General features: G+C 51.4%; 2 protein-coding genes across 2 annotated transcripts; one reads left to right on the top strand and one right to left on the bottom strand.

The window, feature by feature from the left end:
* The first annotated feature begins 6,832 nt into the window (after nucleotides 1-6,832).
* On the top strand, nucleotides 6,833-24,224 carry IGFBP5 (insulin like growth factor binding protein 5). The gene is made up of 4 exons (XM_061187218.1): nucleotides 6,833-7,961; nucleotides 22,113-22,342; nucleotides 22,645-22,764; nucleotides 23,953-24,224. Exons 1-4 carry the CDS (start codon nucleotides 7,628-7,630, stop codon nucleotides 24,082-24,084), a joined length of 816 nt encoding a protein of 271 aa, XP_061043201.1. The 5' UTR covers nucleotides 6,833-7,627; the 3' UTR covers nucleotides 24,085-24,224.
* Nucleotides 24,225-34,812: 10,588 nt separating this feature from the next.
* IGFBP2 (insulin like growth factor binding protein 2) lies at nucleotides 34,813-60,670 on the bottom strand. Its single transcript, XM_061204855.1, has 4 exons — nucleotides 60,139-60,670; nucleotides 37,848-38,077; nucleotides 36,946-37,086; nucleotides 34,813-35,067 (listed from the first exon to the last, which is right to left on the bottom strand). The coding sequence occupies exons 1-4, from the start codon at nucleotides 60,563-60,565 to the stop codon at nucleotides 34,903-34,905; spliced, it is 963 nt and encodes a 320-aa protein (XP_061060838.1). The 5' UTR covers nucleotides 60,566-60,670; the 3' UTR covers nucleotides 34,813-34,902.
* Between the last annotated feature and the right edge of the window lie 9,809 nt (nucleotides 60,671-70,479).

Genomic DNA, 70,479 nt, shown 5'->3' with positions numbered 1-70,479 from the left:
TTTACGTATGCTTGAGAGTCTGCACAATAAAAATAAAAAGGGTTTTGTAATAAAGTTAAATATCCAATTAAATCTTTGGGGGAAAAAAAAAAAGGTCAGAGTAGGGTGGGGCAATGCTGTTTTCATAGTCCCAAATGGTAACAATAGTCTGAAAGTGAATTGTAACAGCCCCTCTTGAACCCATGTTTCTCCCCAGTCCCCACCCAGCCTGCATCCTGTGACTTACCAGGGCTATGTACATTTTTGACATCTGTTCTACAGCTGTGAGAAAATAGCTAAGTAGATGGATAGATACGTATACACGTAGATGGTGCCAGTCAATCAGTAAATTATTAGTGTGTTTTTAGTTTTCAGTCACTTCTTTTTAGCCCATGACAACTCACCTCTGGGTCTGTAGAATACAGAGCATTGTCTCCCCATACTTGACACACCAGCTCCTGCTTGAGTTCAAGATTTATAGAACTCCTGGTTTTCAGACCAGGGAACCATCTGACACGGGTGGTCACATCTTTGGGGCCTGCGCTGGTGGTTTGTGGACCAGGGAGTCATTGCACCAGACAGAGGGAGCATGCATCTTTCTGAAGACCAAGGAAAGCCCCTGTACCTTTCTGGCCTGTGGCTCCTGGTGTAGACATTGACTTTCAACCTCTAGAGCCAATATTGACCTCACTGGCTCCTTCCCAGACTCTCAGGGTAGAGTTGGGTCCCCTTCAATCCCAAGTCTTAGTCCTGGCCAACATCAAGTCCCAGGAAATGCTCCGAGTGGGCTCTAGCTGGCTCCAACACAGGCACCTGCACCCCTCCCCCACCAGCACCCCAACTGCCCTTTGCCATCTGGCTGGGTTTCTAACTGGCTGCAGAGAGCAAGTGATTAGGGAGGATTTAATAACTATCAACAAAAAGGAAATTAAAATTTGTTTGGTTTCATTTCCTTTGCCTTTAATACTTTGGCAATCGAGAAAAGATAACTAGAGAGAGAGGCTGGGCTAACTGAGAAATCAAAAGAAGAAAAAAATGGGAAAGAAACAGACTTTATGCATTTATCCACAAACCTTCACTGAGTGTCTGCTACGCGCCCATCGCTGTTCTAGGCACCCGGCAACACGATGGTGAACACAACAGCCCAATCGCCTGCTCTTGGGGCACTTTCTAGACATAAACAGGCCAGGAAAGACAATGAGAATAAAAATGAAGATCTGAAAATTCTGACTATGAAACTACACCATGGAAAGGTGATTGAAGAAGGCATTGTGAATGATAATAACTACCACTGGAGTGTTTACTATGTGTTGTAGATGGAATTGTGTCCCCACAAAATTCACATGTTGAAGTCCTCACCCCCAGAATGTGCCCTTATTTGGAAGTAGGGTCTCTGCAGACATAATTAGTTAAGATGAGGTCATACTGGAGTAGAATGGGCCCCTAATCCACTATGACTGGTATCCTTATAAAAAGGGAAATTGTGAACACAGACACACACTCAGGGAAACAGCATGTGAAGGTCAGAGTTATCCTGCCATAAACCGAGGAACTTCCAGAAGCTAAGAGAGGGGCTTGGAACAGATCTTTCCCTAGAGTTTTCCAGATAGCATGGCCCTGCCAACACCTTGATCTCAGACTTCTAGCCTCTCCAAACTTGAGACATGAAATTTCTGTTGTTTAAGCCTCTCGGTTCGTGGTACTTTGTTACAGCAGCCCTAGCAAATTAATACACAATGTAATAGGTGCTGTGCTAAGCGATTTACATAGGTCATCTCATGTAACCCTCACAACAAACACGGATAGGTACCATAGCCCATTTTACAGAATAAATGGAACCAGAGTAAGGTTAAGTAACTTGCCCAAGGTTGAGCTGCTTTAATGTAAAAGGACAGAAGTATTCAAAGCTTGGGGCTCAGGGAAACCTGCCCTCCACACCCAATCTACCCTAATTCGGTAAATCCCACCTCTCTCTGCACTTGGCCTTTCAATCCTTGCTCCAAACACATGTTGTCTCTTCGGTTGGCTTACAGTTAAGATGCCACCACTTCATGTTTGGTGGTTGAATTGGTGCCTTTACCTGTTCTAAGGCTATACAAGCAGAATGACCTAGTGACTCGTGATGTTTATGCTGTATGTAGTGACTCATTTACCAACAAACTGGTAGTCAACCCCCCTGACTTCAGACCCTCTCTGTGTGTGACCTCCAATATATACCACACACACACACACACACACACACACACACACACACACACACTCAGACCAGCCATAATAGTACAGGTTGTTCATGTTGTTTTTTTTTGGTTTTTTGTTTTTTTTTTTAATTTATTTATTTTTGCTGTGTTGGGTCTTCGTTTCTGTGCGAGGGCTTTCTCTAGTTGCGGCAAGTGGGGGCCACTCTTCATCGCAGTGCGCGGGCCTCTCGCTGTCGCGGCCTCTCTTGTTGCGGAGCCTGCCTGTTGTCAGAACATAAGAGGTCCCGTGAGCCACAATTACATAAGAGGTCCCATGACCCCAAAAGACAGGAGGCCTCCAACCAGAAACCGTATTCATGGAGCCCTCCCTATTCTGCCATATATTTCTGGAATGGCTCCAGAAGCCTCCTAAACATGAATTCTTAGAACTATCAATTTATATATTGCTCACATAGAAACATAAATCATTCTGAGCTGTAGTTGGCTCCAACTCCCTCAAAAGTCAGCCTTGGGTCTATTTAGACGCTAAATGGCCACCATAGCAAGCCCTGCTACCAAATGAGCTCTAAAGGGGCACATGGGTTCACCCTCAAAATCGTTCTAACTCTGTTCTATAAGAAACTTCCTAAAAAGCCTAGAAAAACATTGTGCAGAAAGGATACAAAGCTATTTCAGGAGGATGGCTACCTCTGCAGAGGGAAGACAGGCATGGGCTGCAGCAGGAGGTGAGCTTTTCTCTGTAACATTGTATTTCTTTTTAACAAAACCTCAAACAAGATGGCGAAATCTTAGTGTGCTAAATGTGTGTGGTGGGTAGAGGAGATCTGTTGCATTATCTTCTGCTCTTAATGTTTGAAATATACCATAATTAACATTTTAAAATGTAAAAAAAAAAAGGACATTTTTATGCACTTTGGCTGAAGACCATATTCTAATTATTCACCAGAGAAGCTTTAGGGCATCCTTTGATGAACCCCAAGTAATCAAGTTCTGACCTGGCCCTTCCTAGGCTCCTAGGGAAAGGATCCTGCATATAGCCGCAGAGGGGACTTGGAGGGTCTCCCACCTCCAGCTGGATTGGTGCTGTCACAGCAAAGGGCAGTGCCAAGGCCGGGACGGTGCACAGTGCACCCAGTGGGCGTCGAAGTGGCCGTCCGTCCGTGCTTTTGCTTCCCCCGTCCCCCCACCCCATTGTCAGACTTTCACCAGTGTCAGCTTCTTTTCCCTTCTCTAAAGGAGGCGTGTTTTAAATGATGTATCTATTCTGCCACCTAGCCTTCAGCCGCGTCACTACAACAAAGCTCCCTTGAAAGGCTCTTCTGCACAGACCTCAATCTTACTGGATTTCCCTAATCTTGGCGGGGGGACCTGAGCGATTGGGTACTTTATTTCTTAAGGGTCACCGTACCTTAGATTTGGACCAGGGTGAGATGGTAGCATTAGAATGCTCAATGTGAAAGGGTATTTTCCTTTGGGAAAGGGACTGGTCAATCTCAAAAGGGCTTTATAATGGAATAATAACTCACTGTGGGGAACAGTTTAGGCAAATCTGTCTAGGACAGTGGGGATAGCAATTCATAGGAGTGAATGAAGGCAAGACCCTTAGGTGACATTCTTCCTCTCCAACCAGAGGAATCCATGATATCTTATGTCTCATTAAAAGCCTCGCTTTCTCACATCAGGCATCATCCTGGCCTCAAAAACCTCTTAGAAACTCATGGAAAATGACCAGAGGAAAGGACTCACACTTTATAAAACACAAATGCTATGTACCCTTGGAAAAGTTGTCCATATAAAAGCACAAATCTTTTACTGGGTTGCATTGCTTGAAATATGCAGTTAATCTTTTAAAGGAATGGAAAAGGGCAATCTCTGGGGAATTGGACACAAGTGGATGATATTTAACTTCTTACTTCTCCAAGAAAGATGTGGTTGAAAGGCATCAAAGCTGGAATATGCCAGAGTTAGGAAGCAGAGTTGGGAAACTTGTGGCAGAGAAAGAGGGAAGGGACCCCGGCCTCTGACGTTTGAATCTGGCAGGCATAAATGAGCCACCCCCCATCCCCCAAACTAAATTCACTGATGCAAACTACTTTTTTTCCAGAAGCAATCTTCTAAAGGTGATTGTGAACAGATCTAGGGCTTCAGAACAGAGGGGAGCGGGGAAATGGAATAAAGAAAGGCTCCTAGGCATCCTCCATGATCCAACATCCTGGAACAGACCTTCCCACTCTGCTGTCAGACGTTAATTATGGGCTCTTAGGGGCAAACCCATCCAGCCAGGAGCCCATCTTTAGACCAAATTACCATAGACAATCCCAGGCTACTGAGGGTTCTTTCTCTCTTAAGCCCTCCCAGGGAGCCTACCTGAGGGTCCCTTGGACAGCAGCTTCTGTCCCATCAGCCAACTCTCAACCCCTCATGACATAAGCCCGTCTCTAAGTGGAAATACAGACGGTCACTTAATGTCTACAGACTTACAGAGTACCCCTCTCCCTGGCTCCCTACCGCCAGACCCCATGGATCAGCTCTGGCTTCCTTTCTCTCTACCCTTTTCGTCTTCTCTATGAATCATCCCCCTCTCCCTTTTACCCGTCTTCACACATTTTATTTTCCAGCCACTGGAAGTCGGCTAGACAAAAAGACGTGTCACTGAGGCCGTCTCTCTCAGAATAGAGGGTGGCTGGAACTAGGCAACTCATGTTTCTCTGGAAGGAGTACCACAATCTCCCCATTCATCTGAAATGCTACCACTGTGCCCGAGCCGGCTCTGCTGTGGAGTCGTGCAGAAATAGGAGCAGGGGCCGGAACACACACGCCACACTGTCCGAACTTGACACAAAGGGGAAAATAATACGTGATCTCCCTCACTCTTCAAATATTCCAACCAGAGTTTTGAATATTAATTTTGCCCCTACCTTACCGAGCCCCCAGACACAGAGGAGAAGCAATGTTAATGAGCCTTGCTTGTTTGTTTGTTTTTTTTATCATTACACACAGTTCCTTCTCCCTCTCTCAGCCAAGACCTAAAGCCCCTCTGGCAATACGAACAAGAGCACAACTTTAAACTTTTGCCTTGACTTTAAAATGTGCCTTTCGGCAAGTAGATAATTGGGAAGAGAGATCAGGATCTGGGGGTGTTAACAGCACAGAGCGAGATGCTTCTGAACCAAACTGGCAAGAGAAATATTTTCTTCAAAGCAGCCCTACAGAAGGAATTCTTATCATAGATGAGGGTGCAGTCTAGTGGCAAACTTCATGAAATGCAGCCCCTTCTCCAAAGGGAAGTTAGAGCACTTCCAGAGGGAGGAAGAGAAACGTAAAGGGGGAACAGTCCCACCGCACGTTCCCCCACATGGGGCAGCAACAGCGCTCAGCTCTCTCTGACCTGGCTCTGAAGTCTACAACCCACCCATGCCAAGTGCAGGAGAAAATGAAAGTCCCCACCTTCATTCTTTGAAGACTTTAGCTTTCTTTCATTTTACTTAGGAAAGAAGGGTCCTTAGGGTCCCCATAGATCACATGAGGTTCCAAAAGGGATAACAGTGTTCCTGGTAGGGATCAGCAAGTCCTGTGGTGACGTCAGCTCCGATTCCTGGGCTGTGCCCGCTGGCACCAGTGTCCCTCATAACAGGGGGTCCCTCTGGTCTGTCACCCATTCCCTCCAGGGATGTGGCCCTGCCCAATGGAAATACCCCTTTCAAAGAACCTGGAGGGGAAGGATGACTCCACTCTGCCTACCTTCCCTCTGACAACCCCACACCAGGACACTTCAGGCCTCCAGGCAAGATTTTCAGACCTAGCTTTCCTCCACAGTGCCAGTCTCTGTAACGCACTGCTGCCTACAATGCTGCTGCTATGAATGTCCCTTCGAGCAAGTACCCACAACACACACACACACACAGCTTCCCTGGGCTAACAGTGTAACTGAAGGAAAGTGGCCACTTCTTCACCCTATGACCAAAGACAGTCACTCCACCAGCAACAGAAACACTACAGTAAATCCCCTTCCCCAGATTTTTAGGGGGGAGATTCAGTTTTTCTTTTCTTTCTTTTTATTTCCAGTCACCACCCATCACTGGCCACCCTACACTAACGCCCACCCCAACACACACATGCGAGAGAGAGAGAGACAGAGAGACAGAGACACAGAGACAGAGAGCGCGTGCACACACACACACACACACACACACCCCTTACTTGGTCACTCAAAAACCAGCAGACAGCCATTTCCCAAAGCTAAGGAAGAATTTCTTGGGCACTGTATATATCCAGTTGGCTAATAAGAAAATACTTCTCCCTCCAGCCTGGGCCTCGGCTAGTTAAGGGGTGGGAGGGACCGGGGGACGAGTTACTCCGTGTTGTATCCACCGTGCTGCGAAGAGCTCCCCTTCACTCGCCCCCCGCCTCCTCCCCGCTCTGGGCAGCCCGAGCCCCGTCCCCCGCGGCCCTTTCTCCCACTCCGGGAGAGGAGGGCGCTGTTCGGGCGGCGAAGGGGAGCCCCCGTGTGTCTAGAAGGCCTCTCCCCACCCCCACCCCGTGTGAGTTTGTACTCCTTGGCATCCTTGCCTGGGTTGGGTGTTGGGGAGCTCAAATTGCAGCTACAAACTGGCTGGCAGCCAGGGGCCGTCTATTTAAAAGCGCCTGCTCGACCGGAGCCCGTAGTCTCTTTGGAAACTTCTGCCGGAGAAAAAGAGCTAGGAAAGAGCTGCAAAGCGGTGTGGGTTTTTTACTCTTTTTTTTTTTTCTTTTCTTTTTTTTCCTCCTTTTCATTACCCCCTCCTCCGTTTGCACCCTGCTTCGGGCTTCACGCAGAACCTGCGAATTTCGAAGAGGTGCTGGCAGAGTGGGAGAAAAGAGGTGTTAGGGGCTTGGATTTGGTCTTTTTTTTTTTTTTTTTTCTCGATTTCCACATTTTCCCCCCACCCTCGCGACTGCAGCCGCCGCCTCTTACCTGTTCCGGGGCAGCCGCGCGCCGCTGGCAGCTGAGGGTTAGAAAGGAGCCGGGTGTACTTTGAGATTTTAAACAAAAATTTTTAAGACGAATCTATTTTTCTCCCCCCGCACCCCCTCCTCCACAGCCTCCGAGCTCATTATTCCGGTGGTGGTTTTGGAGTGAACAATTTTTGGCCCCCCCCCCCGCAATTCTGACCAGGTCAGGCTTGGGGAGGGGTTGTTTCTCCGGCCTCCGAGCCCTCTGCGTGCACCTGGCGCTGCTCTTTTTTCCCCTACCTGTTGCAAGTCCGTAATCTTTGCAGCTGAGACTTGCTTGCAGGCACCCCAGCCCTCCATCGCTCCCTACATTTTGCAATTGTCTGGGGGAGGCCACCTGCTCTACCTGCCAGAAATTTTAAAAAGAAAAAGCAATTCTCCGCGCGCCCTCTTGGCCCCCTTCTCCCTTCATTCTCGCGCTCCTGCCCCGCCCCAGGTAAAGGGGAGACTCGGAGAAGATGGTGCTCACCGCGGTCCTCCTGCTTCTGGCCGCCTGTGCGGGACCGGCCCAGGGCCTGGGCTCCTTCGTGCACTGTGAGCCCTGCGACGAGAAAGCCCTCTCCATGTGTCCCCCCAGCCCCCTGGGCTGTGAGCTGGTCAAGGAGCCAGGCTGCGGCTGCTGCATGACCTGCGCCCTGGCCGAGGGGCAGTCGTGCGGCGTCTATACTGAGCGCTGCGCCCAGGGGCTGCGCTGCCTTCCCCGGCAGGACGAGGAGAAGCCGCTGCATGCCCTGCTGCACGGCCGCGGGGTTTGCCTCAACGAAAAGAGCTACCGCGAGCAAGCCAAGATCGGTGAGCGCGCTCAGTGTGCCAGGCAGCTACGCGGCGCACGGGCGGGGGACACGGGGGACACTGCGCAGGCTGGCCCGGCGCGCTCTGCCCAGCAAGTGGCTTAGAGCCTGGGTGCAGCCCGGGAGGAGGGCGGGGAGGGTCCTTGCCCCTCGGAATTGGAACCCTGGCCCATCCTGCTACCCGGGGTTACGGTCTAGCCGAGGCTCTCCCTGTTTTCGCTCCTTCTCCTCGCTCCTGCCCACACCTCCTCCACCCCACCCCTCCCCCCTCGACTAAACACTGACTCTAAGATCCTATTCAGTCTCTAGGTCCAAATCCCCAGGTACTCAATCTCCAGTCCGAAAATGTACACCTTACATTATTAACCCCCTCTCCACCACCCCCATCTACCCAATATGTTGTGGGGTGGGTTTGTTGTTGTTGTTGTTTTTTTCCTGAACTTGAAAAAAAATAATGTCTTTTGTTAAAATATTGCTTTAACTGGGGACCTGGAGAGAGAGAGGCGTCACCGGTCTTCTGTGGTAATTCCACCTTTGTCCTTCCCAGCCCCCTACCCACCCCCCCAGTCCCTCCTTGACGTTTCTATTCTCCTACCCCACCAGACACACACGCACACTCACATGCACACATAACACACGCACGCACCCTTGGTAGCTAATGCCTTTTGGGTGGGGACTTCGATGCCCCTCCCACGTGCACACCCATTGCTCTTGACTTGATCGGATTGACTGTGGTCAATTATACAACATACTGAAATGCAAAATACCGTTTTTCCTCCCTGGAAGGGAAAGATTACTTTAGCCAAGCTCAGAGGCGGCGGGAAGGTGGGGAGGCGGTAAGTGGGGGAGGGCGGGAGTGATGGAAAAGGATAAGAAGGAAGGGTTTGGTGTTCCAGGGCTGGTGTTTGTCCCCGAATCTAACTCCTTTTCCCGTGCCCCAATTCAGATTTTACCTAGGAAGAAAGGTGGATACAGGGTTGGGAAGCCAGAAGAGACATGAAATTCAGACATCACAGCTTCCCCGCCAGTGCTAATCGCCCACTCTCCCGCGTTGCCCCTCAAGCTCTCAAACCAGATCACAAGTGGGCGTGGTGTAAATGGAAGAGGGGCCCTGGAAACGCAGAATGCAAAATCAAGGGGGCGGAGACGGAAAAGCCACGCTCCCGGAGCCTCCCCTCCGCCTCCAAGTAGCCCCGCCTCCGGGTTGCCCCGCCCCCAAAGTCTCAGTGCCAGGAGTCTAGGGTTTAAAAGGTTGACAGAGCTACTTGTTCAATCAGAACAGTTCTGCGCCCCTTAGACTGGGCTTCCTTTTGGAAAGTTACTTGATCTTAGATTTTTAGCAAAAATGTAATGAACTCTACACAAAAGTCTGGGTTCTGAGACGTCGTTATCGGTCTTCTCCCAAAGGGGTTCAGACTTGGCTAAATAATGTTTATTCTGTGTGGTATTTTATTACTGGGACAATGCTCTTCTTCCCTCCTATCCCCTTCCATTACGAGCACCCCAACATGAGTTTTCTTAACTGCAAACTACAGACACTGTCATGTAGGAAAGGAGTGCGTTGGCGCTTGACAAGAGGCAGGAGACCTTTCCTGGGTTCGACCTGGATGCCCACAAACCCTGCAGGTTTTGCCTGTCGCCGGAGGCCGTCCCTCCAGCTTTGCAAGAGGTAGTCTTTCTCCAGATTGCAGCCTGCAAAAAGGGAGAGAGAGCAACGTGCAGGCCCCGGAGGCCCCAGAGGCCGGTTTGTGAAGTTATTTTTATTAAGAGCCACTTTTCAAAGGCGGTCCCCCTCGCCTTCATCTTGTGGGATGTGGATTTGGAAAAGCTTAGCACGGGGTGGGGGGGCGGGGAGCGGGGGGGGGGGTATGAATCGATTTCCTGGCTTGGAAGCGAGCGCTCTGGGTAACAATCCGGTCACATCGAAAGCATGCAAGGTATCGCTCAGCCGCATTCTGGCCCCATTTTTATTTGCCCAACCGTGTGGTTGGTGTGATGTGGTTGGTGTGGAGGGTGCCCGCGCGCGCAGTTGCTGGGAGAGCAAATGGGCGCATCCAACTTTCCAGTTCAACCCACACACACACACACACACACACACACACACACACGCTTTTGCCCCAAGCAAGATGCCTTTTAGACTTTTCTGCAGCCCCTTCCTCAGGCCCCACCTTCAAGGTGCCTCTGGACCAACACGGAGCAGCCTTCCTCCCCCTCCCCCATCCCCATCCCAATCCCTCTGGAGGACTCCACCCGCCTAAAGCAGGTGCCTAACCCACTGTACTCGCTGGATGGCTGCCCTTGACCGGTGGCCGGAGTTGACGCCTTCCTCCCGGACAGATGGGATGGGGGTGGGCTCTCCTGGCTAGAGCTTTTCATCTCGAAAACCACTGGGTGGGTCCCCCAAAAGTTGGAGATGGTGCAGCGACGGTACTTAAAGAGAGCTCAACGAACAGAGAGAGGGAGGAGAATGTCAGCTCCTTTAGCCAAAATTACTGCCCCCCGACACTCCACCACCACTCCTCCCTACCGATACCAGCAGTGCGCACTTGGATTTGCCCCAGATTTAGATACAGACATAGATGATAATATACATATTCACATATATCAAAAAATATATGTATAGAGAGAGAGATATAGATTTAGGGGTTTTTTTCCAACCAAAACAAAAAAAAAAGTGCATTTCTAGAATCAGAAATGGGGAGCTGAGGAGAGCGAGATGGCAGGCAGCCAAAGCTTCTGGGAGGAAGAGCGGAGGGCGGGAGGGGACTGGTGTTTTGCTAGGCGCGTTGCTGAGCAACGGGAGAGGGAGTCCGCCCGCGAGCCTGGTGCTGGGAGCGCTCCGGGCCCTGCATTTTATTCTGGCCAGTTCAGAGGCAAAGATAGATATAGAAACAGAGGGCAATGTGTGTGAGGGTTAGAGGGAGGCGGGAGACAGGAGTTATTTATTGGACCAAGCTCAATAAATATGGGTGAGCTGGGTCGAGTCAAGGAAGGACCGAGCTTTGCTCTGGGCATTGTTTGGAGAAGGAGCCTTGTGGCTTTACTGGCGCACATACTTGCCCGTGTCTGGAAGATCTCTCTTGTGCCTGTGAGACATTAAGTTTGGGATACAGGGAGAAGTGGGTTCTGGGTTTCAGTTCTGTCATTTAGAAATAAGAGAGGAAGAACAGAAAATATGCTTCTGGGAAAGAAAGAAAAATTACCTAAATAAAAATGAATTCAGCCTTTGCTTCTTTGAGGGGTTTGGCCCTCCATCACCCTGGCTTCCATTCCCAGCCTGGTCCAAATGCCATGTTGAAATCAAGTTCCAGGGTTAGGTTTATTGACCAAATTTTTGTCTGGGTTGAACAAGATAATGGAAAACTGAAGGAGACAGATTCTTTTCCCACCCGTATCCCCTCCCTTTGAAACAAGTCTTTGAGAGGCTGGCTGTGCCCTGAGCCAACCAAAATGGGAGCTGGGAAGACAAGAGAGGGTGCTTTTAACTTGACTTTTCTTGCCTTCCCCCTCCCCTCCCTTCCCCCTCTTTCTGCTTTGTCAGCTCAGACTGGAAGAGCAAGCACAGTTGGCCACAGTGAGAGCTCATTTTCTTTCCACTTCTCCCCCTACCCTCCCCACCTCCACCCTGACCCCTTTATTATCCCTCCCTCCCATCCCACCTCCTTCTCCATCCCCCAACTCCAAGGCCTTCCCCTGAGGGCTTGAGTTTTAACTTGGAGCAGCTGTGCGTTGGTCCTGGGGCTGGGATTGGATTTGAGCAGGCAGGTGGGCTTGCAGCTGCAGAGGGAGGGCCAGGCTGACCTAGGAGCCAGAGGTCACCATGAGGGTTACAGCAAAGGGCATGGGAGCAGGAATCCCAGCAGAAACCCTGGTCCCCTTAATGGGGAGTGGCGGGGGGGGGGGGTGAGGGGGAAGGTGCTAACAGGAAAAGAAGGTGATTTTTGTTATCTAAAGTTTTTACTTTGTACGTGAGCAGTGTCTTTGAAACTGAGTTATTTAATGTATGGAAAATAAAATTTTGGAGAAGGGACCACCACACTCCAGGTCTATTGCCTCCAGAAATTGGAAGGACATCGTAAACAGACCAGGTACCAATGAGGTCCCACTGGAAGCAGAAGTGAAGCGGGCGGAGGCTGTTTGGTGGGGTTTTGGTTGAGATTTTGTTTTGCATTTTTACTATGGTAGGTCCAAAAGTTGCAATCCCCAGAGACCATCCTTCAAGTGTAATCTGGACATATGTTTTCCAAAACAATAAGATTGATTACATATCTGCAGAAAGAAATAAGCAAATAAACAAAAAAAGCCAGTTCTAAGCTTCTGGTCCCCTCTCCCCATATCCACAGAATCCCCCGTTCTTGTTTCAAGCTCCAATTCTTGCCATAATTTCTGTTATGATGTCTTTTTTTTTTCCTTCTTAAATATAAATCCAGAGAAGTGACTGGAAATCTCTATGAGCGGCAAAGTGGCCTTTCCTGCCTGGCCACTCAGCTTAGCTAGGTCCGAGAAGCTCTCCAGGAATTGTCTGGGTGTTGGCCAAAGAATGCTACAGCTGGAAGGAACCTGCAGTGATCATGGCATCATGGCAGTCAAGGCCCTCATTTTACAGATGAGGACGCTGAAGCCCAAAGTGCAAGTCACTAGCCCAGAATTAGGTGCAGGGTTAGAGGCACAGCCAGGGCTAGAACTCAGCCTTAGAATTCTCTTGAGCCTAGGCCTCCGTTCCGCTCTCCCTGGCTTTCTTCCTTAAGTCACTAGGGCTCTGGCCTGAGCCTGGTCTAACCTGCAATGAGGTCTTTGGCAAATATCACCCGAGGCTGTCATCCCATAGCTTGGGGGGGGTGGAGGGGGCGGGGGGAGCTGGGGGGGGGGGCGGGTTGTGAAGATGAAATAAGAGCTCAGAGCTGGGAGTGCTCCATTCGAGGGGAAGAAGTGAAGTGGCCCCAAAGTGGAGAAGGCAGTACCCCTTTATTTTCAATCCCTCCCCGTTCCGTCCCTTTTTCTGCACGGTCTTGCAAGCAAGGCGGCTTAAGCCAGTGGTTTGGGATGGGGGCAAGGAGGGTAGTGTGTTCAGCCCAGACTTCAGGTCCATGTGCCAAACCTCATTTCCTGAATGACAGGGAGCTGTCCTGATGCGGGCAGGCAAGCAGGCAGGCCCTCGCTGCCCCTTGGCTAGGCAGCGGTCCACAGTCTCTAAGGAGCCCACGGCACGGAAGTGGCCGGCTTCTCATGGCAACCAGCCTCCACCAGCATGGGCTTCCATGGAGCCGGGCAGCAAGATGATGAGATCTGAGCTCGGGTGGGGTGGGATGAGGGTGAGGAAGTGATCGGGGGATTTGCGCATCAGAAGAAAAGAGAGAAAACCATATGCCACAAAAGTTGATAAGGAAGAGAGAGAGAAGGTCACCGGCTTTTTGAACATAGTCAGGTATGTGGGAGCTCTTTCAGAAAGAGAGGAGAGGAAGCCCTCCAGATTACAGCTGGGGGCCTCACGTTGACCTGAGGAATTGCTGAGAGCCATCCTCATACATCCTGGATGCTGGGGCAGCTCCTCCTTTGGGGGTTTCTTAAGAAGGAGGCAGATAAGATAAGGCTGTCTTCCCAATAGGTTAGACCAACTGTCCCCAACCTTTCTGGCACCAGGGACTGGTTTCGTGAAAGACAATTTTTCTACGGACCGGAAGCAGGGGTGAGGGGGAATGGTCCAGGCGGTAATGCCAGTGATGGGGAGCCCCAGATGAAGCTTTGCTTGCTCACTGCTCACCTCCTGCTGTGCGACCTGGTTCCTAACAGGCCGCAGACCAATATCGGTCTGCGGCCTGGGGGCTGGGGACCCCTGGCTTAGACCACCAGGTGAGCCCTGGGGGGTGTTTTAAAATAAATAGGTTATCTTATTTTTGATCCCTCACCTAAACCATCAGAGATCAGCCCTTCTCTTACCAAATCCTGAAGCAAAACCCAGATTGAATTTGCACTCAGAACCTAGCCTCATATGACCTCTGCTGGTTTGCAGAGATGTTTTACATGGGCCCCTATTATCCCGAACTGTGTAGATTGTAGCATTACAGCTGTCCTGGGCATGCTACTCCCCAGTCTCCCTGTCACCTCAGTGAAGATGGCTCTCATTCCAGACCCTTTAGAACAGCACTGTCCAATTGAAATATAATACAAGCCACATACATATGTAATTTCAAACTTTCTAAGAGTCATTTTTTTTTAAAAAAGGTAAAAAGAAACAGGTGAAATTAATTTTAACTGTATGTTTTAACTCAACATATCCAAAATATTATAATTTCCACATATACTCAAAATAAGCAATTATAATGAGATATTTTACGTTCTTTCATATTAAGTCTTTGAAATCTGAAGTGTATTTTACATTTACAGCACATCTCAATTCAAACACCAAATTTTCATTGGAACTACTTGATCTGTATTTTTAGTCTTCATAAGATTTACAGTTGAAAAAGTAGATTCATATACCTGAGTTGCCCTAAATATACTCAAAAGTTTTCCAATAACCAAGGATATTTTTAAATTTAAATTAATTTAAAAGAAATAAATCTTAAAATTCAGTCCCACTAGCCACATTTCAAGTGCCAAAAGCCACATATAGCTAGTGGCCACCGAACTGGACAGGGCAGAGGCCACCAGCAAGCCCCTCCCACACCTGAGAAGGGAACTACTGTCTCTACTCTCCTCCTGCCCCGAAAAAGTCAAAAAGGAAGAGTCTGAGCTTTAATTGCCAAACAGGACAGACTCCCTTGTTTGACCCCTAGCAAGTCTCTCTTCTTAGGGGGACCAGGGTTGGGAGGGGAAAAAAAAAAAGTGTTCAAACCATCTGCTCCCTGCCGCCCCCTTCTGGTCATACAGGACTTTTCAGGGAATTTGGCTACTTAATTGTGCTGTTCTGAATGGGCCGTAATGAGCCACCAGTGGGAGTGTGGCCAGGTCAGAGAAATGGTCCCTCACTTCCTCCCTCTCCTCATCTCCCCTTCCCCCATTCAAAGGCTGCTCCCCACCTCACCCCTCCATTACCTTCTGGTTTGGGGTGTATATAGGGACGAGATAGAGACGTTTCTACTGAGCATGCTCTACCTTCCCCAAGTCTAGAGAGATACTGGATGGCTGGAGATACTCACCTTGGGAGCTGTGCATAAGTGTGTATCTCTTATGTGTAAATTTATCACCAGCTGCCGCCCAGGGATCAAGAAATGTGTGCCAGAGTCATGGCCCTGAATCCTAGTTTGTCCCCAGGGGGAAAAAATGAGGAGGATCCTTCCTTTACAGTGGAGGATGTGTGAGTGGGACCCCAGCCTTTCATTCTCGGGAAGTGCCGCCAACTTGACACCTGCCATATCTGCACTGTGGAAGGGTGGTGGGTCATCTTTTCTCTCTCCATCTTTAGGGGAAAAGACCTAGTGCCTTAATGCAGCATGAAGGAATGGGATTAGACAAAGGACAAACTCCCAGGCTGAGTTCTCTAAGTGGGAACCGGTTCTCAGAAGTGCTTGGGCAAAGCCCCTCTCACCTGAGGTTGGCAATCAGACTTCCCAGAGAAGAAGGTAGATCCATCACTTCCCAGCAGACTTTTCTTCAGTCCAAGGCGCCTGAGATCTTGTGATCTACAGGTAGACACCTGTCAGCCACATATCACAGCAACCAGAGTTTTAGTTGATGATGGGAACGAGGGAGGTGGGAGGCAACAGAGACCTACAAAGGCAGAGACCTACGCTGAGAGTTCATTAGCACGTAGCAGCTCATAGAATCCTCACAACCCTATGGAGAAGGGGCTGTTGTCATCCTCCCCATAACTCAGATGAGAAAACTAAGGCAAGGAGAGGAGAGGAAGCAACTAAGAGAGGTCAAAGTACACCTGCACCAGGATTTATTGAACCACGGTTAGCAGCCCCATCTTCCTCCCAAGAAGGGTGACTGAAGGTCAAGGGCTGGTAGTCCAACTCCTGACTCTGTTTCTTTGCTTTGCTCTACAATGTCTTTATTTCTCTGCTCAGGATAGAGATGTTACATAGCCACGTTGGTTTTCCTGGCCTGAAATGGCGAGGGGCTGTAAAGGAGCTCAGGGGGCTAAGCCTGTTGCTCTCACTGGCCAGTCACTAACTCTCTGAATCTGCTCCCCGCCTCTGCCATGTACCCCAGGTCAGCAAGACTCCACTCCAGTGTCTTTCTGCAACTCCTCCCTTCTTGCAACTGGTTCCTTAGGATGACAGTCGTTTGGGTTTCTTTTCCTCTTGGGAAGTCAGTGCTCCTTCCCTTCTCAGCCCATAACTCAGGTGAAGAAGAGCCCAGAACATGCATGTCTGTTACTAACCACAGAGGAAAAGAAAACAGAGTCTTCCAAGAGAGACTGGGGCAAGGCAGGCACTGGTCAGGGATGTTACGGGTAGGAGGGGGGACGGTGCAGCTCCCCTGGAAGGCTCTGCGGCCCTCCCTACCGCCCCGTCCCCTTTTTCTTTATGCAAAGGCACACACAGTGTAATTGAGTCTCTTGGCATCTGCAGCTGGGAAATGGTCAAACTTCAGGAGACTGAGACATGTCGCACATTTTTTTAAAAAGTGGGCAGCTGATCCAGCATTTTCGCAGAAGCCTTATGTGTAGCAAAGAGCGGGAGGCTGCAGGTTGGCTAGGAAACAAGGCCAAGTGGAGAGGAGGCACGGAGAATCCAGCCATACCCAGGCACGGATCAGTGCCCTCGGACGGGCTGCCCAGGGGAATTTTCTGCAGTGATGGAAGTGTCGTCGATCTGCGCTGTCCAACACAGTAGCCACTGGCCACATGTGGCTATTGAGCACCAGAAATGTGGTTGGAGCAACTGAGAAGCTGAGTTTGTAATTTGATTTAATATTTATTCATTTCAACTGTATTGGACAGCACAGTCTTAGATCAAAGAAGCCCAGTAAATCCAGGGGACCCTACTTCCTCCCGCTCCTGTGAGGCTCACCTCCCTGCCGCCTTGTTCCCTCTGCAGCAGTTCCTGTGTTTAAAGGCAGGTGCATGGGTGACATGACCCCTCAGGGTATCCACTGAGCTCTAACATGCCGCAGCTGGCATTACAGAACTGCTCCTAGACCCCCTGCGCTCTGTCTCGTGAGCAGATTCACGCGTCTCTCCATTTAAAGATTATTTATTGAAGACCATATGCTGGAGAGACCAAGATAAATGACAAAGTTCTCCCCTTAAGAAGTTTACTGTTTGAATTCCACAGAGGGAGCTAGAATGAGAGGCAGTGGAAACCCAGCTCCACTTTTCATTCCTTGTAGAGAGATTCTAGGTGAACCCCTCTTGTCTTCTGGCTAGGAAAAGAGACTGGTCCCAGGTCCAAGTGGCCTGGCAAAGCCCCACATCCTTCCCAAGCTGCGAATTCCAAGTACACCTCAGCTTCTTCAATTTCTGTAGGCAAAGTCACAATATCTGGTCCACCCATTTTCTCTAAGTTTGATTATGAGGTCAAGATAGTGTGGGAAACAACCACCAGGCTGGGCCCGGGCTGTTAATGGTGCCAAGGTAGGACTAAGAGCCCTAGGGTGGAAGGTTCGATTGCAGGAAGCAGAAGGTCCCCAGCTGGACCCGCCCCGTCGCTGGGCTCGGGGAGCAGGTGGGATGAGAAGGCTTCTTAAGAGCAAGTGCCTGGTCCTGCTGCTAAAGCATCCTGCCCCTGCAGGAGAACTACAGTGAGAGGACGGGTTGGAGACAGTGGTGGGGCTTGGGGAGGGAGCATGCATTGGCACTTGTGCTGTGAGGAGCAGTGCCCACCCTGGGACGCCTCTGGGTCCACACTGGCTGGGCCTGCACCCAGACACACTCAAGGGTCACTGGGGGAATTCCCTGGTGGTCCAGTGGTTAAGACTCGGCACTTTCACTGCTGGGGCCCTGGTTCAATCCCTGGTTGGGGAACTAAGATCCCACAGGCTTCATGGCGTGGCCAAAAAAAAAAAAAAAGGTTCACTGGGACATGAGGATGGCACAGTCCTCAAGCACGTTTTCGTGTTGCCCTGGGGAGTGCCTCAGTGGATGTTGCTGCATCAGTGTGAATGCGCAGCGCCTTATGAATGAAGGAGAAGCTGAGTTGCCCACCCTAACACGGCAGGGGCTGGGACCATCAGAGAGCCCGGGTGGCAGGACTAGGGGCAGAACAGAGCAGAGAATCAGATAGTTATCCAAAGATAAATATCGGGACACTATGAGAACCCTTGCTTCCTTAGCTGTTGGATAGATCATGGAGTTAAAGGGCCCTGCCTCAACAGCTTCCCAGAGGAGGGAACAGTAGTGAACATTCCCTTGCCCACTCTCTGCAGAATCCTTTCAAAAGAACATCTAGAGATAGGAAGGGAGGTCCTAGATCTGTTTCCCTTCTTTCCCTGACGGTGTTTCAGGTGCAGATTAAAGAAACAGCAGGGGGTTACACACTGATAGCATTGCCCCCGCCCCACACCTGCCTTCTCCACCCTGGCCCCCCGTGGGTCCTTCCCGGTCCGTGCATGTCCATCTCCCTGACTCTTTCCATGCATGCTGCAGACACACAAAGAGGGGAGGATTGGGGTGGTTGTCAGAGAAGTCGGAGAGGGAGGCACACAAATTCCAGATTTTAAAATTGTTTACAGTCCCTACAAGGAAGTGCCACGGACGTGTTCTGCGGCCATCGGTCTCCTCCGCCACCTACCGGCCGTATGGAGGTATTGACATGCTGGTCGACTGGGTTCCAGAACCTACTGCATTGCTAAGTTCCCTAGATTGCTATTCACGTGCAGGGCAACTTCACCAGGAAGTCCTCCCTTATATCCCACCTAAATCCCTTCCGCAACCTTGCTCCATTTTCTTTGGATGAAACAGCTCAGAAGCTGCCAGTCTGCTTGTGCCTGCTTGTTTTATCTAAAACTTAAACCTTTCCAAAATTGCAAGCCTATTTATGACTCAGCTACAAAGCAGCTGAGTAGGGCTAGTTGGCTCTGGCATCCCAGCTCCAGTCTTACTTTCCAGCCCTTTAATCTTCATGGCTCTGCCCTGGCTCCGCTCCAAGTTTCCGCTGTCTCTCTGGAGCCTACAGGTGACCACAAGACCCTGATTAGTATCTTTGATACTCGACTCTCCCGCTGCCTAAGTAATAGGTCCCATGGGGTTAAGTGGCACCGAAACCCGGGAGGCACATCAAAACTTTAAGTCTGCCCTTCAGAAACAGCCAAAGAGACTGCAAACTGGGGAGGGTATGCCCTCAGGAACCCGGCCTGGGTGAGGCCAGGGGAAGGACAGAGGGTTTGCAAAAGTACTTTGAGTTCCTTAAAGAAGGCACAGGAATCTACATTTCGTTCCCCAGTATCATCCTTGCTTAGTCTCAAAGCTAACACTTTTGGACAAAAGACCAAGAGAGGTCAAAGTAAATTGCCCCAAAGTTTCTTGAACCATTGTTAAAAGCCCTATCCTCCTCCCAGGAAGGGTGACTCAAGGTTAAGGGCAGCCACAGCACTTCTCAAAGATCCTAAAATATGAAGAGTCTTGAGAAGGGCTGCTGATGTTGGGGGAGGGTGGGCATTAGCCAATGTACTTCCACGACCACCAAAGCCAGAGAGAGAAGCTCCGTGAGAGAAGGTGAAACGGCATCTGGAGGATCACACCCTCTGACCAAAGGGACAGGGGGCCCCCAAAACAGGTGACCAGAAGAAGATGGGTGGCACTCCCACCCCAGATATCTTTAAGAGCCAGAAAGAGCACCACTGGGATGGGTGCGTGTACTTGTGGACACAGGGATGGTCTATTGGAGGGATTCGGGGAGCTGGACCAGCCAGCCACTGGGAGTAAGCAGCTCCGGGGACCTCTCCTGGTGAAGAGCCCAGATCCACAGGTGCCCCTGAGGACAGTCTGCTGGCCCTCTTGGCCAGGCCAGAGCAGTCCCCAAAGGAGTTGCTCATCCTTTCTCCATGCATCCCACACCCAGCCCTCTCGCCCTCCTCCCCTCCCCTCATCTGGTTACAGTCTTGATCGGGGAAGGCGTGTGACCATGCACACCCAGAATGCTCCCAGCCTTTCAGTGGCAACCATCTCTTGCCCTCTCCCCTCCCCCACTGCTCAAGTGGGGATCAGAATGCTTGGGGATGCCCAGAGAGTCTGAGTGAAGTGTCAAGTCACTCAGTAAGATGTGACGGGGCAATGGTTCGCTTTTCCTCTCCTCACCCCCTCCCTCAAGACCTGGGCCTCAGGTTTGGGCCTGAATTACTAGATAACAGAGCCCTAATCTTTCACTTTGCACAGAGTCCCCCAAATCAGCTTGCTCCGCCCTGCATCCCACCCCCATCCTAGCTAATCCCACAACCAGGAAAAGTTGGTTTACGCCAAAAATATCACTGTTAGCTAATCTCCAGAAGGCTCCATTCCACCTACCAGGTGCATCACCTTGTTGATTTATCATCCCAGTGGGTTTTGATAGAGTCAGAGCACAGGGCAGGACATGGTGGGAAGAGGGAGTGAAAGGCCAGAAGGGCACAGGGACCCTGGGACTGAATTTTGTTCAGGGAGAGCCTGCCCACTGCTTTGTCATTTGCTTTCTCACACCTTCTTCTCCAGAAACTACTTCCCTTCCTCTCCTGTGGATAAATACCCAAATCAGCTCACCACCCAGAACACTGCAAACCTCTGGAGCCTTCTTTAGGGTGGGGAACTTCCCGGCCAGGGCCTTAAAGACTGGATACCTACTTGATTAAATCTGACAAATCCCGAGCCCAGAGACAAACAGGTGCTTGGGTGCTTCCTACCACCTGCCATCCTGACCAGGTTAGGCCAGGCCTCCAAATACCTCTCTTAACACACACCTGGAACTTCCCCTGGGCTGAAATCTCCTGCCCCGGGGACGCCAAACAGTGTCTTCTCACAGAACTGCTCCCTCCCTGCACCTCTCCTCATCCCCACCTCCAGATTCCTCCCCTTCTATTTCCCAACCCATGCCTTGCCATCTCGGCTCCTGGGTAGCCCAGGGTGGACAACTGGATTTTTCTTCAGTCTATTTGAGTTATTCAGGGTCACCCCCAAGCCCTATTTTCTTTTTCTAGAATTTGAAAAGAAAAGAGGGCAGTGAAGACAGGGTTCCCTGCCCGCACCCACCCTGCCCTACACCTGCTCTCACCCTGGGCATCCTGCCCACGCTCTGCCCACCTGGGAAAAGCAATCGAAGAACTCCTGCCCTGGGTCTGTCTAGGCTGGTGGGATCAGGGAGCTGAGAGGAGGGACCCAGAGAAGGGTGCCTGTGACATGAGAATTTCATGGAAATCTGTGAACCAAGAAAAGGCCGGGGGGGGGGGTGGAATTAACAGATCGACAAATAAATGAACAAAGTCCTAGTTCTTTAAAGGTCATAAGTCAGCTAAATATAGACTGTCACCAAGTCACTGCTATATATAACGGCTCCACCCGCAGCCAGCAGTCTGCCTCTCTTGGCCTGAAGCTGAGTTATGTCCCAGCCTCCCAGGGCGCAGAGCACAGAGCCAGCTCTGAGCAGGAAGCAAGGCCCCGGGCTTCCATGTGCCCCCCAGGCGCCGGCACTGATCCCCTCCAGACCCCACATTTCTGGCTCTCCCGGGTCCCCTCCTCCTGTTCCTCCTGGTGGCCCCCACCACCCTGCCAGTCCAGACACCCCAGGACGCTCCTGCCCTTGGTTTCCCAGGTCCAGATATATCTCAACTCCAGCAGTTCCGAAAACACCAAAAGGATGGACTTGGCCTCTTGTCCACGTTCTGGCCATCGCCTATTTCCCCCTGACAGCCTAGATCTCCAGATTGTGTTCTTACATTGCAGCCCCACCTCCGGCCACCACCCCATCTATTTAGCCAGCCCCCCAGCAAGCAAGCCCCTTCCCACAGCCCTCGCCCTCCCCATCCCCAGAGTATCCTCTCCCTCCTGTCCGACTTCCCCTCCTGTATCAGCTTGACTTTTCTAACACTCTCCTACTCCATGAAGTCGCCGTAGATTTCCCACCACTTACACGAGTGTTGACTCGTGCCCTGGTTCTCATTTCCCTGCTTTCCCCAGTTTGGACGATTCCAGGAGGGCAGAGAGCGCGTCTCCTCACCCCAATCCTGCGAGCCTTGGGCTCTGCACGGTTGGGCCTCAGCCCTCAGAGGCTTATCCTCCGCCCCCTTCTCCCTGCAGAAAGAGACTCCCGCGAGCACGAGGAGCCGACCACCTCCGAGATGGCGGAGGAGACCTACTCGCCCAAGATCTTCCGACCCAAGCACACCCGCATCTCCGAGCTGAAGGCCGAGGCCGTGAAGAAGGACCGCAGAAAGAAGCTGACCCAGTCCAAGTTCGTGGGGGGAGCTGAGAACACCGCCCACCCCCGGGTCATCTCTGCACCTGAGATGAGACAGGAATCTGAGCAGGTGAGTCTCAAGGATCCTCTCCCCATCCCCCTCTGCATCCACACCCCGCAGCCTCCGCCACCACCCCAGCTTTCGACCTTACCCCGCGTCTAAATGAGCGTGCGTGGCAGCACTGTGTACGCCCAGGGGGCGCGGCAGGTGAGGCGGAGGGAGACCTTGGCGGGCCGCTATTTGGAACAAAAGGTGGTGACTCTCCGTACAGACCCTTTACCACGGCCCCCATACCCCAGCCACGCTTTCTGCACGTCCTGGGGGTTCCCGCGGGTCCTGCCACGCCTCTCACTCCTCCTGTCCGCACACAGGGTCCCTGCCGCAGGCACATGGAGGCTTCCCTTCAGGAGCTCAAAGCCAGCCCACGCATGGTGCCCCGCGCTGTGTACCTGCCCAACTGTGACCGCAAAGGATTCTACAAGAGAAAGCAGGTACGCCCCGTGCCAAGCCCCAAGTTCAGGGCACTTGCCAGAAACCTCCACCTCTAAATGCCTGGATTTCTGTCATTAACAACACTTTGTCCCAAACCTCCAAAATCCTTGCACCCATCACAATCGTGATTGTCCCCATTCCCTCCTACACTATAATCTACTGACGTTTTAATGATTCACCTTACGTACATGAATTCATCTAAAAAGGAAACTTTCTATCACTGCGTCACATCACACGTTGGGTGTGTTATTTTCTGATAGGCACACTTAAATATATACATATATATGACTCTAAAACATGTTTTAACCACATACCACTTGAAATCATTTAGTGTCCCATTCACAGCCAGGCTACCCTTTGGGCAAGCCTACTGCTGGTTAAGCAGTCATCTGAGCCCGTTAAGGAGTACACATTACCTTAGGGTAGTGATCTCAGACTTCCTGGGACATCAGTATCACCCTGAGGTCTTGTTAAAACACTGATTGCTGGTCCCACTCCAGAGTTTCTGATAGTAGGTGTCGGGCAGACTCTGAGAATTTGCATTTCTAACAAATGCCCCCCCAGATGACTCTGATGAGGGCACCCTTCCTCTAAGTTAGGAGTCAAGAACCGGACAGCGTTGGGTCAGTGCTTGGCTCTCCTATTTACTAGCTGTGTCCTCTTACCCCAGTTAGTTAATGTCTCTGCCTCCAGTTTCTCATGTAAGAAGGAGAATAATTGTACCTATTATTCTCACATGATTATGAAGAATAATGGACTAATCTTTATAAAGTACTTAGAACAGTACCTACAATATAGTAAGTGTTAAGCGGTGTCTTGTATGTGATACAGCTATACAAGTGATGCCTCCTATTATTACTATTATTTAACAATTTAATTTATCATCATTTTCATCATCATGATCATTATCAGGTTATATCATTCTCTGGAAAATACCAAGTTGGAGGACCCTGAATGGGTGACATAAAACAAAGTCGTAGGAGCTAGCCAAGGGCAGACTGCCTAAATCAGCACTTTTCCCCCCGTCCGCCCATGCAGTGTGGACACCAGAGCCCCCAGGGTTGGGTACAGCTCCCTCAACTCTCTGGGGGTGAGGATCTGTCTTGAGGCAGGGAGGATGAAGGGCCAGGCAGGAGCAGAGCCTCAGGGTACAGCCATCCTCACTGCCTGTCACTCTCCCACCCCAGTGCAAGCCTTCCCGTGGCCGCAAACGTGGCATCTGCTGGTGCGTGGACAAGTACGGGATGAAGCTGCCAGGCATGGAGTATGTGGACGGGGACTTTCAGTGCCACACCTTCGACAGCAGCAATGTTGAGTGACGCGTCCCCTCCCCATCTTTCCCTCACCCCATCCCACCCCCCAGCCCCGACTCCAGCCAGCGCCTCCCTCCACCCCAGGACGCCACTCATTTCATCTCATTTAAGGGAAGAAAATACATTTATCTATCTATTTGAAGAAACTGAGGACCTCGGAATCTCTGGCAAGGTCTCAACTTTGAAAACGGCAACAACGGAGATGCACAAAGCTAAGGAGACACCCCCCCCCCTTTAAAAAAGGTTTTCTTTTTGAGGCAAGTTGAATGAACAGGGAGGGCAAGAGAGGAAGAACAAGAGAAAGAAAAGGGAGGGAAGCAGATGTGTGTGAGAGAGAGGAGGATGAGTAGTCATGAGAAGGAAAAGCAGAGCATGGGCCGGAAGCAGCCACCTTTATGTCCAGCCCTGGCCCGAGGTGGGGAGCCGTTTGGGCAGGAGCAGGTGCAGCCCCAGGTGTGGCCTTCGATGACACACTTGGAATTTGCCCAGTTTGGATGGGTCACAGGGGGAGAAAGGAAAAGACAACAGGCGTCAGTGCCTCTCCTGGATCAATCTCCCCCTGCAGCCAGCAGCTTGCACGGCTCGACCGGTCCTTCCTCTCCTCCCACCCCAACACTGTGTTCTCTCTCCTTCAAATTTACAAAACCTAAAATGCATTCCATTCCTCTCAACACAAAGCAAATTCATAACTGAGGGATATTAGATAGGTAGGTGTTCCTAAGTGGATCCATGAGTATGAAGTATGTGTGCATATTTCACTCCCCCTGCAGACTTTGAGAAATCAATCCACACCCCAATAGTGGGGAGATGGGTTCTTCCAGGGCGGCTAAAACTATGCGCTGAATGAAGCCTGTAGTTTCAGCCCTTCATTGCATCCAATTCGCAGCTAGCACAGCCTTTGTGGGGGAGGATAGGCTGAAAAAAAAAAAAAGTGGGCTTGTATTTATCTACAAGGCTCCGTATAGTCATATATAGGCATATAAATCTAGTTTCTTTATTTTTTTCTTTCTTCCTTCCTTTCTGTCAAAGGTTTGTATTAACTTTTCCAAGTAGTTCCTCTGGGGGCATTGAAGAGCGTCCTTATTTTGGGAAACCAAGAAAACCCATCTTCTTGTAATACAACCCATAATGCCTGCCTCCCATGAGCAGCGGCAAACTCAACCCTTTGTGGGACACAGTGTTGGATTTTTTTCGTGATTTCCCGTGTGTGTGTGTTCATGTACCACCAAGCCAGGTGGATGAGCACACCCAGCGGTGCACCCACCAAGCTCCCCAGGACATCCCATTCACCTTTAGACCCTTGGGAAGTCACTGTCTCTGGACTCCCACACCCAGTGAACCCAACAGGTCCAAGTTTGACCCCCTGGTCCTGCCCAGCCTTTTTGTTCCATCTGGACAGAGCCTGCCTTTGGAAAGCCTCTTTCAGCCTTCATGCTGGCAGAGCAGGAGAGAGACTGAAATGAGAGACGGCAAAGAGGGAGATGGAAGTGAAAGGTTTAAATATGGGGAAACAGTAAAAGTGGTTGTTCAGGCCAGAGTAGATGAAGTGAGGGGCAGAGAGCTGGAGAGACAGGGGGCTGACTGTCCCGTTCTAGCTTTGGAGCGAAGCGACAGAAAAGGGAACAAAGCCAAGAAACACTTCCCTGGGTCCCCACCTGATAATCCCTCTGGAATGTAAGGGGAAGGAGAGAGGAAGATGGGGGAACAGGTTGTAAGAGAGAAATGTGCTTAATCCAGGCCTTGGAGCCGGGGAAGGTGGGTAACTTTCGATGGGTTCTAGACTGTAGCGGCTGGGCAGGAACAAGGATCGGTAGAGACCAGCCGTAGTTTGGAAGGGACAAGCCTGTGTGCTCACCTGCCCACCTTCACCCTGCAATAGGGGACTGAGGCCAGAGAGGGTTTCAAGCTCTTCATCCACTCTGGCCAGTTCTGGCTTCCGTCCTGGGGTGGAGGATGGCAGAAAGGCCCAGGACAAGCGGGGAATGTGTGTTTTGGGGGTGCTGTCATTTGGCAGCCAGATTCTGAACCAAGAAAAATCCCATCCCCCACGGACTCCCCCCAACAAATGGGTGGCCCTGGGGCTGCCCTCTGAGGAAGGAGATTGCCGGCCAGGAGAAGGGGCTTGGACATGGCAAAGGAGACCCTTTCTCGCTGTGAACGCAGCTTTCTCCACTCTTTCCTGATGACGTGACGCCGTGGAGACCACACCAGCATCTAACTTGGGGATGGTGAAGAGGGACAGCTAAGGAGCAAAAACGTTTCAGCTAGTGGAAAGCCTGCAGCTCTGGAACTTGGGGGGATGTCTTCTGCTCCCCCGGACAGGACGGTTGGCTGGGATGGAAGAGGCAGTCGATCTTCGTAGGACAAAGGGCCTGATGGGGATGGCGGCCGTGAGGACTTCCTTGACCTGCTGTGTCACCGTGCCCCATCTCTCTGCGCAACTGTCCCCAAACCCCCGATTCACATTTCAACGTCTTAGGCCAGTATCGTCAGCCTTTCCCACTTCACTGTTCTTTCCGCCCATTCTTTCTTTGGATCTTGATCAGTCGTCTACCTGAGATCTACCGAGTGGATACTGGGGGGTCATTCCCCCTAAGAAAAGACTGACCAGGGATTTGCAGACCTCTCCCCACCCCCCAAGGCCTGGACCTGGTTCCTGGTTACTGAGAGGGGCTGTCTTTTCCTCCCGCTGTTTACTGGACTTTGAAGGGGCCTCTGCTCCTTCCATGGGCTCTTTGCCGTCAGCCGTAAGGTGGGGGATTAGGACCTGCTTTAACGCCACCCGTCTCTTCAGGCCTCCAAAGCTCATGCCGACTAACCCAAACCTGTGAGTCTCTCTCTAGTGCTTGCAGGGGGGACGGGAAGGGGATTCTGGTCAGCTGGCCACTCCCTAGAGGATGCTGGACTTTCAGATAGAGGGAGGTCTGGCCTGAGCCCAGGGTGGGAGCCCATGGGGAGGAAGTCATTGAGGAAGGTGAGCCCTCCCCTGGGCGAGGTGGCGGGAAGGCAGGTGTGGTGAGCTGCCAGCTGTGAAGTCCCGGAGCAGGGACCTTCTTGACCCCAGGCTGCCTGTTGGCCACTGTCTGCTCACCCAGAGGCCTTAGGCTCCAGGTTTTCTATGGCCTCAAGTCTAAATGTTGGCCCACTGCGCCAACAGGAGGTCTCTCCCCATCCCCCTTTGACTCATGCCTCGCTCTGGCAGTGAAGACCTGTGTCCCCCTCTGCTGCCAGGTCACTTAGGGAGGCCTAGCCAGGACTGATTCCCCCTGCCCCTAGAGCTGCCCCACGCACCTGGGCAAAGCAGGGCATCTGGGACGGAAGAGACTCGAAAGTTTCTCAGACAGCCAGGCCTGGACAGACAGGCCTGGAGACATTTAGCCCCCCACACGGGGGAGGATGGGAGGCCCTGTGTGGTCCCACCCCTTGTCCCCTCGCCCATTTTCCCATCACCACCTCTGTGGTCTCCATGGTAACCCAGCAGGGCCAACCTCCTCTGGGGAGGCGGGCCTGGACCACCACTCTCCCACTGCCCAGCTCGTCAGCAGCCACAGGGCTACCAAGCAACTGCCAAGCCCCCCTCCAGGTGGGGCAGTGCCCCCGTTCCATCCGCTCAGCCCCCAAGAGGGCTCCAGCTCAGATGGGAATTGCAGAGAGGAGTGGGCCAAGGAGAAGCAACCCTCTGGTCTCAGAGAGGACAGATTTGGCTTCCAAGAGAAAGGAGGCTCTATTTTGAGAGGTAGTGGGCCAAGGGAACGGAGGTTACCAACCAGCAACCTGGGCGTTGTACTGTCTTTATTTTTAAAACCACTAAAGTGCAAGATTTATTTTGCACTATTCTCTACTTTTTTTTTTTCTCATAGGCTTTTGGTGTCTTTTTTTAAACATACTTTCTTGGTTTTCTAATGGAGTATATAGTTTAGCCATTTCCACAGACCCTGGCCTCCTCTCTTTAACTTTTTTTGGATGGGAGAAAGGGGAGGTGAAGGGGGTCAGCCGCCCTGCACCCGTTCACCCCACCTCTCTGGTCCTCGGCCACCAGCCTGAGTCCCGGACCGTCCACCACCAGCATCACACAGTAGCCCACACGGATAGACAGTTGTCAGACAAGATTCCTTCAGATTCCGAGTTGCCTACCGGTTTGTTTGTTTTTTAGACAGCAATAACCACAGCACATATTACTGTAGTTCTTTATAATTTGACATACATACATACCATAGCGCTATTCTCTCCTCTTTTTTTGTTTTCAACTTTTTTTTTTTTTAATAAATGCTCATAATCTTTACTGGTGAAAAGGATGAAAAAAATAAACCAACAAACAAAACCTGTTTGTGGAAAAAAAAAAAAAAGAAAAAGCGGGGGGGAAAAAATCACCTGAATGTGGAAGAGTTCGCCTCCTGTTTAGTGTTTTGTACGTAAGGAAATAAAAAATGAAAAAAACAAAACAAAACAAAACAAAAAACCTGAGGATCTCACGTTTTATTAAAAAAGTGAAGATTGCTGTATACTATTTATTCAACTTATAATTTATGTTACTCCTTGATCTTTGTCTTTTGTCGTGACAAAGCATTTATTTAATAAAGTTATGCATTCAGTTAGCCTGCGTCAGCTTCCTCCAAGGGTCCAGGGAAGGTAGGCAAAGGGAGAGAGAGGACAGAGGGAAGGAGAGAGGACCAGGTGGAGGCAGGGACCAGGGCCTGCTCCCTCCAGAGGGGCCCCCAGACCCAAACCCAGGTGCCCCCTTCTCCATCTCTCCAAAACCCTTTCAGTGAGTTCACTACACAAGGCGCTTAGGAGGGAGGGTGGTCCTGAAGCTTCAGCAGCTGTTATCACTAGGACTATTATCATTTTTACCATCTAATCTCAGCTCCTGCTGCTAAAGAAAGTGATCTTAATCGACTCCTAAGCAAATGATGGGTCTCTTCTCCTCAGAGAGGACTTTAAGGAAGGCATTGCTAGAATGTTCCTCTCAAGCTCTTAACTCCTGGGAACCTCTGGCAGAGGTGAATCCTACCTCCTGCTCCTGCCCAGCACCCCGTTGCCATTTCTGCCTGCTGAAGAGGAAAATTATGAAATGGCTAGTAACTCTGATTTCAACCCTCCAGCGGCGTAAGGACCACAATTCCTACACTGTTCTACCATCCGCCCTTCCTTTCTCCGGCCCCTTCTCCTCATCTCCATGTCCCCTCTTTATCTGCGAGCCCACAGCAGGGCACTGCCCTTCATGCATCCCCCTGGCCACCCCCAACAAGGGCCTCCGTCCGTGGGCACAGCAGGGGGACGGAGTTGGGGGCATCTCCACTCTGCCTGACCCGGACCCCCCGGTGCCCTGCCCGGTCCAAGTCACATGGCAAGCAGAGACATTGGGAGTGTCCCTGCCTGGCAAGGGGCTGGCCTGTCATTGGGCATGTGTCCTTCGGAAGCATCACTGAAGCTCTCTTCCCTGAGACCACTGGGCCCATACACAGCTTTGCAGATGTGCAGCCGTTCAGCCAGAGCCCGGCAGTGACGGCAGAGATGGAGGGTGTGACAGCTGCACTGGGAGGCCAGAGAGGGACCGGCCTTCCTCACTTTCCTGGGCAGGGGTGCTGATGAGTTGTGCTGGGCAGAGACAGGAAGAGCAGCGCGCAGGAAGGCCGTGCGGTCCAGGTCAGGCCACATGGCATCACCTGCCCTGGGACTGTCTCCTGGCCTCTCCATCGGCAGCTGCTCATCCACGTACTGCCGGGGCGGGGGTTGGGGGGGGGGGGGTGCAGGGCGGGAGTGGGCCAGGATTCCTCTCAGACTTGCTCCCCCTTCAGGGCCCATGCCACCCCCGGGCCCACTCCACCATGCCCCCTACTCCTACAGCCCTCACCTCCGGACATCCCGCTCAGCTACCCACATCATTTGGGATCTGGCTCCGGGCTGCTGTGCTCCTGGTCCCACCCCTCCCTGTACAGTTCATCATCGGGACCCATAGCACGTTGCTGACCACATGTTCACCCGGGGGCCTTGTGAGCCGGTAGGACTGGGCTGGGGCCTGGGGTCTGCTCTGTCCCACCCTCACCCCCAGGTTTGGCAGCTGGTCCAAGGCCACACTCTTAGAAACACTCTCAACTCCACGGTCTCACCTCCATCCACTGAAGTCCCTCTCTGAGCCTGGGTACCCTCAAGGGTTCCGCATGGAAAATCTGAAGATCCCCCTCTCCCATTCCAAGCACAGTCAGCTATTCCAGTGAGAGAAATGGAGTGAGGGCGCTGCAATGTCAGCGTTTTACTCAGTGGAGAACGAGAGCCTTTGGTCTCCCCTATTCTGCTGTTCGATTCATCAACCCTCCCCGGCTCTTCCCCGGGGATCCTGGAGCCCATGGCTCCACTGTTAGCATCTACTTGTCTGGGTGTCACCTGCCCTGCAGCCCCTCGGTCCTGGATAAACCTCCCCTTGTCACTCCTGCACAGCCCCCTGAGCCCTGCTGGAGAAAGTCCCAGCATCGTGTGGGCTGACACCACCACAGAATCCCCAACCTCCAAATCCTGCCTGGGGAACCTCCCACATTCCCCAACGCACTCTCACACTCCTCATCCTGCCTTCTCGCTATCAGAGAAAACCAAGACCCGCATCTGAGGACGTCCTATCTTCTCCTCCCAACCCCTATGGAGTCAACCTCTCTCATGTTCTCTCCCACCTCCCCCATCAGTCCTCCTCTGTTTCCAAGGGACAGTCCCCTTCCTTCTCTCTCCCTGCCCGCTGCTCCCCATCTCCCCCATCAACCATCCCCTCTCCTGCTGTTTAGGCAACAGAGGAGAGGGAGAGAAGGGGATGGATAGGAAAAGTGCCTTGTGTTTAGAGCTGATGGGAATTGTTCATTAACTGGATGTCGGGATGAGGGGAAAGTTGAGGATATCTTCTCCACTCAAAGTCCCCCAGACAACTCAAGTTCAACGTGTCCAAAACTGAACTCGTACTGTAAGCTCAGGTACTTCACCTGTCTTATTTCACTTTATATCTTAAAAGCACCAGTTCAAAACCACAAACAAAATTTGAACTCATCTTCCCCCTTAAACTCTCCCCTCTTCATCTCCCCTCTCCTCCTCCTCTCCATCTCTCTCCTCCCTTTGCTCTCTCAGAGAATGGCATCTACCCAATTGCCAAACCCAGCTCCTTTACCCCCAACGTCTAATAAGTCCCCAAATCTCAGGAATAAGCTACATTGTTGACAGCTCTCCGATCTGACCGTTCTCACCACCTGCTCTGCCCGGTTCAGACCACGCTCACTTCTCACCTGGATCACTATAGTTTCTTCCTGCCGGGACCTTCCATCCCCACCTGTGTCCTCCATGCTAGACATCGCAGCCAGAGTTCACTTTCTAAAACACAGATCCAGTCATGCCATCCTCTGCCTAAATTCCTTCCTTGACTCTTGAGAGCGTTCGGTCTAAAATCCTTCATCAAGACACCCAAGGTCCTTCCTGGTGGGCCCTCCTCGCCCTGCACCTTCCATACCATAGGCAACCTCAACCATCGGCAGGTCTCCACGTTCATTGTGTAGCTCATGCTGGTCCCTCTGTCTGAACCCCACCACACATGCGTGCACACACACACACACACCCCACACCTTTTCCCAAATTCCTATTTCCTCCTTACAGCTCTGTCCTTACACGCCTCCTGAGACAATTGTTCCTCCTAATTGCACCAGGCATACCTCCGTTATATGGCTGCTTCCCTCTACTAGAATGTCAGCCCCTTCAGGACAGGGACCATAATCTTTTTCACCTTCATATCCTAAAACCCTAACACTGAGCCCAGGATACAGTACTAACTGCCTGTAGGCAGCACTTATTATATGACAGAAATGAGTTTATATTCTCAAAGCAATTCTTTGAGAGAGAAATTATCTCAACATTTAAGGATGAAAACAAATGAGGTTCAGAGGTTAGAAATGTGTCCAAAGTCACATGTCATAAGTAGCAGCCTCCAAATTCTGTTCCAAGACTGCCTTACCTCCAAGCCCATGCTCTCAACTATCCCATCACATGTAACTAGTACTCCAGACACATCTGACAAATGCAGTCGCCACAGCGGTGATTCTCCACATTCGGAGGGCATAAGAACAGGCAACCTAGGATAGATCCCGTGGTTCGCAAGTTCAACAAGCATCCCCAGTTGACTCACTCTGGACTCCTGGGACCACCTCTTAAGCAAATGACGCTTTGAGACAGTGTAAACTCAGTTTCCCATGCTGCCACACAGTGGCAGTATAGCCGCAGTGTTTGTCAACTGCCCGTCCTAAACTAAAATTTAAACAGTTCCAGAAGGTGAGCAATCAGCTTGACATCTTCAAGATCCCTGCCCAGCCAACCATCATCCCACATGGATGCAATTAAGCTTTCCCTCAGAAAAGGTTTCTAGGTCACAGTATACATCAGTCAGTGCGGTTCCTGTAGCTAGAGCCACAGCAGAAGTGCTGCTCACATACCCGTAAAATCCACCTCTTCAGAGGGTTTAGAGTACAAGGAGGCTGCAGGCAAGTGACATGGAAATGGGCAGGGAGACTGTGGCATTCTCAGGAGTACGCTGCAAAAATATTACAGAAAGGACCCAAGTGAGTTAGCAACCTTGGGGCATGGGGGCTGGCATGAGGGCTGACCCCAGCAGTGGCCCCATGATAATAACCCTTTTCATTTGGTACACTCCTGTAGTTCTCAAAGCACATTCACACCTATTGTCTCACATTAATAACCACCCTGTTATCAATTGGGTGATATTAGATATCAACCCTGTTGAGGCTAAAACCATCCCCATTAAACAGATGAGGAAAACTGAGGCTCAGAGAAGGCGAGTAACGTAGATCCAGGGCAATGGAATAGTAAGGGACAGAATTCAAACCCAGGTGTTCTGACTTCAGTATTCATTGCCTTACTCCTTGGCTTTGCACTAGAACCTTAATTAATCAATTAATGTTTAAAAAAAGAAAAAAGAGAAAAAAACGCCTGCAGTCCACTCCAGACCAATCAGATCAGAATTCCTGATGGTGGGGCATCAGCGTCAGCGTGAAAATTTTTTTTAGTGCCCCAGTCAATTCAAACGTTAGCCAAGTTGAAAATCACTGCCCTTGCTGGGAAAGCCAGCACGGCTGCCCCACCCAGGACAGCAGCCACCGGCTGCCGACTACAGCTGAGGGGATGGGAGAGGGGTGGTGGGAACACCCATCAGTAGATGAAAGAAAATTCGTGTAGGGGCTGGTGACCCACAGGCTGCAGATCCAACCAGCGCCCAAAGCCCTCCAGGCTCTCCCCGAGCATCCGCCCTGCTTCCGCCCACAGGGGGCGGTGTAACTCAGGGCTGAGCAGTATCCCCACTCTGGAGTTAGGGGCCCCATCCCTGGGCGATGGAGGTCGGGCACTTCCAGGGACCATTTCCGCATCTGTGAAGTGGAGCTAATAATAGCACCTCATTTGTGGATTCATGATGATTAACTGAATTAATGCACTTCCGGAGCGGCCAGCCACTAGCTACTGGCCCAGCCTAGATACTCTGAATGGGGATGTCTGCTTTGGGGGACCTGCTTTTCTTCTTCAAGGAGTGAAACTCATCTCACCCCTGGTCCGAGCCCCAGGTATCCCTCTGCCTCTCCTGAGATGCTAAATGGACGGTCAGGAAGGAGGTGGATCAGGCAAAGCTGCCTCCGGTCCCCTCCTCCATGGCAGGAAGGGGTCAGATGCCACAGAAGAGGGGTGGCACCGTGAAAGATGGGGCCAATGGGGCCGTGTGTGGACAGCGGGTCTGAAAGCACTGAGCACTCCTTCCCCCATGGCCCCCCACAAAGTGAGGAGCCCCCTGGAATTGGCCGGGGCTGAAGGGGCCAACAGAACCAAGCGGGCAGAGCTCTCACACAGAATCATGCTTCAGAAATAGGGCCCACTTCTGTGCCTGGTTCCCTAGTCCCTCGGCATTGGTCAACACGTGCTATTCTGGGGCCAGACAGCTCCTCGGGCCCATCGGCGAGCAGGCCTGGATTCTCAGAGGTCACAACAGCCCCACTCCTTTTCCTTGGGGGCTGAGTAGATGTCTCCCTCTGGGCAAGGGAGCTCTCCTTGACTTCAGGGGCCAGAGGACCCCAATTCCACTGTTTCCCTGCTCCCTTTCTTCCTCTGCAGTGTCATCTGAATGTGAGAGAGAGAAAGAGACACGGGCTCCACGCTTCCTCCCCCAGGGCCCACCTAAGGGCAGGAAGGTGGCCAGAGCCGCGAGTCCAGACTCCTAGGGCTACAGTGGAGGCTTCCACCTGGATTCAGGACTTTGAGTTTCCAGAGCCCCTCTCCCTGCCCCATCCATCTCATTGCTGTGTTATGAATGGAAAACCGAGACCGTGCCTGTCCCACTTCCCCGCGAGTCCAGCCAAAGCTGGAGGAAAGGAGGCTGGTGAGCCTCGAGACCTCTTTCCCACAGGGGCCCCAAAGACTCAGGCAAAAGACACATGCTTTATTTTTCCTTCCTTTAATCTTAAGCAAAAGAGACACAGGGGTTCAAAAATAAAAATTTCTTTTTTCCCTCTCCCAAACCTTTACCCCAGCTCCGCCACTGCAACTACCCCCTTCCTGCCCAGCAGGGACTCGAGGAGGGAGGGTGCAGGCATCTCCAGCTGGGAAGGGGGAAGGCGGGTGGGGGGGGAGGGGGGGCGGGGGTGTGTGTGCTGAGCTCGGTGCTGGTCTCTTTCCAAATATAAATACACGTGTCAGAACTCCTGGAAAATCCTCCCTCCACCCACCACGCAAGCGCTCTCCTTGCTCTGCCAGCTTTGGAGAGGGGTGGGGGGCGGTGCCAGGCACCGGCTGGCTGTAGGTTTACTGCATCCGCTGGGTGTGTACCCCGCGAGCCCCCTGCTGCTCGTTGTAGAAGAGATGACACTCGGGGTCCCCCCGGATGGTTGGGGCGCCCTGGATCAGCTTCCCGGTGTTGGGGTTCACACACCAGCACTCCCCACGCTGCCCGTTCAGAGACATCTTGCACTGAGGAGAGAGAAGAGGACATGGAGGACACCCCGATAAAACGGAGGTCTCACCAAAATGCAGGCTCCGTTCGTGAGGTCTGGGTGTGCCTGCAATTCTGCATGGCTAATAGGCTCCAACGTGACTCACGCTGGTGCTGCTGGCCCAGGGACCGTGCTCTGGTCATCAGCAAGGCTGCTGGGGATGCCTCGTGATGGAAAGACTCAGCCCCCATCCACGGGGAGGTCCCATCCAGCCGGGGACCCAGTGTACTGGAGTTCACTCGTAGTGTGAGGCGGAAAACGCACATAAAAGTCAGCGTTAGCTCGGGTCCTACTATGTGCTGGGCGTGGCGTAAGCAGTCATATACGCTGCTCATTTACAGTTCATATCTAACATACACTCATTTAATCCTCTCAACCACCTTGTGAAGTAGGTACCATTACTTTACCACTTTAAGGACGATTAGAAGGAAGCCCAGATGGCTTCAGTAACTTGCCCGATGTCACAGAGCTAGTAAGAGCCACAGCCGAGATGCCAACCCAGGCATTCCCCTCCCAGGATCCCTGATCTTACCCATAAGCCAATTCCTCTTGCAAATCCCCGTTTACCCATAAGGTTCAGAAGAAAAGAAGATCACTATTTCTTCTTTTGAGCTCCAAACGAAGTAGCTGGCTTACATTTAGAGGGCAGGTTTATGAACAAATAGCTTTTAACGTTAGACTGCTATTTCAAAGGGCAAGATGCCTGGGCTGTGAAGGAGATGGGGAAGTGAGACACCCCCCCCCCGGGGGGATCAGCAGATCCCTGTACCCCATCTCCTGGCTCTGCACACCCACCCTTTAAAAGTCAGTTCTGACCTCCCAGTAGGACCACCAGGGGAGCCTTTGAAAAATCTGGTGCCCAGAAAGCACCCCAGACTCACAAAATCTGGATCTCTGGGGGTGAGGCCCGGGCATCCGTATTCTTTAAAGCTCCCTAGAGAAGCCCAGTGTGCAGCTGGGCTCAGAACCTCTGCTGGAAAACAGAATGGCCGGTGGACTCCACACCATCTCAATCTTTCTCTCTGCCTTACATGAAATGCACACAGACTTTTCCTCCCTATACAAGGGATGAGCTGGGGGAAGTGAGCCGTGCACTAGGTGAAAGGACAACTGACCATGTTAAACAGCCACTAACAATCGTCACTACAAACTCTATGTGGTTAAGTAAACAAAATTAATAATGATAAGGGGAAATATGCATACACACATAGATCATTAGAAGGCATATGAACAGAATGGAAAGGGGAGGAAAAAGGGCTCCTGGGTGTTTTACTTACACTTTCTACACTTCCTCTAATGTAGTGATAACACTGTTCTATTACCGTTTCTAGAAATATTTCAAGTGGCGATTCTCCACCCCTGATTCTCCTCCATCCCCTGAGATACTTGAAAACCAGAGAGGCTACTTGGTCAATGGTTTAAATCAGTGATTCTGGAAATGCCGTCCATGGATCATCAGCATCCTCTGAGAGCTGGTTAGAAACGCAAACTCTCAGACCCCGCTCGACCTTCTGAATGACGGTCTCCGGGGACGAGGCCCCAGAATCACCTGCAGGTGATTCTAATGCTCAATAAAAGTCAAGAAGCACTGGTATGAGCCGTTATTTCTCCTCCAAGAGGCTCCCTCCTATCCTGGACACCAAGTGCTGCTGGCAGGTAAGCTGGGTACATGGAGTCAGGCTCTGACAAGCCAGAAGACAAGAAGAGAAGCCCCGCCCCCGCCTTCCTTGTCCTGGCACCTGGCATCCCCACCCGCCTCCTCACAGAAGACTAGGTCTCCCACTCAGAGGCTTACAGGTGGTGGGGCAAGAACAAGGCACACCCAGGGTCCGGGGCCAAGGAGATCCTCGCTCACCTGTTTGAGGTTGTACAGGCCATGCTTGTCACAGTTGGGGATGTGCAAGGAGTAGAGGTGCTCCAGGGGCCCCCGCTCGTCGGGAAGGCGCATGGTGGAGATCCGCTCCAGGACCTGGTCCAGTTCCTGCTGGCAGGGGGTCTGTGGGCACAGGCACGCGGAGAGGATGCTTAGAGTGGGAACAGGCCCGTGCTTCTTCTGAAGGGACTTTCCCAAGGCCACACAGCTAGCTGGTGGAACCAGGAACTTCTGACACCCAGCCCAGCAATCTTACTACCATATGATTATGCTCTACCGCACCCCTAAAGAAAGTCACCTGCATATGAGTATTCCCTCCTCTCCTCCATCTGTGTCAACGGCTTTCAGGGGTCAAAATGGGAGCTACTTGCAAATACTGAATTCAAGTGGCTGCCTCTAGAGTATCTCTACACCCACCCAGTGGCCCAACCTCCATTCCCTTTCATAAACCCAACCAGGGCCAAGACAGCAAAGCCGAGCTGGAAAGAAGAAGAGGGGCAGCTGAGTGAGGGCAGCGTATTGCAACAAGAGTGGATTGCAACAAGTGGATCCATTGCAACAAGTGGATCCATCTATATCTCTAGCATCCATTGTTTTGCCTGTGTCACGAAGCCAAGCAGAAACGTGGAGATTTTAGAAGGAAGGGACTTCAAGAACCCATATGCAGAGCCCATTTCACAGCCAAAGATACTGAGGCTCCCCCCAAAGAGAAACTGATCAGCCTGAAGGTCACTGAGTATGTCAGTGGCAGAATCAGAAAGGAAAGTGCTTTGCCCGCAGGCACACAGGACGTGGATCTCATCGGGGGGCCCACATCCCCGCTTGCTGGGACACTCCCTTTGCACGTCCTCCCACCCCTCCAACCAGACCCGGCCCGCTCTGACCCTGGCAGGTGGCGGCCGCAGCTTCTTGGGCTCCTCCAGGCCGAGGTGATGTTTGCCACCCTTGCCCATCTGCCGGTGCTGCTCCGTGACCTTCTCCCGGAACACGGCCAGCTCCTTCATGCCCGACTTGAGGGGCTTCCGGCCAGCACCACCTCCACCTCCCAACAAGTTCACGTTCCCGTCCACGTGGTTCTCGACCAGGCCTCCCTCAGAGTGGTCCTCGCCATTGTCTGCAGAGAGAGGGAGGGAGGAAGAGCTGCAGGTCCAGTTTCCAGAGAGGTGGGCCCTCCAGGGACTATCTGGACCGCTGATAATGACAAGGAAGGCGATGACTAACATCTAAGCAATGGTGCTAAGTGATTTATGTGGATGATCCATTTCGGTTTCACAGCAACGATGAACACAATTAGCAACGTCCCCCAACTTCCATAGACGGAGAAGCTGAGACTCACGGAAGTCAATTTCTTGACGAAGATCACAATCCAGGATTTGAACGCAGGCTCTCTGACTCCAGAAAAATGCCCGGGTCACCTACTCTGCTCTGCCTCCACCCCAGGAGGTCAAGGGGGAGGATGGGGGTGGGGGAGCAGAGGGGCACAAACGAAGGATGACCATGTGGGCAAGGCTCTCACCAGGGAACAAGTAATGTCCATCACTCTTCCCTGAAAGACCTCTCAGATTCACCCACCACTAACTCCCCCTGTTTAAAGTCTTCATGATGTCTGGTCGGAAAAGGCATGGATCGGATGAGCTTTTAAAACTCATGCCACAGAGATCACTGGGCCGTGCTGTGTCTGGCGGGGAAGTGAGGTGGAGAGCCATGTTGCCACCAGAAGAACACAGCGTCCAGCACCCCTCCGCCATCACTCTTCCTCTGCCCGTCTGCTTCCTCCTCTTGTTGCCCTGACGCTCCACTCCTACGGCTGCTACAGCACTATCCCGGGACCCTGATTTGTCTCCTGTCTGTCCATGCATGCTGCCCCACCCCCCATTACATCGAGAGCCCCCAGAACAGGCACGATGACCACGCTGTAGTGGTCACAGGGTTATCACAGGGCGCGTAGCCTCATCCAGATGTCTGTCCAAGGACCAACATCCACTAAGTCTTTCGACTTTCTTAAACCTCCAGCCAGCCAGCAATAGGGAACAGCTCCTACGGTGCACACAGCTCAGGTGGAGGGGCCCTGAGAGCAGCCCTCCCCTCCCACGGTCTCACGCAGGCTTAGGCACGTCCAGCCAGGGAACAGAGTGAATGGTATGGAAGGGTCCTAACCAGGGTGACAATTTCTGGCAAGCTCTAGGTGGGCCGGGGCGCAAACAGCCCCTCGCAGACGCAGCAGGGCCAACAGGGTCTCAGACCACGCTGCCTGAAGCAGCCCCCTGCAGGGCTCAGGGAGCACGCAGGGGGAGTTTCCAAACAAATCTTGCACATTTTCTCTTCCCCTCTAATGCACCTCCGAAAACTTACAGCCTGGATAACATACCCGAATAATGGCTTTTACAATATTTCTACACAAGGGTTTCAGGCGAGGCGCCTAGTACTTGGCAGTCCTTTCAGAATTCAGGCACAGTGTGGTGGGCTCAGGGGGTCGCTGTCCTGGGCATGCTGTATGGTGGAAAGAGCTGGCCCTTACCTGTAAAAGGGGGCCCATGATACCCACTCTGGATCGTGAGCTTCGGTGTTCGCTCCCTCACCAGCTAAGGTGTGGGACCCTCTTCCGTGCCTTGGGGAGCCAGCGCCTGCATCCTCAGAGCATGCTCCAGCAGACTCTGGGGGACCAGGCACCAACAGGGTCCCTGGAAACGGAGGAGTTCAACAGAGGTTTATTCCCAACCCTTCCCTTCGCACTAGGCCTGACGCCTGGTTGGTTCTCACTAGCTGCAACATCCTTTAGAACCAGGCACATTATCTCCAGACTGGCAAGCGCTGGATAGGAGGGCGGACTCGAGTTGAATTCCAGCTCTGCCACTTTTTATACCAGCTGTATTTCTCCTGCATATATATCCACACTGTACCTCTGTTTTCTTAACCGTAAACTACTGGATAATAATAGTTCCTACTTTACAGAACTGCTGAGAGTATGTTACAGGTAAAGCCGTTAAGATACAGCGTGGAACGCAGAGACTCTATGTCCTGTTGGTGGTGATTACTTTGACGACGATGATGATGATGCCGATGATGACAGCTGCCTCACTGATCTGCTACCCCTGCCGTGTGGAACCCAATCAAGAAGCAGGAAGCAGAGGAAGATAAGCTTCTGAGCCTCAGAACAGCAGTCACCACATTCATGCATTGTAAAGCCATGATGCTTTCCTCACAAGTCAAGGAAAGTCAGTGCATGAAGAACCTTGACGGTTCGCAGTAGCACTGGTCAGATAAGCCTGGTTTCTGCATGTCTGGTTTCCAAGGCCACCGCAGAATAAAATCAACAAAATTAAAAGGAGAAAAAGGAAGGCATGTGGTCAGTGGCGAGAAGTATCAAATGGCAGGGAGGAAAGAGGACAGTAAAAAAACTGAACATGAGAACTCTGGGGACATTTAGTGCACAGCAAACAACTCCACAGCCATTGATGACCCCTGAAAACTTCCACGTTGTGTGGCCTGAAACAAGACTAGTGTTGATAATACGACCTTGGGGCATCCAAAAAGGAAAGGGGTAAACATGACAAGTATTCAGTATTAATAAAGATGTCTATCTAAAATTGTTAAACTTTAGAAAAATAAAAATTGAAATATTTAAATGAGTAAGCCCTTTGAAACCCGGAAAATTTTTCTCTAGAATGGCTATTTCTCCAGGTGCTCCGGGTAGCCCAGATTTTATCATAAATAAACCAAACGCAGATTAGATCCTGTTCCAGAAGCCCCAGCACCACCTGCAGGGGAAGGCTGGTTTGAAGCATCTGCCACCAAGTTGGGTGGGAGTCCTGATCCACCACGTTCTACATTCACCAGCCCCAAACTTTCCTCACCCACCCTGCCCTCCCCTTTCTGTCCTTGAAGCTGAAACAGCAGAAACCCAGAGGCCCCAAGAGAAGCAGTCCTGGTTCCCTGGCTCAGCTACCGGCCCGGTTCCCCTGAATGGGGACTGGCTGCAGCTTTCCCCTGGGACTGGTCAGGCAGCTGAGGCCAACCACGAAGAAGATCCCACCTTCCCTGTTCAGATACCAGAGGTAGAGGGCAGAAGGCTGAAGGAGAGGCTTGCGAGAGTCTGAGATAGACCTGGTAAATAAATAGGATGGGCTGATTCAGGTAACCTTCCATCTGCTTAACATTGACCTTGAAGCATAAGGCAGATGTTGGCACAAATGGGGGGGGGGGGACTCATCTCCATCCTCACCATCAGTTCTGCCATTTCCATTTCTACAGGCTTCTCTGCTTCTCTGCACCTGGACCTGGTGACACAATTTCAGGCTCCCTGTCCTCTTCCCTGCAGGCGCTGGCCCGGGGAACACAGGAGGAAGAGAGCAAGACGCCTAGAGAAGTCCTGCTTCCCCGGCTGCATTGGGAACCATGCAGGATCAAAGGGGGAAAAAAATGGGGACCTCTGGGTTGCCCTCGCCCAGCCCCTCGTACCTGAGTTCACCCTGGGCACAACAAACCCATCCTCATTGTGCCCTACCCAGCCTGCTTCCTGCCCACAGTGACAGAGAGAATCTGTGGAGACCTCAACACCACTTCTGCACTCGACGCCCTGAGTTCTGCTCACAAAGTAATTAGACAAGGGCTCTGGGAATTTCCCACCATTTCTGGAACCATCCGCTCTGCTGTCACGAAGCCTGTGACTCTCAGAAGCTCACCGGGTTCCTCTCTTTTGGGGGCAGGTTTGCCCGCCTGCCCCGAGGCTTAAATTAAGACAGCCCGTCTCCACTGTGGCTGCAATTACACATTCTCAGGTTGAAAGAGAGCAGGATGGCCCACATTTAGTCCTCTTCAGGAACGTCTGGGAAGGCTCCACTCACCAGAACCCAATGCCTGGAACACTCTCGGGATCAGGGTCTCCCAACCCCAGCACTACTGTCTTTGGGACCAGAAGATTCTTTGTTAGGAGCTGTCCTGTGTAAGACGCCCAGCACCATCCTGGGCCTCTACCCACCAGATGCCAGCGGCACCCTCCCCGAGTTGCAACGATCAAACACGTCTTTGAACATTGCCAAATGGTCCCCAGTTGAAAACCACTGTTCGGAGTTAGAATTGATCCAGAGGCCTGAAGTTCCCAGCCCAGTGCTGAGGACTCCCAGCCTCACATAAAGCAGATCTGAGCTCTACTGTATCCCCTCCCTCGGCTAAGACCCCTCCACCACTGTTCCATCACGAGGAACACTTCTGGCCTGTGAGCCTTCCTTCTTGGTGGTGGTGGTGGGGACCCCAGAGAACTCTTAGCCTGCTGACTCCTCTTCCCTAACTCTCCCGGCACTTGTACCACTGACAGGGGCCAAAGAAGCATCCTTTGGCTGAGCCCTAAATGTCAGCCCACAGTTAACGCTCAGAACCAGGCCCTCTGCAAGCTCTGGAAACACTGGATGGAAGAGAAGGGCACACAGATTAATGCACGTTCAGGGCTGCAGGCTGCAGGCTCTAGGCAGGGCTGGTCTGTTCATCAGGCACAGCAGGCACAGTGCCCAGGGCCCTAGGAAATGTTTTCATTTCTTTTAAAATCAGAAGAAAAAAATAAACTTTTAGGTCAAAGCAAACGTCTTCATATAACACTGATATGTTTGCAGTTATAAAATACGATTTTATAATTTTTTTGTGTTTGCCCACAAAGGCAAACATGTCTGGGGCCCCCAAAAGTCATAATGCAGCCCCACTCCAGGTCCCAGAAGACGGGGCTCAAGTGGGCAGTCCTATCCCAGGACAGAGGTGGCTTCCTGTCCTGAGATGTCCCTGACCGCTCTGAGCGGAAGGTCAGTTTCTCCACCCTCACGGAGGCCACCTGGGTTCAAGGGTATGTTTCATTCCATTCCTTTATTGATCTCATCATTGCCAACGAAAGTGCCAATAAGATGAGGAAATCCATGGGCCTGGTCTGCTGACGCAGGTGCTGACACCCCACATCTTGAAGTGGAAGCCCAGGACAGGGAAATGCAATTGTTGACTGGGTGGAGATCAGAAAAGACTGTAGGCTGAGAAGAGCCTTGATTCCTTGACTGATCCTACTCCCAGCCAAAGAGGTTCAGGGATTCAGCCTCCAAAGTCTGATTGCCTGGCTGAATCCTAGCTTTACCACTGAGCTGTGCAGCCCTGGACAAGTTACTTAAGCTCTCTGTGCCTTTACTGCTCATCCGTAAAACACGCACAAACAGGATCCACCTCCAATGGGTGGCAGGGAGGATTCCGAGAGCTGCTGCACGCATACACAGTGCCGGCACAAGGGGCTGGCCCGCAGCTGCTTCCTTTGCGTCCCACACTCAGGGAAGCACCCACACGGCACCGCACCCTCACACTCTGTTGGACAAGGACATTATCACACGTTACCAAGTTCTGCCCATACATTCTCTTATAGGTGACAGAGCAGTCCGCAGGAAAATATTCCACATGGAGAACTCCAGCTAGAGATGGAATTTGCCCTCAGAACAAAAATACCAAGTTGCATTTTTTTTCTCTGCCTAGGAGAGTTCGGTTCAGAATAATATTTATTAAGCAACCACTTATGTATGCAGCTCCATGGGCTAGAGTGCAAAGGTCACTCTAAGAGATGGTTCTTAGCAACCCAAATCACATAACTGGAAAAGCCTGCGGGCTTAGAGATGACTGACAGGGACCTCCAAGATTCCTGAAGAGATGTCCCTGTAAGGATTAGTAAGCAGTAGCTGTTCTCTGCCTAGTGACCCAGGAAATGGGTCAACGCTGAAGAAGGGAGTTTCCCAATTATGTACAGAAGGTCAAGCTTTTCCAAAGACAAGTGGGGGAGATGATAGAGGGAGAGTAGAGTCTCACTTGTGGGAGGCTTGAAGGGCGGGGAGAAGGCCCATCCTGCCATAGGGGCACTGCCACGCCTTCCCACCTTACATACCTGGAGAAGAGCTGAATGCGAGACAGATGAACCGAAAGGACATGGACAAGGTGTCCTATTTTACAGACAGCAAACCCAAGGCCCAGAAGGACCAGCGCCTGGGTCCACGAGGAGCATGCACAACCTCTCTGCTGTCATCAGAGGTGCTCCACGACTGGCCTGGGGTCCCCGCACTGCCCTGTGACCCGGCCTTACTAAGCTAGCCAAGCAGGGCAGCTGGAGGGGGACGGTCCAGGAGCAGAAAGATGCCTACTTCTGTGCACTGACACTCTGGCTTTAAAACTTAATTTTGGCACAGTCCTTTCCCCCGCAGTGTCATCTGGCTTGACTGTAGCACTGACAACCTTACTCAATGGACGAAGACCCTTTGTCTCACGAAACTTCACTTTCTCCTACTGTGATGCTTCGACCTCTGCTCCATTTGACAGTGGGCAACTCCTGATCTACGGGAGACCTTAGAGCACTCTGAGGAAAACAAGCCTTAAGAATCTAACAGCAACCCCCTACCCCTTCCTGCTTACGGTGTGAGACATCTGTCCTCATGCAGGCCTGGTGAGAAAAGGAGACCTTTTCCCAAAACCATCACACATCTTCATAAGAGGTTAATACATCTCCTTTCTTTCTTCTTTTCTTTATTCTGAAGAAACCCTAGCCATTTTCCAACCTTCTCCTCAGTCTATCTCATGATTATTTGGAAATCTAAGAGCTGAGGGCACCACAGAGATGATCTAACCCAACCCTAAATCCATCACTCCCTCCAGTGAACTCACCTCCTTCAACAGGTAATAGCATTCCAGGCCCTTTGAGAATGGATTCTAAGTAACAGGCCAGGGGAACGCTGGCTGCTTTCCTGGTTCCACCCTGGCTGGCCACAGAACTCACATGGCTCCTTCTTTGTTGATTTCTCCCAAAGTGCACTTAACCTTGACATATGTTGGGCAAAAGAATAAACACTAACTACCATCTTCCTCCTCCCTCCAGGACAACTTCTCCACTAACATCCATGGCAGTGGACAATTCATTCACAAACTCGAATGGGCAAAAAAACCCCAGGAGTCAAGAGCCCTGAATTCCAATCCTGGCTTTGCCACTGACAATTCACCCGTGATTTTGGCCAAACCCTTTAACCTTTCTGAGCTCTAATGTCTTATGTCTGAAAAATGAGAATAATCACCCTACCAAAGTGAAGGCTGCTACTTAAATAGGCTACAGCATTAGTACCACTCAAACTCCCAATGTGGGCAGAATCAGGCTTTGGAAGAAATGTGCAGATGATCTAGTTCTTGAAAGAGTAAATGAAAGGTGCATTTGTTTGGTAGAGGGGAAGGGTGGGTGACACCTGGTCTGCAGAACGGCCAATGCACGGGGGGAAAAATGAGTTATAAGAGACTTCTGCATCTACATCTTTCTACATCTTTCTTCTAAAGCTTGATTCTGTTGATTATATAAATTCCATATGTTGCTAAACATCAAAGCTCTCTGCCATCTGATGAAGTCCTCGGGCAAGGGTGGATTTGCCAAAATTACTTTACCTTTGCTTATAGAATTTAGGCAAAGGAGAGATGGGAGGAAGGAAGGGAAGAAAGAAGGGAGAGAGGGAAGGAGGAGAGAGGGAGGAAAAACAGGTAGAGTCTCATAACCGCCGTGCATGCACAGGTGAGGCAGGGTTCACAGGTAAACGCACCAACACGCAGGGGAAGCAGATTTTGCTGGAGAGGCTCTGAAGCCAGTCCCTTGGTATGGCTGACTATGCTCACCTAACTTCACCTAGCATATGGCCAGTTTGTTCAACAGCACACCCCACCCAGAAGCCGGGGTGGGTGATTCAGGTCTTGCTGGGAGGTGGGGGTGTGGGGGGACGTCGTCGGGGGCAGAAGTTAGAAACGGGTGGGGTAGGAAGGGGGCCTATTTGTTAATTTTCAGCTAAGGTTAAACCTGAAGTCCTTAGTCTCTCTGGGGGAGAGACATCACGTGCCTTCCTCCACCTGTTTTTAGCCTGTCACAGGTGGGCAGGCAGCAGCGGCCTCTCACACTGGCATCCTGAGTAGTACGTCCGTGGATGTCTCACGTGGTGGCATTCCAGCCCAGCTAATGACGTTCCTGGACGGGCCATCTACGCCCTGCCGACACCCAGCTTCACCCCAAACTCCCTTCCCATTCTCTGAGCCCCTGCTCCCTGCTAGGGAGCCAGCTAAGCAAACCTGACGTCTCTCAGATGCCACCTCGTTCTGGGAAAAATCCCTTCGGCCGCAGACCAGTAGCTCCTCAGTATGGGTTTTGAACAAAAGGTCTCCTCTCTGATGACACCCACCGCCCACCCGTACATAAGGACATGGCTGCAAACAAGCAGCTTCCTCTGATGTTCTAGACCCATAGGTCCCACAGGTGATCGCATCACACAAGGGCGGGAACTGGCCTTTCTCACCTTGAGACCATCTCCCTGCACCGACAGCTACCATGAGCCCATCACCTAGCTAAGGGCTGCAGAGCTGGGTAAAGTCTGTGCAGTGGGATGGCCAGTAGGCACCCAGCCCCATCCTCATACAGGGAAGGAACCGCCACTGGAGAGAACGGCGATGGTGGACAACAGGAGGGCAGAGAGGGCCAACTACCTGCCACGCCATTCTGAGCCCTTTTTGGATTTCCTTGGGAACACAGGCTCCTGAGCTCGAAGCCCTGGCCATCCAGTTCTAGTGTGGCAAGAAGGGCAGCACTGGCCGGAAAGCCAGAGGCCCAAGGTTCTGATCCTGACGTTACCGCCAGGCCTGGGATTCTGAATGATGCCAGGCTGGGTGTTTCAGATGTGCAGGCCCCGGTGTGCTCAGCTGTAAATTCAGGGAGTTAGACCAGGCAAACAGTTCCCAATTGTAGCTGTTCATCAGAAATCATCTGAAGAGCCTGCGAAAAATAAAGTCCTACACTCCGGCCCCAGAGCTTCAGAGACAGCAAGCCTCTTGGGGGCGGGCAGGAGGGGTCAAGGACTCTGTACTTTTAACAACCGCCTTCCAGCTCAGGGCCCCATTCCTCTGTGATTCCTGCCTCGGTTTCCTGATGAATTTCTTGGTGATGGGAGAAAAGGCTTCTGTTCAAGAGATACGGCTTCACATGTACACTTTGCAAAGACGAAGCCTCGTAAGCTCTTTGCACCCACTGACATGCGGGTTCAGAAACAGACACACGTATATGCTTGGATGCACATACAGCGGCCCTCCTCGGCCAAGCATCATGGAGGTTTCTAGAGCATCTCTCATCGCGGGCTCCCCCTCGAGTGACCAGAAAGCGCAGGGCCTCCCTGCCTCTGCGCTCTCCAAAGGACTGCTTCATAAAACACCAGGGTCATTCCTGGAATCGCCAAGACCTGGGGAGGGTCAGAGCTGAGGCAGACAGTTTGAGAAAACAAAAACATGCTCAAATTCAGCCACGGTCCTCTGGGGTTCTGCGAGCCAGGCTGTCCTTGAAGAGCCAGAGAAATTGATATCAAGATGGTCAACAGCACTATCCGCTTTCCCTCCTTTCCGTGAGTCCCCAACATCTCTCGTCTGGTTCAGCTAAAGCCATCTGAGAACCTGGCAAGGGGACCTACCTGCTGAAGGCCCACGTGAGCGGAGAGTGTGCTTTGGTGCAAACCTGGACCAAAGGCTTATGGGAAGAGTGTGCCTGACCCAGTAATTCTACTTCTCTCTGACATGGGCACAAAAACGTTCATTACAGCATCACTGTACTTGCCAAAAGCTATTAGCAATGGGATCTACTTCTCTCTGACATGTGCACAAAAACGTTCATTACAGCATAACTGTACTTGCCAAAAGCTATTAGCAACGGGATCCGAAAGCCTTTCAATAGGTGAATGGATAAATAAAATCAGTAGGGTAATACAATGGAATAATATACAGCAGTTAAAAAGTATAGCTCTGACCTGTGTCTATCAACATGGGTAGATCTCAAAACCTAAAGTGGACGGGGGAAAAAGTTGCAGAATGAAACCTTTTATGTACATTTTCCATTATCTCAGAGAATGACTCTGAAATATTGGTCATTCATTAGCAAATCTGTTTAGCTAAGAAAGAGAAACACTAAATGATGCTAGTGGTTGTCTCTGGGGAGGAAGGACAGGGAACAGGTGGCTGGTGGGGAGGGCCATCAGCGGAAGCTTAAAAAAAAGACTTGAAGTAAAAATGACAACGAAATATCAACCGTTCCCAGCTGTGGGTGGTAGATTGGCATTATTATGTCATTCTTAGTATTTCTCTGCATTTTTAAAGTTTTCTTTTAAAAGAAACTCACTCCATCCACCTCTCACCCTCCTTGTCAAGCAGGGGTATCAATAAATACAGGTGCCCCTTGAACCCCACTGGCTGGGGGAGGACCAAATCACAGTGACATGGCCAACCTCAGTGCCACTCTCAGAGGCCAGTGTCACAAGAGCCACCTGTCTGCCAGTCGGAGACTGACCATGGGCTCCCGGCCAGGTCTGTGCAGCATGAAGAACTGGGAAATGAGTCAGAGGAAAGACTCGAAGAGAGTGGAAGCGGGTCACAGGGTCAAGGAGGGGAAGATGCAGGAATCAACACTCAAGGGCCACTCATGCCCAATGGAAGGGAAACAGCTGTTCTGGCTTCCTAAGGAGCAGGGAGGTAGCAGCCTTAAACCGAAATGGGAGAGATCCACGTTAGAAGCCACCCGAGTTTCATAGGAAGAACTAAAATGAGTAACAAATTGCAGGTGGAAAAAAATTACACACCTTCCTCTGGTATCGTTCGGGAGGAAGGAGGATGGACAATATGGCCTCCAAGTGTCCAAAGGCCACTTGATTGAGTGGATGACGGGCATCCCTGGGCCAAGCACCTTGTAATTGGACTCAGCTTCCTTCACAGCCCTGTAGCCTGAGTGCACTGGCACAAAGCCATGGGTCCATGCTTTTCCTTCCTCCTCCAAAGGAGGGAGCTTCTTGAAGACACAAACTTGTACTTAGCTTCCATAGAGTGTAAAACAAACTACACATCATGAAAGGAGGGCAGGAAGGGAGACATTTTGTGTGCTCAATTTGCCTTTTTGGAAGAAAGAGATTGCGCTTTCGTCTTCCAATACTGGAGATTCTTTTCCTTCTGTGACTTTATCCACCAGAGAGGGGTCCCATTATTTCACATCAAGATCTTCCCAAGAGCCTTGGTCAAAAGGCTAAAACAGCACCCGTTTACTTACATGAGATGTAGCTACATCTCTACTGACTTGGTTTCTTCTTAGATAATATCCAACTTTTTCAAATGCTTTTCTTGCTCCCCTCCAGGATCAAACAGCATGTGCTGTGGGAGAGGGATAGCTTGGGAGTTTGGGACTGACATGTGCACGCTGCTCTATTTAAAATAGATAACCAGGACTTCCCTGGTGACTCAGTGGTTAAGAATCCACCTGCCTATGCAGGGGATACAGGTTCAATCCCTGGTCGGGGAAGATCCCACATGCCACGGAGCAACTAAGCCCGTGCGCCACAACTACAGAGCCTGTGCTCTAGAGCCCATGAGCCACAACTACTGAGCCCACATGCCACAACTACTGAAGCCCACGTGCCTAGAGCCCATGCTCCGTAACAAGAGAAGCCACCGCGATGAGAAGCCAGCGCACCGCAACGAAGAGTAGCCCCTGCTCGCTGCAACTAGAGAAAGCCCGCTCGCAGCAACGAAGACCCAACGCAGCCAAAAATTAATTAATTAATTTTTGAAAAGGCTATCTGTATAAAAAAAAAAATAGATAACCAGATTTTCCTGGTGGTCCAGTGGTTAAGATTCCATGTTTCCAATGCAGGGGGCGCAGGTTAGACCCCTGGTCAGGGAACTAAGCTCCCACATGCTGCATGGCACGGCCATAAAATAAGATAAAATAAAATGGATAACCAACAAGGACCTACTGTATATGTATAGCACAGGGAACTCTGCTCAATACTCTGTAATAACCTAACTGGGAAAAGAATTTGGAAAAGAATAGATACATGTATATGTATAACTGAATCACTTTGCTGTACACCTGAAACTAATACAATATTGTTAATCAACTATACTCCAATATAAAATAAAAATTAAAAAAAAAAAGCATGTGCTACAGGTGGTATGATAACTGTATCTGTATAGAGTCAGTCTCATAGCTTGTACCTGTGCTCAATCAGTGTTTAAACATTAGGAAAGCTGACTATCCAAAGAGCATTCCACCGCTCTCCGGCCTAGAGTATCCTGTTATATTACTTCTTTTTCTCATGTTTCTGGTCTCTCCCTCACCATCTAAGCCCCAGAGCAGCAAGAGTGGTCAGGAGAGAAGAAAGGCACTGAGCGAACAGAAGCATGAATTGGAGAGGAAGGCTACTTCCCTCTACCAGGACCCACATTCAAACAGCTGTCCTTGCACTCAGCTCTGATGTCACTGCACACACCAGCTCCCATAGACCATAAACACTGGGTCCCACTCGCCTCTCTCCTTCCACCCTCTCCTTCTGCCAATTCTTCTCCATCCCCAGACGGCTCCCAGATATCCCAGGCCTGACAAATTGAACCCAGGGGATGCAAAAAGAAACTAAAAACCTGCAAAGATGTCCAGGATTGCCGGCCACACTCTCAAACCAGCACAAGAAGTGTCTTGAATATAAATAAGTGTCTTTAAATAGGTCACCATGCTTTCTTTTCCTTCAACTAAAAGTTCACTAATTTTGTCTGATATAAACCTGCAGCACATCAGTTGTCTTCCTTGGTTATGCTCTCTTGGTTTAGAGGCAGCAAAGGAACCACAGATAACTAGCAGGGCCTCAAGTAAGAATCCTCCCCTCAAGGGGCATGAATGGACCTTGGTCCGCGGTCAGCCATGGTAGGACCACAATGAGTAACAACGGCACCAAAGGTCATGACTGCCCTCTGGAAAACCCTCCACCACTGACTCCATTCTGGACTTTCCAAAGCAAAGGGCAGCTGTCCAGGTAAGCCACACCCTGTGGAAGCAGCCACACTTCCTTGCAGGATTCTTAAGTGCCCCTTCTTAATAAACTTGGCCAATCAGCAAACAGCTAATAAAAACCAGCATTTGCCTTCTTCTGTTCTGTGTGTTGACATCAGAGGGAGAAGAGAGGGAAAAGGGATCAAAATCAGTACGACTCACCTGATTCTCTGAGTTTCTAACCCTGTGCTAAGTAGTCTGTGTACAGAACTTTGCTTTATCATCAAGCAATCACATGAGGTTGATAATTTCTTATCACGCTTGACTAAGAAGCCATACGGTGTGAGGCCAATGGCACAAAATCACGCAGCAACAGCAGAGCCAAAACCAAATCCCAGGTGGTTTAACTCCATAGCTCTTAACCAACCAGAATGGCGTTTGGTCATTGGTATCATGGTAAACTCCTGAGCAAGACCTTGTAACCCCAGGGCTTCCTTTCTACTGTTCCCCATCACCTTGTCTCTTCCCATCTCCACAGGAGCCTCCCTCATCTTCCCAGGGAAGGAAGCCATCAGTCATAAGCCAGCGGCCCCCACCCAACCTCAAAAGCCCTTAGGATCCAGTAAACCCATTCCTCCCCACCCCCCTTTATCTTGCCTGACACACCTCCTGCCAGTGTTGCTATAGAAACCACCCAGCGTTATCAGGCAATTGCAAGGGCAGGGCCCAGGGGAACTGTCATTTTCATTTTATCTTGGCCTCAGGCACTTTAGAAAGTAAGTTCCCCATCCACAGGCAACTTGGCACCTCCATCCAGAAGTCAAGACAATAGACCTAAAAGAAACTTCCTGGGGAGTTGCATAAAGGAACATTTTTGAGAAGTTATGCCTTAATTACTACCTCCCAGGGAAAAGGAGCTTTTCCAAGCAGCAGTATATAATTCACTGCTTCCCTGCATGTGTGAGTCTGATGGAATGGAGCTCTGGAATGAGAATCTGGAGACCCAGACTCCGTTCTGGTCCGTCCATTCTGGTCTGTACTTGCCTTGGCATTTGAACCTGAATGCGGCCTTGATTTCTTCACCTGTCAAGTGGGGAGAATCTTGAGGCTAAAACAGCTAGAAAAAACAAAAAACCTACAGTCAGACTTCCCTGGCAGTCCAGTGGTTAAGACTCTGTGCTTCCAATGCAGGGGGTGCGGGTTAGATCCCTGCTCAGGGAACTAAGATCCCACATGCCGCTCGGTGTGGCCAAAATATTTAAAAAAAAAAAAAAAAGCTACAGGCGTTTGGGTAGAAGTAGACAATATCTAGAAAAAAAGCAATTTTAATTATGCTTATGTATTTTGTCATTTACCCTTTGAGGCTGACCCTTTGCTCACTGCACCTCTACAATCCAACTCAGATCACTCCAGCTAGAAGGCCCCCATCTCTTCGACCCCTATCAGGAAGGAACCCCTGAGCCTCCCCCCTCCTCCCCAACTTACCAAGGCCTCCCCAGGCCAGTGCCCCTCCCCTCAGGGCTTCCTCACCCGCAGAGCTCAGTTCCTTGAATGAACACAGGCTGACACACCTACACCCGTCCACTAATTAGAAACCTCCCCAGGCTCTGCTCAGGGCCAACTTAACCAGGGCCTGTGGGCCAATTCCCCAGCCCAGCAGCTGGAGGTCTGCCAGCCCCTGCTCCCTTCTCCCCAATCTTCACTCCTGCCCTGCCTCCCAAGAGCCAGGAAGAGATGTGGGGCTGGTGGCCAGAAGGGGCCCCAAGGGCTGCCAAATGCCCCCCTCCCCCCCTACAAAAAAAAAGGGGAAAGGAAACAATTCCTCACTACAGTCGACTCTGTATTTCTTTCCGGGGGAGCCGGCTTTCTGAGCAAGGTCTCCCTCTGCGTCCTGACTGACACCCAGGAGCTGAGCCAGTCCAGATCTTCCTTGGCTTTGTTAAGGAACAGGAGTGGCCCAGGAGGGGGAGGGGAGGGTCGAGGATCAGGAGCCAAGGAGGGGGAGGGACAGAGGGAGTTGGTCCATTTTTCAGTAGGGAAAAAAATCTCCTATAGCCCATCCACTCTATTCAGAGTCGGGGAGAGGGTAAGGGAGGGGGCAGTTACTCTGGAACCTGAAAGCCAACGCATTTCTCTGGACCCACCACCCCCTCTGTAAGGAAAGCTTTGCCTCTCCTCCCCCCTCCTCCCCACCACCACCAAGGTCCTCAGAGTTTAACAAGACCGTCCACCCCAGATGCCCAGTGGCAAACGCTGTGCTTTGTCCCTATTGTGCTGGGTTTCACCACAAGCATCTGCTGACCCCTGAAGACTCAAGCATCCAGCTTCCCTGCTTCCTGGGGCCTCGACTCCATCAGATGCTTGACAACAGACACTGTGTCATGTCATCGTGGCCAGACGGGCCATTCAGAGGGCTTTCCGGGACCACAGGTGGAATCAGACATCAGGAAGAGCCCCAGGGCCCAGAAAACACTCCCCCATGCCTGTTGAGAACCCCTCAGGCCCCACTCCACTGGGGAGTGAGGTCAACGCTGGAGACGGCGTAGTAAGAAAACATCGCTTTTTTGGATAGAACATCCAGTTTCTTTGCCAGGATCATGTTCAACTTTCTGGCACCCTAGGCCCAGACAGGATGGACCTGAAAGCCCACTTTCCTGGGGCAGGAAACGGGCACCATGGGGTCTTCACTGGCTGCACTGACAATACGACAGCTCACCCGGCACACGCCCTGTGTACCAAACGTGTTAGGACACACTGGTTCTGACCCTCTTCTGCTAAAGCCTGGGTCCTAGCAGGTGTCCTGTGGAGGCCATCCGTGGAGGAAGGCGCTGCCCACCCCTGAAATGTGGCCTCAGGGATTCCCCAGTCCTCTGAACTCCAGCAACTGGAGAGCTGGGTCCTAGAGGTCGGCTGGCAGGTGAAGGCAGGACTCAGCTTCTGGGTGCTGGTGTTCTTCCTAATGTCCAATTCCACCTGTCCCGTTTCTGAGCAGCAAGGCCAGCAAGAGTACCCAGGGTCAAACTCTGGGGCCCCCTCTGCCCCCCACAGTCCCTCCACCCCCATTCGGGCACTACAGTGAAGCTGCCAGAAGAATGGTCAGCTCCAGATCCTAGTGCACAAGCCCTAAAGAGCACCACCCAACTTATCCATAAAACGTGCCAGCCTTGGACCTCAGGCCATCTGCTTATTGTCAACTGGGTTTATTCTGCATTGAAAGTACAGTTTCATTACCTTTTCCACAAACAGCTCCACTACCGTCTGTCTGTGAAAATGGGTCAGAGGTATGGATGTTTCCATTTTATGAGTGGAGAGATGGAAATCAAGTGGCTCATTACAGAAAAAAACCAAAAAACACCCAAGTGCAGAGACTTTTTATGTATTATCTATCTGTACACACACCACACGCGCGTGCACACACACACACACACACACGCAGACATGACCCTATGAAGTTGGCGCTATCAATTCCTCATTTACAGATAAGGAAACTGAGGCTCAGAGAGAATATATCTCTTGCCTCGGGTGGCAAGTACGTGGTAGGAAACTGGGTTTTGAACCAAAGCCACTTCACACCAGGATGAGGCCCCTTAACGCCTGGTACAACCTTCAGAGACAGGTGGCCTGCCTGACACAGCCAGTCCGGCCTTTGTTTTAAAGGCCACCTAAGTGTCAGAGAGGAGACGTCGCTTGCCAAGATTAAGGCAGCTAAGAGAACCTACTACGTGCCAGGCATTTTGCATTATCATAGCTGACCTCACACGTACCCCATTTGAGAAATACAGTCATCCCCATTTCACGAAAAGATAAGACCCTGGCCCATCATCACTCAGGTTCTCAGAGATGGGCCTGTATTGGAACCCAGGTCAATCTTCCAGCAAAGGCCAGGCTGCTTCCACATTCATCCACTGCCCACCAGCTCTTCTCTCTAGAGGCCTGTCCTGGAACCCTTCTGCCCCTCCTGACTACTGCACGCTGGACACTTCCATTTCTGAATTCCCCAAGTTCTAGTAGGACTTGGGCCTCTCCAAAGAGTCAAGGCAAATAACTGAACGGTGGCCCAAGCATCACCTGCACGTGGCAGGTGTCCAGGAACAAACCTTCTGGCTGACGGGGGTCAAAGGTTTTTTCTGCCAGCAGCCCGCACTCACTTGCTTGGTCGCAGAGGCAGAGGGGTACAGAGGAAAGACGGCCAGGTTAGCCTCTCACCTCACTACTTAGCTGCTCAGGTGGCCCCTCCATTGAGCCCCAGAGTCCACACCTGCGGAATGGAGGTAAAAAGCCTCCCTTGCAGGGATGCTGTAAGACAGGAGACAAAGCAGGCAAAGAAGCAGTTCATACCAGGATGAGGACAGACGGGAGGCTGCCTGCCATCTCAGCGAAATGCTGGCCAGAGACAGCAAGGAGAAGCAGAGGGGCTCCAAACATCTGCCAACCAGATCGCCAGCGCCCTGGCGCATTCGAAGTATAACCTCGCTCCTCTGTGCCTTGGTTCTGGCAGAAGCAGCCCTAGCAGGCACCCCCGCCCACGAAGCCCAGCCCCTGCACTGCCAGTCAACCGCCGTCCTCATTTAAGGGTCAGATTTGGTTCAAGCACGCCAATCCCCAATCATCTACGTGGTCTCCATCTACTTGGATCCCTGAGGAAGGCCAGACCAATCTATTTCCCATGTCATTTTCTCGAGCCCTGTCCACCTGCTTAGCAACCAGCCAGGTGTGCTAGAATTATAGTAGGAGAAGCATGGGAGAGAGAGGAGAACGGTCCAGAGTGGGTTGTGAAGACAGGATGGAGAAAGCAGAGGAGGAAAAGGGGAGCTGGGAACACAGAGAAGAGAGAGACTAAAACTAAATGCAGTCCCTGGATATGCAGTCTCTTTAAAAAATAATGATAATGATAACCAAGCCTTTTTTTTTTTTTTTTGGTACGGTTTTGTAGTATGTGAGGAGGACCAATAACAAAACCAAACATGGGCACAGCCTGTTCATTTTCTACTTCTCCCTCATTCCCTTTAGCAGCCCCTGCCCTGCCCACCCCTCCCCCCGCTCGGGTACTCCTCTCCTGCATTTCATTAGAACCAAGAATTTTTGGAACCTGCTCATATCAGAACTTAGCAATTGTGTGTCCCATTTTCTACAGCAGAGAAGAGCTAATCTGAGAACCGAGGAGAAGCTAACCTGATAAATGGGCTGGAGAACAGTGAGGCTCTCAGAGTCACCCTCAGTGTCTGACAGCTGGTGACTGAACACATACATCTCTACTCTCAGGCACCTTGCAGGCATTTCTGTAGGAATTCTTTCCCCCAAAGGAATGATGTGCCTGAAAAGTTTATTTTAAAGCTCACTGCTAAGGTAAGCTAATAGTGAGAACCATCTAAGCCTCCCTTTTCCCTTTGCCTGCCAGGAAACTCAAGGGTCCAATTAGGCCAAGAACCACTGCATAGATAGACCCTCATGTCCACAACAGATGGGTTTTTCTTTCCCCCCCTCTCCTCCACCACCTATTCTAATTCAGAGACTCCTTACCTCTGGTTTTGTTTTTGTAAGATCTTTTGACACTGTTAATAGGATTTTTTTTTTTTCTCAAAGCTTCCTCAAATATCTCGTCAAAGGAACAGACGGGGTCATTATCACTACACATAGGGAACGATCTCCGTGAACACTCTGGATAGGAGTGGAAGGTGAGCAGGGAGACTGCGGGCAAAGACTCCAACACTGCCAGCCTCTGCCTAGTTGGTTCGGGACCTGTGGAGTCACACCCTCCAGACCAGCCCTGCTTCCAAGGCCACAGCGCACAGAGCCACACCTTGCTTAATCCCTGTAGTCAAGGAACTACAGGTCTCCAGTCTCCCCAGAGGGACCCAGAAGCAGCAGCCCTCCAGTCTCCCATCTCCGCTTCCAACACACTCAGGCAGAGCAGCTCAGCAGAGCTCGTGCTGGGTAGTCTCTCTAGGGCAGGGGCTGGGGGAAGGTAGTGAAGCTAGCAATCAGTGACAGTAGGTCCCACTCATTCCCCAAGACTATTTTACGACTTTGAACTCAGTATGCAAATTTATGCAAGACAAGATGCAAAGCAGCGCTCTGAGCCAGAAGTCCCGTTGCTTTTTCTCCCCCTTCTTTGAAGCTGCACTGAACCACTGTAAATCAGCCCTCGCCTCTGCCCCCCTTTATGCTCCCCCAGCAACTGCAGATGCAAAGCCTCCCCAGGCCCGCCCGCCGGCCGGCCGGCCCACCAGCCCGCCGGCCCTGGGACTTTGAATGACTGCACATTTCTATAGCACCTTTATAAGTGCAGCGGGCCAGACGGCCACTTGGGCAGCTCCGCCCCTCGGCATAATCCCCGGCATTGTACACGGAAGGGAAGGAGGCAGGGGAGATGCTTGAGGAAGCCAGTTCGGCCCGGCCGAGGCCCTGAATTCTGAAAGGGCCCAGATTGGCCCAGGCCTGCTTCCTTTTCTTTCCCTAACATTTCTAGGCACTTCTGCTCATGCCACCACCAAATATACCCACACATTTCTCAGGTCCAGACTTCACGCAGATCTCAGGGTCCCCCTCCTATTTTTCTTCCAGGCCCACCCACTCTAAGCCCCACACCCCGCAATCCACGCCTCCGTCTGACTTCTGGGTTTCTTTGAATCACCCAGTCCCAGCCCATCACCCCCATGGGATGCAGGCTCAGCACCCGCTGATGTGCCCACCCCCACCCCCTGCATCCCAGCCATCCCCAGGAAGCCAGCAACACAGCCCCTGAGTCCAGGGAACAAAGACAAAAGAGCTAACAGCAAAGCCGGAACTGCTGGGGTTTGCTGCCTCGAAATAAGAGGGTATGTTTAAAATTCTCAAAAGCAACCTGCTCAAAGAGGAATGCAGGCTGGGATGGGGCGGGGGGGGGGGGGGGTCATTCTTCAGAGGGGGGAGGAGAAGTGGGATATGAAGAGGAGGCGGCAGCATTCAGGGCTAAGGTTTCATCGGGGCCACGTCCTTGTCCGCACACCCCACCCAACTCGGACCCCCGCAGTCCCCACTCAGCACCCCGATCCCCGCCCTGGCTCAAGACCCTCTCCTGCAGAGGAGCCTCAGAACTCCCCCCTCTCTCTCTTCCCTGCATCCCAACAAGCCCAGGCTTCTCCCCCCAGTGCCCCCTTCCCCTCAGCCCTCTTCCCGCCTCAGACACCCTGCTCTTAGCACTTCTTTCCAGGGCACCCGCTCAGCTTCCACCCACCCCCAACCTTGGTGTCCCCTCTTCCCAGTCTGGAGCACAAGAGAAAAATGCGGAAGGCGGCTGTCTGGCCGCTGGGAGCAGGCTGAGGAGGCAGCTGGGGCTAGCTGGCGGAAAGGAGTCCCATAACCAGGCAGAAAATCCACAGTGACATTCTTCCCATGAACTCACCCCATTGTCCCCGAGCTCCCCTGACGACTCCAGGGAGGAGTGAATGGGAGAATTCCCAGCATCTGTTCCCTTCTGAAGACCCTAACCTGCCTCTGGGGGTTGGGAGGCAGGAGAGTTGGTTTTCAGGCAGAGAGTGAGAGGAATGAAGAATGAAAAAACACCCCCAAACAAGTTTTTTGAGGGACACAACCAGGCTGGGAAGGTTAGGAAGGACATGTGCCACGCGCTTGGTTAAAACAGTCAGAATCCAAACGAGTCTATGAACGTGGAGGCCTTTTGAACAAAAGTTCACCCTGCTGAGGGAGATGTTTAGTTTGTCAGAGTTCAGCTCAGAAACCACAGTACCTCCCCGGTGGACCACGGGGTGCTAGGGGGCGAAGGAGGAGGAACGCAGGACTGGGGGGGATGGGCACCCCCAGTGAAAGGACCTTTGCTGAGTCTTTTCCCTTTTACTATTACTTTCTAAGAGAAGCTGGAGGAAAGGGTTAACTTCGAGGCAGGCTAGGGAGGGAAGCAAGCCGGAGTGAGAAGAAAGGGACTTGAGGGGTTCCGCTCAGAGGAAGCCCTAACTTGCTGTGCACTCAAGGTCAAAATGCGACAAAGAAAAGATTTCAACTCTGACCCCTAATTGTATTCCCAAGGAGAACAGGGAAAAAAACAATAGCAGGCTGAAGGAAGGGGGGCGGGGGGTGTCCAGGGCGGGAGGGGGCCAAGGACCGCAGAAGCTGACAAGCAAGCAAGAATTTTTCACTTTTTCTTTTCTTTCTTTCCTTCTTTTTTTTTTCCTCTAAGTTTGAGAAACTTGCTTTTTAAACAACAGCAGCAGGCAGTGGACACATTTCACCACTGTCTCCAAGAGGAAAGAAAATAATTACAGCTTCCTCCAGACCACTGGGGCAGGAAGCTTTTGTAAGTTAAAAAATAAAACCGACAACAAAAACAACAAACAACAACAACAACAAAACCAACACGTGAGAGATCTTTAAAGCCTGGTTGTGTCCCTCAAAAAACTTGTTCGGGGGTATGCGAGCTCCGTACAAAGAACCTCAGGGCCCCCATTCTATGGGACAGGAAGAGCTCCCTCAATTAGGATGGGAGGCGGGGGGAGGGCAACACCTCGCTCCGGTAAGAGTAGCTGCGCCCCGGCCCAGGCATCCTCCTGCCGGACGCCCGGGGGCCCAGATGCTAAACTGAGCGGCCTGGCTGCCCCCGCCCCGGACCGCAGCCGGCGACCCGGCTTAAGTTACAGTGACTCAACGAATGGGGTCTCTTCCTCGCCTCCCAAACGTCCCTCTCTTATCGTTCCACCCAACATAAAAGCAAGAGCCTTCTTCGTCCTCTCTGTAAAATAGCAGCGTTCCTTTTTAATTTTCCCCCTAGGCAGCCCACCCTACAAAGTACCAACAAGTCCTTTCTTCTCACCTCACAATCCCAGAAGGAAGGGACCTCAAGGCGCCGCTGCCTTCTCCTAGCGCCCCCTTCTCACTAGAGGTCCCTGGTGTCACCGGTACCCGCTAGCCTCAGCCCCCGGCGGCGTCCTCCACCAGGACCTCTCCAGGAACCTTCGGTCGGCGGTCACCAGCTCAAGCGGCGCCCCGCATAAGCCTCAAGCTCCTACTCCCACCGATCTGACCGACACCCTCCTCCCCAGGAAATCCCCCCTCCAAAAAAGAAGTCAGGGTACATTCCACCAGGGAAGCCTATGGTAACAGGGATGCCTTCTCTCTCCCCATTTTTCCCCACCAAATTAGTAGCCGGGGATCTTCCGCACACTCGAACTCCAGTTCCCCTCCCCGGGCCTGACTTTCGGGTCCCCCCTCCCAACAATCGCCCAGAGCCGGTCCAGGACTCCGCTCTTCCTCCGCTAAAACGGTCTCTGAGGTTCCGCCACACATTCCTTCCCTCCAGAAGGGCCGCCAGCCAGGCTCCCCCGCTGCCCTCCAAGTTTCTCCGAACTAGTTGTCCCAACCAGCGTTACCTGCAACCTGCTCGGGGCTGGCGCTGTACTCGGCATCCCCGTGCTTTTCGCAAGTGCCCTCGCCGTGGACCAGCGCCCGCAGGGGCAGCTCGGAGCCCGGGTGGGGATAGCAGCGCAGCCCCTGGCCGCAGCGCGGGGTGTACACGCCGCACCGCTCGCCCTCCAGCCGGGCGCACACGGAGCAGCAGCCGCAGCCCGGCTCCCGGACCAGCTCGCAGGGCACGCGGGCGTCGCCGGCCGGCCCGGCCTCGGCGGCGGGCTGCGCGGCGGGCGGGGGCTTGCAGGCGGCCAGGCTCTCAGACGTGCAGGGCGGGCAGCGGAACAGCACCTCGGCGCGCGCCCCGCGGCCGCCGCCGCCCGCGCCCAGCAGCAGCAGCAGCAGCGGCGGCAGCAACGGCAGCGCGGGGCCGCCCAGTCTCGGCAGCATGTTGGCGGCGGTGAGCGCGACGGCGGCGAGCGAGCGGGCAGGTGGCACGGCCCTGCGAGCGCGGGAGCCGCCTCCTCCGCTTCTTTCTCCTCCCCCGCCGCCGCAGCCGGGTCCTAAAGGGCCCTGCTTCTCCCCGCCCCCTGCCTTCTCCCCTCCCCCTTTTGGAGACCACCCCCTTCCCCCGACACTCCCGCGCGCGGGCCTCTGCGTGCGCGCACGCCCACTCGCCCATCTCCACTTCCTTGCATGCTGCGTGGGTCCCCTACACCCCCTGGCCTCTCTCCCTCCACACCCTTCTACCCCGGGCTCTCTGACTCCTGGAGGATGAGAATAACTTGGGGGTTTGGGTAAGATTGGCGCGGGAGTGGACAAGAGTGGGTGCTTTTGTCTCCTGTTTTCGGTTCAATTCGGAAGGACTTCGTTTGCGCGCCTCCCATGTGGACGGCACTGGGCTCACTGCTGGAGGGAATGCAAAGGACGTCAGACATGACCTTCAAGTAGATTTCAGTCCCCTCCCAGCAATTCCCTCCATCCTCGGGTCCCACTGCTGACGTGGTGCTTGGGACAGTGACTTAGGAGTCAGGAGGCTGTTCACATCCTCTAGATCAGCCTACCCCGAACAGCCCCTCTTAGGGACCATTTCAGTTTCTCAACCCTGCAAGCATTTGGTAACATATAAGTACCTGAAATGCAATTTCTGGACACTAAGAAACCTCCCTTCCTCTCCTCCTACTCTGCTCCACCTCCCCCCACAAATAATCCCTTGGGGACCTGGGCCTCCACCCACAGATCTCGAGGCATTTGCTGCAGGACAGAACACCCTGCTTCGGGGGTCTTAGGTCAGATCAGCTTTCCAGGTGTGGGAGAATGTCCTGGGGTAAGGTCATTTAGAGCTCTCTCCAATAAATGCAGATGGACAAGAATGGCCTCCCTTCATTGTTCAGATTGATTCTTTGATCCAAGCTGTCCCCAACTCCAGGAAATTCCAGGCTGGACCCCACTTTAATCATCACCCACCTCCTGTGACCCTAACAAAGCTCCTTGTCAAAGAGATTCTCTTGGTGGGGGTTGGACCATTAAGCTACCTCCAGCCCAAGTATAATTTCTCAACACCTCCGTGCCACCCTTCCCCCACCAGGGCCCTCCACTCCAGCTCTTTCTAACTTTAAAACTGAGAGCCATTTGATTCTACTGAACAGCAACTTACCAAGTGGCCACCTGGCCCTGAAGGTGAGCTAGATGCCCCAGGAAGGCAAGTTCCTAATCTTAAGGAACTAACAATGTTATGGGCGAGAGTTTGGTGAAATGAACAAATAACTGGCTGTCAGAGGCTTTGAGGAGGAGAAATATTTAGATGGTAAGGTGATGGGGATTGCAGGGGTAGATCAGAATTGAAATTGAAGCTTGGAATTCTACCAGGGGAAATGCAGGCATAGCAAGGGCATCCTGAACAGAGGGACCAGCTAAATCAAGGACCTGGAAATGGGAAAGCGAGGTTGGAGAGAGGAAGTCCACTTTGGCCAGCGGAGGCTTGGGGGCAGGGGGAGGACCGGCAGGAAATCCAGTTGACTTGTGTGGAGATTTGGCTTCATTTAATTGAGCAGGGGGGTGCAGCATCCATATTTGGGCAGAGGAGTGAAAGAGACAGAGCTGGACTTCTGGACATCACTAGAGCTGTGTCTAGTGCAGATCTGACAGAACTAAGAAGAGACAGGCATGAAGAGGCTGCCGGTCACTGCTCCTTTGTGTGCCCTGGCATACTGTGCCAGCCCAGTAACATTTGTTTCTGTTGGTCTCACCCACTGGAGTCTGAGCATCTGCGGAGTAGAGATACTCTAGCATGATGCTGTCCAATAAAAATCTATTGCAAACCACAAACGTGAGCCACATGGGAAATTTTCAATTTTCTAGTAGTCACTTCAAAATATAGTAAAAAGAAATAGATGAAACCCATTTTAATATATACTTTATTTAACTTAATTTGTTCATATATACTTTATTTAACTTAATTTGTTCAAAGTATCATTTCAAGGTGTAGTCAACATTAAATATTATTAGTGAGAGATTTAACACTCCTTTTTTTCGTACTAAATCCTTAAGCCCTGAGGTGTATTTTATGCTTACAGCACATTTCAGTTTGAGCTAGCCAAAATTCAAATACTCAATAGCCGTATGTGGCAAGTAGCTGCCAGATTGGACAGGAAACAGGTCTAAAATATAGTGCCTGGCACCTAGTAGGCACTCAATAAATGTGTTGAATGAATGAATTAGTGAATGAATGAAAAGTACTATCTCTAGAAATACCCCTCACAGGGCCCCGATCTCAGTCACCATTGCAATGCCCAGCAGCTGGGGATGAAAGATAGGGATGAATCATGAATCTACTGAGAGGATAGGAGAGGCATTCATTCATTCACTCATTCATTCATTCATTCACTCGTTCATTCATTCATTCAGCTCCTCACTTACCTTTTGAGATGCATTCTCCTTCCATCTCCTTTAAGGTTCTTGATCCTAAGGTTCTTCTCCTAAGCCAAGAACCAAGGAGATGAGCAGGCAAAGTAAGGCTAACTTGACAAATGCCAAGTGCTCAATGAGATTTTTCTTTCTAATGAGTCTGAAGATCCTACACCAATTCTTTTCTCTTCATTCCCTGGTTAAGAGTAACCCTCCTCCCTGTGTACACACATCCAATCACCACCAACAACCCCATCTTTTTCAAGTCCTTTCCTAACCACTCTGAGGTTCATAGTTCTACTCCAGAAAGGCCAGCAGCTGCTGAGGCTTCAATCATAGAACATCCTCAATGGATTGAAGTCTCGGGAAGAGGAGGGGCTTGACCAAGACCACAGGCGGGTTACTGGCTGGCCTGAGACTCCACCGTTTTGTTCATCACTGTAGGCCCAGGGCCTAGAACAGTGCCTGGTACACAGAGGCTGGATAAATCTTGAATGAACCCAGGTTCTCAGCTTTTAGCCCCCTGCTTTGCCCAACATTCCTGGAGCATACCTTCCTTTACGTTTCTCATGAATTCTTCTGTGATGTCCTTCGGCCTGAGAGCCCTTCTGTGCCCGGCACTAAGCCGTAAGGACTCGTTGAGAGATGGGGACAGGTTGAAACTGGTTTTCCCCCCTCCTCCTGATCCCTGCCTTTTTCCATTTGAAAAGTGTTTCACAGACTCCACCCTCACAAGGTTTACCATAACTAAGTACCACCTGTACTATTATTTACATAATATTTTTTTAATGTAAGTCAATTTGCTTTTTTTCCCCTTTTTATTTAAAGCTATTTTTTTTTAATTTTATATCACTACCATAAATGGAAAGGCAGTATTGATGGCCACGTATAGATAGCAACCATAAAAATAAACAAAATGAAAACAAAACAATGTTATTGGGCTTCCCTGGTGGCGCAGTGGTTAAAAATCCACCTGCCAATGCAGGGGACACGGGTTCGAGCCCTGGTCTGGGAAGATCCCACATGCTGCAGAGCAACTAAGCCCATGCGCCACAACTACTGAGCCCACGTGCCACAACCACTGAAGCCCGCGCTCCTAGAGCCCGTGCTTCACAAGAGAAGCCACCGCAGTGAGAAGCCTGCACACCGCAATTAAGACCCAACACAGCCAAAAGTAAATAAATAAATTAAAAAAACAAAACAAAACAATGTTATTCAGTTCAAGTTGGATACTGTTGCTTACTGCAGCCTCTGAAGCTGATATACTTTCCTGGTTAACAAAAGATGAGCCAGAGAAGTGTTTGTTTGTTTTTTAGTTTTTGGCTGCGTTGGGTCTTCACTGCCGCACGTGGGCTTTCTCTAGTTGCAGCGAGCACGGGCTTCTCATTGCAGTGGCCTCTCTTTGCTGCGGAGCATGGGCTCTAGGCACGTGGGCTTCAGTAGTTGTAGCACGTAGGCTCAGTAGTTGTGACGCATGGGCTTAGTTCTTCCGTGGCACGTGGGATCTTCCTGGACCAGGGCTCAAACCTGTGTCCCCTGCATTGGCAGGCAGATTCTTAACCACTGTGCCACCAAGGAAGGCCCGAGCCAGAGAAGTATTACATGCAAGCCAGACCCAAACTGAAATTTTTCTCCATTAAGTCATCAGGAGATGGAGAAGAATATTTCTAAAACATTTTATTGAAATGTAACATACATGCAAAAAAGTACACAAATCATAAATTTGAGGAACGTTCACAGATGTGCCATCCCCTGTAACCAGATGAAGAAAGAGAGCATTAACAGAACTCAGAAGACTTCCTTCTGGTTACCTCCCCACCAAGGGTCACCGTTATCCTTACTTCTACTAGCATGGATGAATTTTGCCCGTTTTTGCATTTCACATGAATGAAAACATACAATACGTAGTCTTTTTGTCTCTGGCTTCTTTCGCTCAACATTAGGCTCGTGAAATTTGTCCATGATCTTGCATGTAGTTGTTCATTCCTTCTCCTTGTTGAGGAGTGTGCCACGGTATGACTACACCACACTTTATTTCTCCATTCTACTGGTGATGGCCATTTGGCTAGTTTCCACTTTTTGACTCCTATGAACACAGCTGCTTCTAGTCTCCCAGAACATGTCATTTACTGAGTGTGGGCACACAGTTCTGTGGCATCCCTACCTAGACGTGGAATTTCTGGATCATGGAGTATCCCAGTGCTCAGCTTTAGTAGATCTAGCCAGAAAGTTGTGCCAAATAAATGTATGAACCTATACTCTTATCAACAGTTTATGAGGGGACTTCCTGTGCACTCTAGAGCCCGCGAGCCACAACTACTGAAGCCCACATGCCACAACTACTGAAGCCCGCGAGCCACAGCTACTGAAGCCCGCATGCCACAACTACTGAAGCCCGCGAGCCACAACTACTGAAGCCCGCATGCCACAGCTACTGAAGCCCGCGCGCCTAGAGCCTGTGCTCCGCAACAAGAGAAGCCCATGCACCACAATGAAGAGTAGCCCCCACTCGCCGCAACTAGAGAAAGCCCACGCACAGCAACGAAGACCCAATGCAACCAAAAAATAAATAAATAATAAATAAATAAATAAATTTTTTTATTTAAAAAAAAAAACAGTTTATGAGGGCTCCACTTGCTCCCCATCCTCACCAACACTTGGCATTTTCCGTCGTATCTCACTGTACCCGTTCTGGTGGTACGTAGTTGTATCTGATTGTGGTTTTATTTTGGAGTCCCCTGATGACTGAAGAAGCTGAGCATCTTTTTAATGATGGAATAGGAGGAATTTTCAAAAGGAATTGTGTCATATAATGTGATGTAATGTCATGCCCATGTATCATGATTAAACATCTTGAATAGCACCTAAAATCATCTTGCATGCATGGGTTGCCACTTTTTTTATTAGGAAGGTTTTAGTTTTAGCTGCTGTTTCAGCAGGAAGGGAAGAGAGAAAAGGCAGGAGTACTGCTTGAGCAGAGGAAGCGTCCTCTACCCTCTATCCATAACCCTGGGGGTTGCCTCAGAGCGACATCAGCCGCCTCCTCTTCGGTACGGCCTGGAACAAAATAAACAGGCAAGAGGACCTCTGGCTTTTTTGATCCAATGGCTGGAAACTCCACCAAGCAACATGAAAACTGAAGAATGTGCTCTTAAGAGGCCAAGGCTGCATGCTTTATGATGATTTCCCAAATGAGCCTCAGGTACCAGGGCAACAACTTGATCGGATCACCATCATCATCTTTGTCTTCAGAACACCTTTACCAAATCCCTCTCTCCAGATGCTGGCTTAGGCTTTCGTGTAGTCCTGTCCTTTAGAAGTTACTGTGTCGGGTTGGATGACTCTAAAGCGACCAAATGGAGAGGACACAAAGGAAAAGAATCAGATGAGAATATGAGCACTGGAGGCTTGTGGAGAAATTCAGAGAAAGGGCTCTGCAGCCAGGCTGTCTGCATTCGTGTCCAATCCCTCCCCTCCCTGGCTCATAAATGTCATAGGAAGCCCAGAGAGGTTAAGTGACCTATGTATGTTCACCCAAATAGTATATGATAGAGCCAGATGTCAAACCCTTACCTCCCCACCACCCTAGGGGAGTCAAGAAACCAGAACTCAATTCAAAATCAGCTTCTGACTTCAAGGTGTGTGGCCCCAGTTGCTCCCTCTGCCCCTCGTGGCCCATGCTGCCTTTGTCCTGGACGGGTTACCGCTCACTGTGGAACGAACCATCCCAAAGCTTAAGTCTTAAAACAACTATGTGTATGATCAGTCATGGTTCTGTGGATTGGCCGGGCTCAGCTGGTCACATTGTCACATGGGCTCTTCCACGTGGATGTAGTAGACAGAGTCTGGGACTTGGGTCTGCCTGACTGAGCTGGGCATCCAAGAGCGCTGCTCACTGTCTTGGACAGTAGTTGAGCCGGGTGGTCAACACCCTTCCTATGTCTTCTCCACGTGGTTTGGGCTTCTCAGAGCAAACTCAGAGTGGCTCGGTTTCAAGGGGGAGGGTCCCAAGAGCACGTGTTTCAAGAGGCCAGATGGAAGTTGCGAGGCATCGTAGCATCCAGCAGTCCCACAGTATTACTTCCCCTGCCTTCTACTGGTCAAACAGTCACGGGGCCAGCCCTTCTTCAAGGGGGGTGAGAAACGGCATGTGGGACAGAAGACATTATTCCGGCCCCTTCTGGAAAGCATGACGGACAGCCTCCGCCCCTTCTCACTGATGAGAACATCTGTACATAAGCCAGGCTGTCACTCCAATATCCTCTGCTTCTCAAACTCTCGGTCATTCCCTGGGGAGTGAGGGACACTTCTGCTCTCCAGAGACAGGCTGATAGGGATAAAATGAATCAATGTCTTTCCTTCCACTGCGTTACCCACTCTATCCCAGCCTCCCAGGCTCACAGTTGTACAAAGAGCACAGCAGAGCTCCAAGCCTCAGGTAGAGGTGCTACCCATTAAACAATTCACAATTTTTTCCTCCTTTTTTGTGAGGTCGTTGAGGTCAAGGTGTTGTGGAGATCCCTGATGGGCTCGGGACCTTGAGCCCCATTGCATATGAAGGAAGGGTGTTGAGCAGAGCAGCCCTCAGCCTTCAAATCAGTGTTCAGGAAACTTTTTTAGTAAGAAAAAACAACAACAACAACAACAAAAACCCTTCGGTAAATATTTTAGGCATTGCGGGCTTCATATGGTCTCTGTCACAACTACTCAACTCTGCCATCCCATCCCCAAAGCAGCCAAGGATGACATTCAAACAAACAAGTAAGGCTATGCTATGTTCCAATTACATTTTATTTACAAGAACAGATGGAGGCCAGAATGGGCCTGAGGTCTGCAAGATGCTGACCCCTGCACTAGGGCCTCCTTGATTCCAGAGAACAGGCTTTCAAAGGCTGTCAGGACCAGGAGATAATACAGACCCTGGAGTATTACTTCCCAGTCTGCATCCAACTGACCGCCCATTGGAACGTGCCTACATGGGAGCAACAGGATGCCTGTTGGAAAGTCCCCTCTCCAGTGGTCCCCACTCCTTCCCAGAATCCCACAGTGAGGTGTCCGATTCCCCAGCATCACCAGAAGACAGTCTCAATCCGGCACCTGGTCAGGCCCCGGCAGACCCGCCCTCCCCCCTCCACACACACACAGTCATCTAGGACAAGACTCAGAGCTGGACAGGGCCCTCCCCGAGACTTCTTGGAGGAGGAAGGCGGAACAGGCGGCACCAGGAGGCAAGGCAGATGCCACGGACCCGATCGAGAGAGAACTGGCTTCCCTGAAAAGGTTTCAAGCAGGGTGCAGCATCTGTGAAAAATTTGAGCGGGGCTGCTGCCTCTATTAGATGGGCCTGCCCCCCTCCTATGGGCTGCAGCTTTTCTTTCGAGGAACAAGCCTACATCTGTTTGGCGATACTCTATCTGGAATCGTTAAATAAACCTTTCAGGCCCTGGCAAACAACAGCCCATCTTATTCCGATGGGGGAGCTCCTGAAACACAGCAGACTTCTTAATCCTAAATCTGTCTGCAGGCCTCCCCTCCCCTCCCAGCAAATCCCTGCCGCCCCTACTCTCTGGCCCTCCACTGGGAGAAAGATTGCTCACCCTTGCCTCCTTTGGCCCCTCTCAATGCGAACAGATTCTTGGCTTTGAGTCTTCACGTTTACTTTTAGTATTGTTGGACTTGGTTTTCCTCTCCCTCCCCGACTCTTCCCAGGGGGTCTCTCTCCCTCGCTCACTCAGTGGATCGCAGTCACACAATCCTGTCTGAGCAAGCTTGCTCAGGGCCTCACAATTATCTCATCTTCCCATTACCCCCACCCTCACCCCCTTGGGGCCACTGAGAACCAGGCAGAGCTAAACAAATAAAGGACGGGAGGGACCCAGCCAGCTTTTCCAAGGCCCTGGCCATGTGGAATCGCAGGCTCACAGGCTCAGGCTCAGCTTGCTTTCTGCTCCCCGAGGGCACCAACCGTCCCATCATCACACACACACACACACACACACACACACACACACACACACACACTGAGCCCCTCCTACAGCTGAAACCCAAGTCCACCGCAAAGGCGTGTTGCAATGCGGGCTAAGGGATCTGTGTGTCCAGCTGAGCACACAGAGCTCACCCCGCCCCCCAGTCCTCTCCAGCGTCTCACACTGTCGCACACACTTCGTTGCCCTAACTCCCCTTTCCAGGAAATCTGTTGCCTCCGCAGGGAGTGAGGGAAAGCATGAAGTTGCTGTGGGCACGTTTGGGCTCTTACAAAATTGCTGCCGGGTGGTGGTGACACATGGGTTCGAACGTGCCCTTCTGCCTGCCCTCCACCTTCCCGCCTGGGAGAGGACTGTACGGACCTGGTTTCTCCTTTACTCTGTAATTAAAGCACAGCCTCTCCCCTCCAATCAGAAGCCAGCTGGTGAGAGGGCCACTGCTCAGCTGAGGTTGAGGGGGAAGGGAGGGAGATTTGAGTAGGGGAGGAAATGATGAAATCAGGCAGTCGGGAAACTAAGCCATTAAGGGGGTTGGAGGTAGCAAAGAATCATTCTCTAGGGGAAGAGGAGGACCCTCAATTCAGAGACTCTATACAGGCCAGCGTGCGGATGCGGGAAGTTTCCTGGGGGACGAAACCTCTCTTCTAATATGATTCTTGCTAATATGATTCTCGCTTCACTCCTGGTAGAGCGCCTTCCTGAAGGCAAGGCCAATCCCATCTGACCCCATCCATTGCTCCGAACACCACCATTCAGGAGTGGAGCTCTGTCCCAGCCATCCTAAGATCTGAGTTTACATTACTTTGTGTTTTTGTGTCTTGCATCTGTCTCCTCCATCTCCCCATGACACTGAGAGCTCTGTGAGGGCAGAGGCTGGCCTTCTCTGATTCCTGGGCAGCCCTCTCCTCCCACTACACACCCCTTCTATCCGGCTTTGCCCACAGTAGACGGAGATTATCCCATCCTCTCTACATGCCGACATGTGGGCAGCCTCAGTGAGTCCTCTTTGCATAAATGGAAGAACTGCAGCCTGAAGAAACGAAGCTCCTCCTCATTCAAGGTCATTGGACCAATCTGTGGTTTCACTTCCCAAGCACTGTTCCCTTCACTTGGCACTCCTATCTCCTCGTCCTGGCTGTGGGCAGGCAGTAAAACCCCACTGACAGGACCACTGCGGACAAAACTGAGACTAAGCAGTGTTTCCCAAACATCAGTCCTTTGGGAACCTGCTTCTCATTTTTGCCCCATCTTTGAACAACCCCGATTATTATTTCTTTAATATTTATCTTTAAATCAACTCACTTATTTTTACGTAAATAAAATACTTCAAGTAATAATATTTCTGAAAACACAGGTTTCATATGCTACTTTTCCTTAACACATGAAAACAAAACACAGAACTTAAAATATGTTCCTCGAAATACACCTAAAATCAGCTTGTGTGCCATACATTGGTACAAAATGTAGAAGGTA

This window comes from Eubalaena glacialis, chromosome 1 (assembly GCF_028564815.1).
Source record: "Eubalaena glacialis isolate mEubGla1 chromosome 1, mEubGla1.1.hap2.+ XY, whole genome shotgun sequence".
Taxonomy (NCBI): domain Eukaryota; kingdom Metazoa; phylum Chordata; class Mammalia; order Artiodactyla; family Balaenidae; genus Eubalaena; species Eubalaena glacialis.
This window is presented reverse-complemented; position numbering and strand designations above follow the sequence as displayed.

Bases quoted from the DNA above. Each gene is read 5' to 3' on its own strand.
- IGFBP5 (XM_061187218.1), top strand. From the start codon at position 7,628: ATGGTGCTCACCGCGGTCCTCCTGCTTCTGGCCGCCTGTGCGGGACCG. The intron at 22,343-22,644 runs GTGAGTCTCAAG...GTCCGCACACAG, and splicing joins TGAGACAGGAATCTGAGCAG to GGTCCCTGCCGCAGGCACAT. The intron at 22,765-23,952 runs GTACGCCCCGTG...CTCCCACCCCAG, and splicing joins GATTCTACAAGAGAAAGCAG to TGCAAGCCTTCCCGTGGCCG.
- IGFBP2 (XM_061204855.1), bottom strand. From the start codon at position 60,565: ATGCTGCCGAGACTGGGCGGCCCCGCGCTGCCGTTGCTGCCGCCGCTG. The intron at 38,078-60,138 runs GTAACGCTGGTT...CTCTCTCTGCAG, and splicing joins CAGCCCCGAGCAGGTTGCAG to ACAATGGCGAGGACCACTCT. The intron at 35,068-36,945 runs GTGAGCGAGGAT...CTCTCTCCTCAG, and splicing joins GCCTGTACAACCTCAAACAG to TGCAAGATGTCTCTGAACGG.